Source organism: Schistocerca piceifrons, unplaced genomic scaffold, assembly GCF_021461385.2.
Source record: "Schistocerca piceifrons isolate TAMUIC-IGC-003096 unplaced genomic scaffold, iqSchPice1.1 HiC_scaffold_808, whole genome shotgun sequence".
Lineage (NCBI taxonomy): Eukaryota > Metazoa > Arthropoda > Insecta > Orthoptera > Acrididae > Schistocerca > Schistocerca piceifrons.
In genome coordinates this window covers 2-69490 of record NW_025729067.1, presented here as the reverse complement: position 1 = coordinate 69490, position 69489 = coordinate 2, and the positions used below count along the sequence as shown (strand labels likewise).

The window sequence follows — 69489 nt, the reverse complement described above, 5'->3', positions numbered from 1 at the left end:
AATGTTACAAGAACCACTGAACACTAAGGAATGTAGGTATGTACACTACGTGATCAAAAGTATGCGGATACCCCGAAAAACATACGTTTTTCATATTAAGTGCATTGTACTGCCACCTACTGCCAGGTACTCCATATCAACGACCTCAGTACTCAGTAGTCATTACACATCGTGAGAGCGCAGAAAGGGGCGCTCCCCGAAACTCAAGGATTTCGAAAGTGGTCAGGTGATTGGGTGCCACTTGTCTCATTCGTCTGTAAGCGAGATTTCCTAACTCCAAAACATCTCTAGGTCCACTGTTTCCAATGAGATAGTGAAGTGGACACTTACAGTACAAAAGCTTACAGGCCGACTTTGTCTGTTGAAAAGGGTCGTAATGTTAATAGGCAGACATCTATCCAGACCATCACACAGGAATTCCAGATTGCATCAGGGTCCACTTCAAGTACTATGACAGTCAGGCGGTAGGTGAGAAAACTTGGATTTCATGGTCGAGCGTTTGCTCATAAACCATGCATCACGCCGGTAAAAGTCAAACGACATCTCGCTTGATGTAGGGAGCGTGACTGAGCAGTGAAAAAACGTTGTATGGAGTAACGAATCACGGTACACAATGTGGCGATCCGATGGCAGGGTCTGGGTATGGCGAATGACCGGTGAACGTCATCTACCTGCGTGTGCAGTGCCAACAGTAAAATTCGGAGGCGGTGATGTTATGGTGTGGTCGTGTTTTTCATGGAGGGGGCTTGCACTCCTTGTTGTTTTGCGTGACACTACCACAGCACAGGCCTACATTGATATTTTAAGCACATTCTTGCTTCCCACTGTTGAAGAGCAATTTGGGGATGGCGATCTTTCTACACGATCGAGCACCGGTTCATAATGTACGGCCTGTGGCTGAGTGGTTACACGACAATAGCATCCCTGTAATGGACTGGCCTCCACAGATTCCTGACCTGAATCCTACAGAACACCTTCGGGATGTTTTGGAACGCCGACTTCGTGCCAGACCTCACCGACCGACATCGGTACCACCCCTCAGTGCAGCACTCCGTGAAGAATGAGCTGCCATTCCCCAAGAAACCTTCCAGCACCTGATTGAACGTATGCCTCATCAAGGCTACGGGTGGGCCAATACCATATTGAATTCCAGCATTACCGATGGAGGGCGCCACAAACTTGGAAGTCGTTTTCAGCCAAGTGTTTGGACACTTTTGATCACATAGTGTACTCTACAGCCTCCGCGCCCCATATACGAGAATGGAGGAACGAAATGACGTAGTCTCTAATGAGAAGGGTTTTTGTGAGAACTCCAGACTCGAAACACAACATTTTGTGTATACATCTTTATTCAGAAGAACCAATCCAATGCATCCATTATATGTTTTCGCGGCGACATGTATGATTGGAAAGGGGGGGGGGGGAGTGGTTTCTGTGGGTGGAAGGAATTCACGAGTCCTTCCAAATGCGAAGGACGACTGCTCTCAAAGGCGCCATCACACACACGTAGAAGTCCTGTTGACGCGATTGTAGGTATCACAGCAGTTGTGGCTGCGAAAACAAATCGTACAACGCACCCATACAGAAAAACTAACTGATGTCGTAATTTACATAATTTCATTCAACATTTGCGTAGTTGCACACTTTGAACATCAAATATACACTCCTGGAAATGGAAAAAAGAACACATTGACACCGGTGTGTCAGACCCACCATACTTGTTCCGGACACTGCGAGAGGGCTGTACAAGCAATGATCACACGCACGGCACAGCGGACACACCAGGAACCGCGGTGTTGGCCGTCGAATGGCGCTAGCTGCGCAGCATTTGTGTTCCGCCGCCGTCAGTGTCAGCCAGTTTGCCGTGGCATACGGAGCTCCATCGCAGTCTTTAACACTGGTAGCATGCCGCGACAGCGTGGACGTGAACCGTATGTGCAGTTGACGGACTTTGAGCGAGGGCGTATAGTGGGCATGCGGGAGGCCGGGTGGACGTACCGCCGAATTGCTCAACACGTGGGGCGTGAGGTCTCCACAGTACATCGATGTTGTCGCCAGTGGTCGGCGGAAGGTGCACGTGCCCGTCGACCTGGGACCGGACCGCAGCGACGCACGGATGCACGCCAAGACCGTAGGATCCTACGCAGTGCCGTAGGGGACCGCACCGTCACTTCCCAGCAAATTAGGGACACTGTTGCTCCTGGGGTATCGGCGAGGACCATTCGCAACCGTCTCCATGAAGCTGGGCTACGGTCCCGCACACCGTTAGGCCGTCTTCCGCTCACGCCCCAACATCGTGCAGCCCGCCTCCAGTGGTGTCACGACAGGCGCGAATGGAGGGACGAATGGAGACGTGTCGTCTTCAGCGATGAGAGTCTCTTCTGCCTTGGTGCCAATGATGGTCGTATGCGTGTTTGGCGCCGTTCAGGTGAGCGCCACAATCAGGACTGCATACGACCGAGGCACACAGGGCCAACACCCGGCATCATGGTGTGGGGAGCGATCTCCTACACTGGCCGTACACCACTGGTGATCGTCGAGGGGACACTGAATAGTGCACGGTACATCCAAACCGTCATCGAACCCATCGTTCTACCATTCCCAGACCGGCAAGGGAACTTGCTGTTCCAACAGGACAATGCACGTCCGCATGTATCCCGTGCCACCAAGCGTGCTCTAGAAGGTGTAAGTCAACTACCCTGGCCAGCAAGATCTCCGGATCTGTCCCCCATTGAGCATGTTTGGGACTGGATGAAGCGTCGTCTCACGCGGTCTGCACGTCCAGCACGAACGCTGGTCCAACTGAGGCGCCAGGTGGAAATGGCATGGCTAGCCGTTCCACAGGACTACATCCAGCATCTCTACGATCGTCTCCATGGGAGAATAGCAGCCTGCATTGCTGCGAAAGGTGGATATACACTGTACTAGTGCCGACATTGTGCATGCTCTGTTGCCTGTGTCTATGTGCCTGTGGTTCTGTCACTGTGATCATGTGATGTATCTGACCCCAGGAATGTGTCAATAAAGTTTACCCTTCCTGGGACAATGAATTCACGGTGTTCTTATTTCAATTTCCAGGAGTGTATGTCAAAAAACGTTCGTACGTACGTTGAACAGTATTAGCTTTTCGTACTTTCTTAGTTTTCATATAGATGCGTACAATATGCTTAGCAAACGGAAATCAAACCATACATTGCGCGTAACACATTTTGTACTAGCAAAATATGTCGTATCCTAACCTAACGAGGGAAGACAGCAACGCCATTGCCGTTTAACACTTTCGCTGCGGCATCGGTGCAGGCGTGCAACTTTCTAGTGCGGCCCGGCAAGTGCGAGCGCGGGCTGGTAACGCTCGAAGCGCGGGCCGGTAACACACTGAAACGGCAGGTACCGCTCGGAGCCGACGCTCCTAACCGCACCTGAGCTACAGGCTGACGTCAAGACCTTGTAAGATCTGTGGGATCATGTTCTATACTGACCTAATGATGACACCGTACGTGCATTACTCCAAATAAGCTTCGACTGTATTGTGGTCATGTTTTAAAGTCTGTTTGCTATCTGACACCTGTAGGGGCCACAGGCGTCATTCAGATGTTCGTGATTTGTTGATAATGTAACAAAAAATACAATTTGGATTCCAAAACGCATATTCTTGAGAAGGAAAAAAAGGAAAAAGGAAACTGGATTAATTTGAAACTTTATTTACCTTAAATGTGCATTTTTAAGATTGACTCTGACAGAGGTCGTCAATTTAGTAACATGTTTGCTTCTGGTGTGAGAGACTTAGCCGTCTACATTTATCATAGACGCCCAGGGGCGCCCGGATGTGTAGAAATTAGTAAGCGAAACACTTTTCCTGCTCCTTTTCACATTGGAAGGTCCGTTAACCGCCATTACGAACAATATACGTTCGACAACTGACCATACAAAACAAAAGGTTACGGTCTTTGATACTAGCTTAGATGCTGCTACTAGACTGACAAGGGAACCTCCCCATCGCACCCCCCTCAGATTTAGTTATAAGTTGGCACAGTGGATAGGCCTTGAAAAACTGAACACAGATCAATCGAGAAAACAGGAAGAAGTTGTGTGGAACTATGAAAAAATAAGCAAAATATACAAACTGAGTAGTCCATGCGAACATATGCAACATCAAGGATAATCTCAGCGCAGGAGCGCCGTGGCCCCGTGGTTAGCGTGAGCAGCTGCGGAACCGGAGGTCCTTGGTTCAAGTCTCCCCTCCAGCGAAAAGTTTTTATTTATTTTGGCAAAGTTATGATCTGTCCATTCGTTCATTGACGTCTCTGTTCACTGCAATAAGTTTAGTGTCTGTGTTTTGCGACCGCACCGCAAAACCGTGCGATTAGTAGACGAAAGGACGTGCCTCTCCAATGGGAACCGAAAACATTTGATCGCAAGGTCATAGGTCAACTGATTCCTCCACAGGAAAACACGTCTGATGTATTCTATACGACACTGGTGACGGCATGTGCGTCACATGACAGGAATATTTTGTCGACCCACTTGTACATTTGGCGAATGGGTAAAAACATTCTTCTACGTTGCCCGATTTAGGTTTTCTTGTGGATGTGATAATTACTCCCAAAAAAGTGATGAAAACATAAGAGTTTGTCACATAAACTGCAACAAATGAATCCAACAGTTTCGCAGTCGCTCACTTTTCCCTGTGCTCTGTCAAAACATATGTTTCAAATTTTTCCGTGTGTAGACCGTCAAATCCTGCCTATGTCCAAGCAAATCTGAACATGTCCTGGAATTTTGGAGAGCGAAGTTGATTATGTGTGAGTGCCTGAACGTTGATAATTGTCTGAAAATAAAAAATTAAACTTTTCGCTGGAAAGGAGACTTGAACCTCGGACCTCTCGTTCCGCAGCTGCTCACGCTAACCGCAGGATCACGGCGCTCCTGAGTTCAATTTATCGTTGATCTTGCATATCTTGCACATCGACTACTCGGTTTGTATAGTTTCATAGTTCCACACAACTTCTTCCTGTTTTCTCGATCGATCTGTGTTCAGTTTTTCAAGGCCTATCCACTGTGCCAACTTATAACTAAATCTGAGGGGGGTGCGATGGGGAGGTTCCCTTGTGAGTAATATGACAGTGAGCACGAACGCTTATAATCGTCAACCGCACTGCGTCGTGGCTTCTTGTGACGCTTATAAGCGTCAGCCGCAGCGAAAGTGTTAAGCAGCATCGCATGCAATACGTTCAGAAATCAGTTGTTTCTGATCATCAACTAGGACGCTAAACAAAAAGGAACACAAGTAACTTCAGTTGTAGAGTACAAATAGTCGGCGTGTGTGTGTGTGTGTGTGTGTGTGTGTGTGTGTGGCGGGGGATTTGGGAGGGAGGGGGGCGGGGAGGTTCGAAGAAAAAATGGATATCACGGTGGTTCAATGTGTGATGAACGTGTGTTTGGGGGGGAGGGGGGGCAGGTATAAGGGGTCATAGTAAGAATATAAAATGTGTGATGAACATGTCTAAAGAGCACAGAAGAGTTCAACACTAATTCGGTGGTTGCGTAATCGAGTATAAGTAGTGAACTGCCAATATTGAAATAAGTAATGAGGACATCATTATAAACGAAATCCTGCGTCTTAATTACATCACTTGCTCGATCGTACGATATCACTGTGGGGTACGTTTTCGCTCTGTAACTGATGGTACCAAGTTATTAGATATTACTACACGTGTTGTTTATTTGTGGTATACGCGAATACGTCATACCAGCATGAGAGGCCTAGCAAACACGCGGGCATCCGTGTTCTGAACGATGTGAGAGAAGGGAAGATCAAGGTCAAGGAATTGATAACGGCTTGTGTTAATCAAGAATGGATATCATATCTAACAAACAAAATATTACTTCATGTACAGATGTCATCACTCTCACTCATAATTGTTACCCTTGGGACGTGCATCTAAGCATCGGTGGTTCAGTGGTAGAATGCTCGCCTGCCACGCGGGCGGCCCGGGTTCGATTCCCGGCCGATGCAAATGTTTTAATTACGTAATTTCATTTCCATGAAGTGTAAAATCCGTAACGATGAAGGTAGCGATGTCACTCACTTCTTCTTCATGTGCGTCTCCTCTAAGAAGGTTGGCTGTCATCATGGCAATTTCTGATCTTGATTTGGCTGATCTAAGGAGTTCTGACGTTGAACAGTTGTACCAATTTTTTAAATTGTCAATCCAGGATGTCCGTCTTCTACCCCTCGTTCTGTTCTCACAAATTTTCCCTTCTAGTATTATTTGCAATATTTTGTAATTTACTCCCCTAATAACATGGCCTAAATATTGTAGCTTCCTTACTTTAATAGTTTTAATTAATTCTTTTTCCTTTCCCATTCTTCTTAGGACATCTTGATTAGTAATCCTCGACACCCAACTAATTCTAAGTATTCTTCTATATGCCCACATTTCAAAAGCTTCTAAACTGTTCATGTCCTTCTTTTTCAATGTCCACGCTTCCATTCCGTATAATAATTTTGAGAATACATAGCATCTTAGCAACCTCATTTTTGTGTTTAAACAAATGTCTCTCGAACAGAATGCATTTTTCATCTTATTAAAGATACTTCTGGCCTGTCCTATTCTCGATTTAATTTCTTCTGAGCTTTCAATCTCCTCATTTACAATTGTTCCGAGATATTTAAATTTACGTACTTGATCGACTCTTTCCCTATTGATTGTAAGATTTTCTTGTTGGTGTGTTTTAGATATCACCATGAACTTAGTCTTGCTTACGTTAAGAGTCAAGCCAAATTCTTCACTTTTTTCTGCGACTTTGTCAAGAAGTAATTGTAGATCTTTGAGGTTTCCAGCTAGTAGTGCAGTGTCATCAGCAAACCTAACATTGTTAATGTTTAGCCCATTCACTTTAATGCCAGCTATTTCATCTGATAGAGCTGCCTGGATTATGTCTTCTGAATACATATTAAACAATAAGGGTGAGAGAACGCAACCTTGTCTCACACCCCTCTTTATTTCTATATCATTCGATAACTCATTTTCTACCTTCACGGTTGCGGTTTGATTGTAGTAGAGGTTATATATAATGCGGATGTCTTTCTTATCAAGTGTTTTCTTTTCTAACAATTCTATGAGATGATCATGACGAACTTTGTCAAATGCTTTATTATAATCCAGGAAGCACACATATAGTGGCTGGTTAACCTCCATACATCGTTGCGCTAATATGTTAAAAGCAAACAATGCTTCTCTTGTACCGAGGGAACTTCTAAAACCGAATTGTGTTTCACTTATACCTTCTTCTACTTTTTTGTATATTCGTTGGTGTATAACTTTTAGAAATATCTTTAAGGTGTGACTCATTAAGCTTATTGTACGGTGATCATTACAAGTTTTGGCATTAGCCTTTTTGGGTAATGTAACAAAGGTAGATGTCAACCAATCCCTAGGAATAATTCCCGAATTATAAATATCATTAAACAATTGTACAAATATATCTATATGGTCTGTTCCTATGAGTTTCAGGATGTCATTTGGTATCTTATCCGGTCCAGGGGCTTTTCCTGTCTTTGATTTGTTGATAACATGTAATATTTCTTCTTTCGATATGCTTGGTCCTCGTTCTCCGATCATGTTATCATAAAATTTTTGATCTTTTCTTGTCTCTTCAAATAGTTCTTTGACATATTCTGTCCACCTGTCCAGTTTACCTTTAACATCAGGAATTATTTTGCCATTTTTATCTAACAATAAACTTGTACTTTTCTTTTTATTAAGTCCAGCTAAATCTTTAACTTTTTTGTGTAAGTTGAAACTATCATGTCTTGTTTCATAACTCTCAATTTCAGAGCATTGTTCCTTGTACCATTCTTCTTTTGCTCGCCGTGTTTCTTTTCGTATTTCTGCATGTAATCTTTTATACTCACTTTCATCTCTATTTTTAAGTATTCTTCTTTGTTCCATCAATTGTAATATCTTCTCTGTCATCCACTTCTTTTTCATGTTGTCGTGTTTGGTCGCCATTGTGTTTTTACATGCATTATTTAATGTGTCTTTTATAAGTTCCCATTTGCCATCAATGTCTTCTGTTTGATTATTCTTTATCCTAACTAATTCCTTATTAATATCTTCAGAAGTCTTTTGTTTAGTCAAGGGGTCTCTTAGAATAGTTGTATTTATATAGTCCTTCTTTTGTTTCTTTTGTATGGCTTTCAGTTTCACATGGAACTTTGCTACTAAAAGGTTATGATCAGAAAATATATCAGCTCCTGGATATGTTTTCACACCATGAATAGAATTTTTGTACCTCTTGTTTATAAGTATGAAATCAATTTGATTTCTGCAAACTTCTTCATTGCAGTCTCTTGGTGATTTCCAAGTATAAAGTCTTCGTTTAGGGAGTTTAAAAAATGTGTTTGTAATAGACAGATTGTTTTCCTGGCAAAATTGTGACAGCAAATCTCCTCTTTCATTTCTTGTTCCTAAACCAAAAGGTCCAATAAGATCACCTTCACTTCCTTCACCTATTTTGGCATTAAAATCTCCCATGATGATAATAATGTCTCTGCTTTTTGAGGTTCCTATTGCTTGTGTTAATTCTTCATAAAATTTTCCTATTTCTTCTTGGTCTTTGTCGGCTGTTGGAGCATAGATTTGGATTAAATTAATATTTGTTTGTTTCGTTTGTAAATGTAGACTGATTACTCTATCTGAGATTGGTAAAATGCTTTTGACAGATTTACTAGCATACTCATCTAAAATTATTCCTACCCCATTCCTGTGCTGGCTATCAGAATTTCCCGAGTAATATACTTTCATGTTGTCAATGGTCATTTCTCCTGAGTCAGGCCATCTTGTTTCACTTACACCCAAAATGTTAATTTTTAGGCGTTTCATTTCTTGTATAACATTATTTACTTTGCCTGGTTGGTATAATGATCTTACATTCCAAGTTGCTATTGTTGCATTATTTTTGTATTTACTTGTGGCATTGTTCAAGGCTCTCCCCCCCGGAGATCCGAGTGGGGGAGTTGAAACTCCGGATAATTTGACATTGAACCCTGCCATGATGAGTTTTCCTGGGGATATCCATTGGATCTTTAATACTGTGGTTTCCCGTTGCCTTCAGCATCCTATGCCGTTGACCACCCTTGGTGATTCTTCCGTCTTTAGGAGGATAGGGACAGAGAAAAAATTCCAAAAAAAATTTTCTAGTATTGTCAAAGATGCACCAGCAATCAAGTAAGCTATTAAACAAAAAGTATCACACCTGTTGCTGTGACAATATAAAAAGATTCGGCTAATCTTACCCACACTCGGGGCTACTTTGATCCATCCTGTCGTTTCTTGATGAAACAGTAGTGATAAGATGTTGCGACGAAGTGCACTCAATGACTATCTCTAGAATGGGCATTCAGGGGCAAAGGGAACTAATAAAACGCTAAATTTTGAAGGCAAGGAAAGGGCATATTTAGCTTTATCCAGAAAGTGATAACGTAAATATATGAGTGTATATTTCATCAACTGACTAATTAATTTTGAAGTTAGCCGGCCGAAGTGGCCGTGCGGTTAAGGGCGCTGCAGTCTGGAACCGCAAGACCGCTACGGTCGCAGGTTCGAATCCTGCCTCGGGCATGGATGTTTGTGATATCCTTAGGTTAGTTAGGTTTAACTAGTTCTAAGTTCTAGGGGACTAATAACCTCAGCAGTTGAGTCCCATAGTGCTCAGAGCCATTTGAACCAATTTTGAAGTTACATATTATACTGTGGTAACTACTAGAATGTATCATACATTGCACGATGTAATATACATTGCACAAATTACTGAAACTCGGGCACATTTTGTTAGTTGTGTCAGACTGTTAATCCTTATCAAGCTCTCCAAAGGGTAAAGCAGTTTATCTGTTTGTTCTGGCCATTTGCAGTAGCACTTTGTATGTCCCATACCGTTCACTATAGCACCCTCATCATTCACCAAGGTCCCAGTTCAGGAGAAGACTCCTTTGTCGTATGAATCTGTAGAATACCGCCCAACTTCTGATTTATCGTTCGACATCTTGTAGTGCTGGACATCGTCTTGCACATCAGAGAAACATTTAGTCATCATCAGATTCTAGAACCACTACATCGTCATTTTGGGGCTACTCTGACCCGGGCTAAGGTAATCCCATATTTTGTAAAAATGTGCACAATTTTACAAAAATGTTAAATATATTACTTAAGTTGAATTTCACGCAAATGACAGTTCTCACCTTGTTACCTAATCCCGACAGAATGCAAAATTACAATCACCATATTTTTAGCTTAACTGATGTGAATCCAGCATATAGAGGTTTTTGGGGGTGTAACTGCTGTTCAAATATGTATGATGAACATAGAGTTCAGAGCTGCTAAAGCAATATTACTTCATGGAAGTCGCAATCTTCTAGATCATTCTCCACACACTGTAAATGCATAGTACCTTTTTTGCTCCATGCGAATAATGTAATTTAAGCGGGGAAAAAATTTAAAACTTGCGGTAAGTTAACTGATGAAAAAAAGACGTTCCACTGCGGCACCAGAATGAGGGAGGCTTAAAAAATTCCTCACAAACTTCTATAAAAGAAGAAAGACTGTCTTGGAGCCCTGTGCGTTGTAAGCCTAATCCTATTATAAAAGTATTGCGCGCTACAATAAAATGGAACAACAGTGTTGCGTATCGAACATCGAACGCCACTCTATATCAATGTGTTGAAGTCGTTCAGACTTTTACCAACTTGGGGAATGCAGTCACAAGAGGCAAAATAGATTTAAATGACTATATTTTTGTGACATCTAGCATTTCTCTATCTTTTATTACTTTTCCTTGAAAATCAAATACCTGGAAAATTTGCCCGACAGATTCAATGTAAAATTCCAGAGACCTTTTTTTGAAAACGTTTAGGGTTTCTTCCGTTAGCTCTAATGGCAGCAGTGAAGCCCCTGTTTTTGCACCAAAGTATGAGAGCATGCTGAAAACTAATGCTCCCGATTTTTTTATTCTGTTCTCTATATTGGTTGAGGTATTACATGTCATGAACATTACTCGATCAATTTACTCGCAGACTCCCGTTACAGGGCTGCATGGCTGTGTGTAATCGATTATCTACCCGCAGAAAACTTCGTCCACACACGGAGCACTCTCTCCTACAGCATGATAGTGCCATATCACACACGAGCACTGCGACATCTACAACAATCCAATGCCTTAGGTTCACAGTCATCGATTGTCCTCCATACAGTCCTGCCAGCCGTTGTGGCCGAGTGGTTCTAGCCACTTCAGTCCGGAAATGCACTGCTGCTACGGTCGTAGTTTCGAATCCTGCCTCGGGCGTGGATGTGTGTGACGTCTTTAGGTTAGTTAGGTTTAAGTAGTTCTAAGCATAGGGGACTGATGATCTCGGATTTTAAATCCCACAGTGCTTAGAGCCATTCGTACCATACAGTCCCGACTTGGCGCCATCCGATTTTCACCTGTCTCCAGAACTTAAAGAGAACTTTGGAGACTTCACTTTGATAGTGATGAAGCAGTGCAAGCAGAGATGAGGTGGTGGCTGCTTCAACGAAGTCAAACATTCTACAGTGACAGTATCAAAAAACCGGTCTCTCGTTGCGGGAAATGTGTTTGTTGCCAGGGTGGCTGTCCTGAGAAATAAATGGCATGAAGAGTAAAAATGTAGAATGTTAATATATATATATATATATATAGTGAAGAACCAAAGAAACTGATACACCTGCCTAACATCGTGTAGGTCCCCCGCGAGCATGCATAAGTGCCGCAACACGACGTGGCATTCACTCGAATAATGTCTGAAGTAGCGCTGGAGGGAAATGAAACTATGAATACTGCAAGGCTGTCCATAAATCCGTAAGAGCGCAAGGGGGTGGAGATCTCTTCTGAACAGAACGTTGCATGCCATCCCAGATATGCTCAACAATGTTCGTGTCTGTGGACTTTGGTGGCCAGTGGAAGTGTTTAAACTCGACAACAGTGTTCCTGGAGCCATTATGTAGGAATTCTGACTTGTGGAGTGTCGCATTGTCCTACTGGAATTGCTCAAGTCCGTCGGAATACACACGGGACATGAATGGATGCAGGTGATCAGACAGGACGCTTACGAACGTGTCACCGTTCAGGGTCGTATCTAGACCTATCAGGGGCCCCATATCACTCCAACTGCACACGCCCCATACCATTACAGAGTGAGTTTGAACGTGGTGTTATAGTCGGCGCACGAGCGATAAGACAATGTGTCTCCGAGGTGGCAATGGAGTGGGGATTTTCCCGTGCGACCATTTCACGAGTGTACCGTGAATATCAGGAATCCGGTAAAATATCAGATCTCCGACATCGCTGCGGCCAGAAAGAGATCCTGCAACATCGAAACAAACGACGACTGAAGAGAATCGTTCAACGTGACAGAAGTGCAACCTTTCCGCAAACTGCTACAGATTTCAATGCTGGGCCATCAACAAATCTCAGCGTGCGAATCATTCAGCGAAATATCATCGACATGAGCTTTCGTAGCCGAAAGCCCACTCGTGTACCGTTGATGACTGCACGACACAAAGCTTCACGCCTCGTCTGGGCCTGTCAACACCGACATTGGACTGTTGATGACTGGAAACATGTTGCCTGGTCGGACGAGTCTCGCTTCAAATTGTTCCGAGCGGACAGACGTGTACGGGTATCGAGATAGCCTCATGGATCCATGGATCCTGCATGTCAGGAGACTACTGTTCAAGCTGGCGGAGGCTCTGTAATGGTATGGGGCGTGTGCAGTTGGAGTGATATGGGACCCCTGATACGTCTAGATACGATTCTGACGGGTGACACGTACGTAAGCATTCTGTCTGATCACCTGCATACATTCATGTCCCTTGTGCATTCCGACGGACTTGGGCAATTCCAGCAGGACAATGCGACACTTCACACGTCCAGAATTGCTACAGAATGGCTCCAGGAACACTCTTGTGAGTTTAAACACTTCCGCTGGCCACCAAAGTCCACAGACACGAACATCATTGAGCATATCTGGGATGCTGCCGGCCGCTGTGGCCGAGTGGTTCTAGGCGCTTCAGTCCGGAACCGCGCGACTGCTACGGTCGCGGTTTCGAATCCTGCCTCTGGCATGGATGTGTGTGATGTCCTTAGGTTAGTTAGGTTTCAATAGTTCTAACTTCTAGGGGACTGATGACCTCAGATGTTATGTCCTATAGTGCTCAGAGCCATTTGAACCATTTGGGATGCTTTGCAACGCGCTGTTCTGAAGATATCTCCACCCCCTTGTACTCTTACGGATTTATGGACAGGCCTGGAGGATTCATGGTGTCAGTTCCCTCCAGCACTACTTCAGACATTAATCGAGTGTATGCCACGTCATGTTGCGGCACTTACGCGTGTTCGCAGGTGCCCTCCACGGTATTATGCAGGTGTACCAGTTTCTTTGGCTCATCAGTGCAAATGTCTGGATACAGTCGATCAGATAGTGTAGTAACAAAATCGTAAAATAGCGGTATGCCAAATCTGCGTAGATAAACGTTTTAATTGAAATTGTCTCGGTTGCAAAAATTAGAACCATCCTGTTTCTTACAGGATAGCGTGTCACTGTGATGGTGCTGGGTCATGGTTATCACAGTGATAGTGTTGGAGCCGGGACTGGCGTCCTAAGATGGTCCAATGGTTAAGGCAGGCTGGTCATTTGAAGTGGGAAACCTGGCTTCGATTGTAGGTCTGGGACAAATTTTCGATTATCTCGACATACTCGTCATAAGAACGGTAGAAACTTACCATTTTAATATCGACAAACAACTCCACAAGTGGGGCTTGTGTGTTACTGTATTCTATCTGTTATCAACGTGAAGAGGAAATCGACAGCGATTTCATAACGCTGCGTGTAACAAACAGCCCATCGCTGGAGCGTGAATATCAGCTGTTATCTCTGACGCCAGCTGGTGTTACAAAAGCAGCAGCTCATCTCACCTTCAACGCACAACAATACTCAGCCTGTCATTGCATCATAGCTCATACCCACGTCTTAGACCTGCTCCTCTGTCAGAACCTACCGACCCTCAGAACATTTGCCCTTTCAGTTATTGTTGCCATTGCATAATTTCTTAAAGCTAGAAACATTCGTCTTAACATTCCCTCTGCAACGTCACCGTGACCCGAGAGCGACACATTAGTGCATGCGCAGTGGAAGGCGCTTGTTCTTTATTGTTTCCTAAAATGCTGAAAATGACACATTGGACGTAAAATATGAGTTGGGTCAATAAGACCGGACATTGTAGAACATGTCCTGGCATTTCACGTGGCGCCCGAAGTGCTGCAATATTCTACATTGACAGAGACGATTCTATATAGCTTTGTACTAGACATTACTCACCCATGAAAGACAGCCAAATTTCCCGTGACCTGTTTCTGAAAAAGCTAAAAAAAGCGATATCTTGTGATCTATGTTAAAACTAACAGCGCTTGTAGAAGGTATGATTCCATTTAAAATAGTTTGATTGCCTCATCTGCGAAAGTATATTGTTTTCCAAATACTTCTTCTTCTTCTTTACTTAATGTAGCAGGCTTACACGCTATTCAGTCTTTACTGAAGCTGTCTGTTTATCGGCGAACCAATACTCCTCATTACTACTGATTTATAATTTTTTATTTGTTTAACCATTCTGTCTCCCTCCAATGCTGCTGATACAGGGGAGAGAGGAGGTTCAATTCCCCTTCCTGACATGCAGATTTAGCTTTCCTGTCGTTTTCGTAAATCGCTTGATGCCCCATCAACCTACACTTTCTTTTGCTCCAACTGATAAGAAAACCTCTTTTCTCCTCAGTCAGATTTGGTACCTCTTCGTTAGTTAGTCGTTCAAGTCACCCAATTATCAGAACTGCTCGGTTTGCTTCTTGCATGCAAGATGATCGCCATGGACATTCACAGAAATTTATCCGGAGGGGGAGGCGAGAGTGGGAAGTAAGACTCGAAAATTGACATAAAACTGGATTCCGTACCTCAATCGGCAGAAACGGAACCCTTCTGGCATCACTTTTTTGTTGTCCTTCCGTCTGTCTGTTCAAGACCCTTTTTCTCAGGAAATACACACATCAAAAAAAGTTGTGCATCACCTCGGTTCCGAGAGTTCCGGAACCTGTACAGAAAATTGGTATAGAGATCAACATAAAGGTCCCGTCGTCCATCAACAACCCTTTTCAGTGTAACACAGGCATGTTCCATAGGGTTCATGTCTGGAGAACATGCTGGCCACTCTAGACGAGCGATGTCGTTATCCTGAAGGAAGTTATTCACAAGATGTGCACGATGGGGCGCAAATTGTCGTCCATGAAGACGAATGCCTCGCCAATATGCTGCCGATATGGTTGTCCTATCGGTCGGAGGATGGCATTCACCTATCGTACAGCCGTTACGGCGCCTTCCATTACCAACAGCGGCGTACGTCGGCCCCACACAATGCCACCCCCAAACAGCGGGGAACCCCCACCTTGGTGCACTCGCTGGACAGTGTGTCGAAGACGTTCAACCGGACCAGGCTGCCTCCAAACACGTCTCCGACGATGTTTTGGTTGAAAGCATATGCGACACTCAGCGGTGAAGAGAACGTGATGCCAATTCTGAGCAGTCCATTCGACATGTTGGGCACATCTGTACCGCGCTGCATGGTGTCGTGGTTGCAAAGATGGACCTTGCCATGGATGTCAGGAGTGAAATTGCGCACCACGCACAGTTTGAGTCGTAACACGACGTCCTGTGACTGCACAAAAAAGCATTATTCAACATGGTGGCGTTGAGGTGAGGGTTCCTCCGAGCCATAATCCGTAGGTAGCGGTCATCCACTGCAGTAGTAGCCCTTGGGCGGCCTGAGCGAGGCATGTCATCGACAGTTCCTGTCTCTCTGTATCTCCTCCACGTCCGAACAACATCGCCTTGGTTCACTCCGAGACACCTGGACACTCTGCAGCAGCAGTTTTAATTGCGCAAGGGTACAACTGAAAAGTTTTCTACGATTCACATTCCTTAGTAGCATTCTAATCATACTTCGATGAGGCATAAATGTACAACATTTCTCTTTCCACTTAAAACTTAGTACGACGTAGAAAACAAAACAGCACACTACTATGTATACAGTTTTTATTAAAACTATACAGTATGTAAGGAGAAAGAATATATGTGAAAGAAACAATTTGTGTAATGGTTTAAACGGTCTGATACCCAAGTTAAAAGTAACTGCGAGAAAGGGAATGAAACAGCACATCTTCACAGCACATGCATTTTCTTTTTCGCAGTTAGTTTTAACAGAAAATCTGTACATTGTTCTTTAATATATAAATCTCAGTGTTAGCTGAGTATCGCGTAACAATTTGAAATAAATCGGCCAGGAACTTTCGAAATATTTGCTAGCAGCGTTTCCCCTTCATGTATTAGGTAGGGTCTAAACGAAAACCAAACTCCTTGCGAACAGGCTATGAAAGCCCAACGGTACCGACCGGCTGCCGTGTAATCCTCAGCCCACAGGCGTCATTGGATGCGGATATGGAGGGACATCTGGTCAGAACACCGCTCTCCCGGCCGTATGTCGGTTTACGAGACCGGAATTAGGTAGGGTGCATATATTTAAAAAAAAGTATGTAGCCCATGCCTGCGTGAAAGTTAACAGAGTATCGCGTAAAAATCTAAAGTAAACCGTTCACTAACTTCCGCACATGATTGACAACAATGTCAAACTACGAGTTGTCTTTAAATACAAGTGTAGATTTTATATATGTATATAGAAGTATATATTTTAAATATGTATTTATATAACGTTTATATTTGAAAATATTTAGCTTGTGTTTGTCCGAAGGTTCATTTGAGTATAGTGTAAAAATTGGGCGTAAATAGGTCAAGAATCGTTAAAGTACTACTTGTGTCTATGTATTGTAGTATAGATCCAGTTTGTAGGGAACGGCCATTGCAGGAGTCCTATTCGCACCTGTCATGTTTTTATATACACTACTGGACATTAAAATTGCTACAGCAAGAAGAAATGCAGATGATAAGCGGGAATTCATTGGACAAATATATTATACCAGAACTGACATGTGATTACATTTTCCCGCAATTTGGATGCATAGATCCTGAGAAATCAGTACCCACAACAACCACCTCTGCCCGTAATAACGGCCTTGATACGCCTCATTGAGTCAAACAGATGTTGGATGGCGTGTACAGGTACAGCTGCCCATGCAGCTTCAACACGATACCACAGTTCATCAGGAGTAGTATCGTAACGAGCCAGTTGCTCGGCCACCATTGACCAGACGTTTTCAATTGGTGAGAGATATGGAGAATGTGCTGGCCAGGGCAGCAGTCGAACATTTTCTGTATCCATAAAGGCCCGTACAGGACCTGAAACATGCGGTCGTGCATTATCCTGCTGAAATGTAGGGTTTCACAGGGATCGAATGAAGGGTAGAGCCACAGATCGTAACACATATGAAATGTAACGTCCACTGTTCAAAGTGCTGTCAATGCGAACAAGAGGTGACCGAGACGTGTAACCGATGGCTCCCCATACCATCACGCCAGGTGATACGCCAGTATGGCGATGACGAATACATGCTTCCAATGTGCGCTCACCGCGATGTCGCCAAACACGCATGGGACCATCATGATGCTGTAAACAGAACGTGGATTCATCCGAAAAAATGACGTTTTTCCATTCGTGCACCCAGGTTCGTCGTTGAGTACACCATCGCAGGTGCTCCTGTCTGTGATGCAGTGTCAAGGGTAACCGCATCCACCGTCTCCTAGCTGATAGTTCGTGCGGCTGCAAACGTCGTCGAACTGTTCGTGCAGGTGGTTGTCTCGCAAACGAGCCCATCTGTTGACTCAGGAATCGAGACGCGGCTGCACGATCCGTTACAGCCATGCGGATAAGATGCCTGTCATCTCGACTGCTAGTCATACGAGGCCGTTGGGATCCAGCACGGCATTCCGTATTACCCTCCTGAACCCACCGATTCCATATTATGTTAACAGTCATTGGATCTCGACCAACGCGAGCAGCAACGTCGCGATACGATAAACCGCAATCGCGATAGGCTACAATCCGACCTTTATCAAAGTCGGAAACGTGATGGTACGCATTTCTCCTCCTTACATGAGGCATCACAACAACGTTTCACCAGGCAACGCCGGTCAACTGCTGTTCGTGATGAGAAATCGGTTGGAAACTTTCCTCATGTGAGCACGTTTTAGGTGTTGCCACCGGCGCCAACCTTGTGTGAATGCTCTGAAAAGCTAATCATTTGCATATCACAGCATCTTCTTCCTGTATGTTAAATGTCGCGTCTGTAGCACGTCATTTTCGTGGTGTAGCAATTTTAATGGCCAGTAGTGTATTTTGTTCCTCGTAACTACAGCATTTTAAGCAGTGTATTCCAGTCTGCATTGCCAAAATATGCAAATACTATAAATGAGTAATAAGTTTTTGATAATCTGGGGCCACAGTCATAATATATTTCTTTAAAATCAGTACCGCCATTAGACTGTTGTTTATTTACAATGTTACATTTACATATACACAATCATGATTTCGGCTTCAAAGTGCCATTATCAAGTGTTTTAAGTGTTATAAATTGCCTAAGCTGGCATGCTGTCGTATTAAAATACGCTATTAGACACATTGTCTAAGAGTCGATGTATCGCTTGCTTCTACATTTTTCCCGAACCGAAACTCATCTTCCTGTAAGTCTCCATCACTCGTTCCATTCCTATCCAGATGATATGTGTCTGTTTTTTTGCACTCACGACTTATTAACCTGATGTGAGATACGACAATGAAAAATAAAACACTTGAGAGTAAAATACGAAATGTAATTTAACAACACATTAGTACTGCAGATAATAAGCGACTGCGCAAATATGATAACAGAACAACACGGATCTTCTCTAATTATGTTAGGGGAAAGCAACTTGATATCAACACTAATAAATTATATAAGTAGAGAGACTAAAACAAACAAAAAAAAAAACAAAAAACGTACACGTTGCAAACAGAGAGAAAAAGTGTGGTGCAAAAGTGATGATCATTCAGAACGAAACCGTCACATCAGGTTCTATACTTCTAAACTGCCATCCCGGAAGCAAAAACTAGTTGCAGGTTACCTATTTAACGGCTTGCAGGGATGACAAATAATTTTATTTTAAACATTTCGCTTAAATATGGAGCGATTTTTTCTGGTGAGTTCATCAACATGATTCCGATGAATATCGTCGGTTGTCGGTACGGCGGGAGCTCTGTCACACACGTTGGGTTAGCACCACAATTTCCTCCAATGTTTTATGCGAGAACTCTTAAAAGCTTTTTTAAATAAAACAAACGTTATTAATATTCTCCATTTTTCTTCTTTATTTCGACATATTTATTTCTCAACATAGTCTCCCAAAGAGAGTCCAGTTTGTTGATACCTTCACCATAGAATATATGACTGTTGACGGAGCCACAATCTCACTTCTGCTTGCGCCGTTGCATCGTCATCAGAGTGACATCGTCAAAGATGTTATTTAAGGGGAGGTTTACTATCTTTTGGTTAAAAAAATCGATTTTTTTTAAAATTGCATTTTTGGATCCATAAAAGTGTTTGGAATCCAGCCCCGAAACGGTTTTTCCGCATACGGAACGGAAATGTTTGTTATTCGCTGTTGAACAAAAAAATGCACCTGCCTGAAATCGGCCTTTTTCACGCACCAGTTTTTGTCGCGTATTTCGGCTTTGTAGCCGGGAAAAATTATTCAATGTGCTTGCCCATGACTAAAATTGATAAAGTGATCAAGGAGCTTAAGACGTGCTACGGCTTGGCAATCCGACGGCATTCCAGTTCGGTGGAATAGATGAAGAAGGCAATTTGGGCAACGTATTTGCACAAGTGTTCGACGGATGACCACCCACAACACCAAAATTGTCTGGCTGGGGAAACTAGTTGGTGCAAGTGGCGCATTCCAGAGGCTACCGGACATCTGGACGAATATCAACACGACCAGCCGCTCTCCAAAGAAGCTCAAAAAGTGATTCATCCGACCTACGTGGCCCTTTCGGAGGACCAGTTATTGTACCGGTGCTTGGGAAGAAACACACAAAATTTAAATGAAAGTTTGAACGCGTGTGTGTTTGGAAGTTAGCCCCCAAGCATTTGCATTCTGGTGCGAAGCCTATGGAGATTGCGAATTTCCTGGCAGTGAGCAGCTTCAACGAAGGGTATTCAGCAATTCTGAAGACAATGACAACGATAGACGTCACCCTGGGACTATTCGACGCACTTTGCCAAGCATTCGGACGACCACCGGATTTAAGCGGCCGAAAACCACTTGTCACCGGCCGTAAGAGCGGCTCTGGAGCAGCGCAGGATGGCCCAGATCGAGCAGAACGCCCTCTATTAGGAAGAGGAAGGACTAGTTTAAGGACCCGGAATAGCAGATTGAACGTAAGGTGCATTATATTGCATTTATATGTAGTCAAAACTTCGAATCTGTTTTTCTCGAAATGACTTTTTTTTATCGCGCGGTATGGTAACTTCAAATCTACTGAACCGATTGCCATGATTCTTTGTTTCCGACGAAGCTAACTAATGTGTCTAGGAGTTGTACAACTTTTATTCCGATCCATCAACTATAAATACTTTTACTTGGAACGACGAAGTCGATAAGTCGATGAAAAAAACCCTATTTTTTTTCAAATGGCCGCCATTTTGTTTCCTATGGTCCAAATACCGTAAGCGAGGTAGAACTCCTAAAGAATCTTATATACTTCGCTAACGTCAACTCAGTTTTGATTTCAGATGAGCCGGCTGGCCTGTGACATACTGCGCGTGGAGGTCTACATTGAAATTTTGTTTCGTTCCGACAGTACTTTCGCCTTTCCTCTTCGACATTTCCAGTCGAAAAAATTCCAGTTTGTAGAGGAAATATCAACAAACATATTGACCAAATTTGACAGTGATATCTATAACACATCCCGAGAAAAAAATTCTCAAAGAACATACTTTTTTCGGGCCAAAGATAGTAAACCTCCCCTTAAGCTTTGGAAACAGGTGAAAATGTGATGGTGCCAAGTCGGAGTTGTATGGAGGATGATCGGTAGCAGTAAACCCCCAGGCATCTGATTGTCACAGATGTCGCAGTGTTCGTGTGTGGTCTGGTATTGTCGTGCTGGAGGAGAGGGTGTTCCGTGTGTGGACGAACTCTTCATATCCGTGCTTTCAGTGTCCTGAGGGTCTCGCAGTACCTTGCAGAGATTACGGTGGTGCCTTTAGGAGTGATTCCTAAGGTACCACACATTGAGCATTCCAGAACACTGTGAGTATGATTCTGCCTGCTTGAAGGCATGGCCTTGAATTTTTTTTGCCCCAGTAATCCTTTGTGGTGGAACTCTATTGATGCTGTCTTGCTTTCGGGGTCAAATGGTAATCCCATACGTCCAATCACCTTTGATTCATGTCAGGAGTGAGCATTCGAGGTTCACATGAGAAATGAGCATTCGATGCACACACCGTGCACACGAGTCTTCTGTACTGTAGTTCTGCAATGATGGCCAGTACACGCTCTCGTGATTTGCTACACTTGACCTGAGACTGTGTCAGCGTTATCCAATGATTTTCTCTGACGAGTTCATAAACCTCATTCCGATGAGTCTCCTCAGTTTCCATATGCTGTCATCCACTCGGAGCTCTGCCAGACAGTTTGAGGTTAGCGCCACCATTTCCTCCACTACGAGCATGAACAACACGACATCGCATGTTACTGATGCCGATACAGTCATTCCGTACACAACTTCCATTCTTTTATGGATTTCAATTGGAGGCACATTTTCTGCTGTCAGAAACTCATTACAGCACGCACCGACGTACTTATATTAAACACTGCCACATTACGTGCTACAATTCAGAGCCCCCTAGTGACAGAGGGTTGCAACTTGTGTCAGCAAAGCAGGAAAGTTGACTGAGTAATATGCATAACACATAATACTGTGACCGATACTGAGAACAGAATACTAAATTCAGAGGCATTAATTTTCAGTATGTAGGTAGTGGAGAGCGGATATTGTAATTACGACGATAAATAATCACTCGCACTTCTGTCAAATGGTTCAAATGGCTCTGAGCACTATGGGACTCAACATCTGAGGTCATCAGTCTCCTAGAACTTAGAACTATTTAAACCTAACTAACTTAAGGACAACACACACATCCATGCCCGAGCCAGGATTCGAACCTGCGACCGATGTGGTCGCACGGTTCCAGACTGTAGCGCTTAGAACCGCCCGGCCACACCAGCCAGCGCACTTCTGTCACTTACTACAAATACTTTTATTCTCGTAGCATATAACAATACGTGTAGCATAGAGCGCATACTACAGAGAACTGATCTGGCAAAGATACAGTTGTTCTTGCTGCGGCAGCACAGCGATATTATTAGGGCATAGAGCCAATGGTTCTATGTCCGCACATGTACGTTCTCATACACAACAATGACAGCCAGCTGATGGTTGGTTACGTCTACACTGCTGTGCACAGCATAGTACCTGATGTCATCACCATCATTGTTGCATGGACTGCAATGAGACAATTTTTCACCATAGTTGTCTGCATGCATGAGGTATGTGTTTTACGACCTTTGAAGCCTGTGTTATATAGCAAAGTACTTTACAAGAACCACTTACTGTATCACACAACCATTACTGATAGTTAGTGGCTAGCGTTGCTGCCTCTGGTTCACGGGGTCCCAGGTTCGATTCTAGACCGGGTTGGGGAATTTCTCTGCCCAGGGACTGGGTGTTTGTGTTTTCCTCATCATTTCATCATCACAATCATCATTATCATAATTCTTGACAGTGGCTAGATTAGATTATGAAAAAATTGGAATGTGTAAAAATTGGGAATTTGTACAGGCACTGATGACCGCACAGTTGAGCGCACCACAAATCAAATACCAAACCTCATTACTGGTAGCTCTTGCTTTATGTATATACACTCTAAGACTAAAAAACAAAAACGGTGCACCAAGAAGTATGAAATTGGTTACCAACTCATATTCATACAAGTATCGACGGAAAATGCAAAATTGTAGGCTTTGGCAATTGTCGTATGAATGTGTGTCACTGCAATGCAGTTTCACCATGCAACTGGCAATGATTCTAAATAGGGGACATGTCAATACCAGGGCATAAAGTGATTGTGAATATTGTTCCGTAACTGTGTCTCGCAGACAGGCATGTGAACAAAATATGCATATGTCAGCATTTGAGAGAGGATGAGTGATAGGGCTCAAAGAAACTGATTGGAGTAACTGGAAAATTGCTCAGCATTTGAATAGGAGCAATGCCACTATTCATCACTGTTGGCAGCAGTGGGTGAACCATGGCCAAACACAGTGACCTGGATAGACAACAGAATGTGAGGAACGAGCAATCATCAAGAGAGGCATTCAGGGCCCTGGATTCATCATTGTCATTGATCCGACGTGCAACTGGTGCTTCAGTGACCACAAGAACTATAAACAGGCAGCTCAGAGAAAGGGGGGTGAGCTCACGGCGCCCACTGTGCCAACTACCGGTGAGCTCTTTACACCAACAAGCTTGTTATCAATGGTGTCAGACACATTCAGCCTGGAATCTCATTGCCTGGAGTAGAACTGTCGCCAGTGATTGTTCCAGCTTCAAACTGAGCCCTCATGACTATTATACTTCTTTTGATGATGTATCAAAAAATATCTTTAGTATATTTATGTACTCAGTGTTTTCAACACACACATGGTTTCCAGATTTTGTTGCAGCTGATTGATCATATCCTTGAAGCTACCTATGTTAGTTTTCTTCACTTCAGCAGTGATTGGAGAGGAAAAGTACGTCGTTTCGAGTTTGCAGATGGAACTACCTTGGTTTTTTTTAATATATAAAAAAATAAGAACTGTGACTCCAGGCATCTTGAAAGGTAGCTTTTCTTTTATTAGACTGTTAGCAGTGGTATTGAAATTGTACACATGCCAATCCTTACCCAGAACAACCATACACATAATGTGGTTGCTCAGAACCTGATGACAGTGTGATGGTAAGGTTATGGTTTCAAGTTTTCTCAATTCGTTTTTTAATGGTATCAAAATGTAACTGTGTCGCCTGATTGAGAAGTAGGGTACTGAGCTACTTTGTTGAAAACTGACAATAAATGTCAACCACAAGCAGTAGGTGTTCACATTCGGCAAATCTTGTTTTTGTGCATGTCGAGCACAGAAATTTCACAGTTCTGTTTTCAAGATTAATCGGGCAAATATGAGGGGTGTACAACACATTTTTTTCTGGGAGCAGGTAGGTTTTATTCAGGATACCGAAACATCGTATTATTCCCCACTGTTTTGGCTACAAAACTTTATTTTTCAATTTAATCTTTGTTCAATGTGACCGCCTTAATGTCACCTTACTTGGGAGGCCTGCATGCCCACAAGGTACCACTCTACTGATCAATATCAAAGCCAATGTCTTGCTGCTTCAGTGTCCCCCCCCCCCCCCCCCCTGTCATCCATATACTGCTTCCTATGGAGTGCACCATCCATGGTACGAATCAGATGAAAGTCGGAAGTAGAGACTTGCATGAGGCCTTGCGTTGTCATTTAGAAGGAGCAGTTCATTTGTTGCATTTTTGTGGCAATGAACATGCTGAAGTTGTTTTTCCATTTTCTGGTGGGTAGCACAATACACTTCAGAGTTGATTATACCACCATGAAGGGGAGGAGATGAAACAGAATACCTCCTCCAGAGCCCCAAAAAGACTGTCACCACGACTTTACCGATGGAGGTTGCGACGTTGAACTTCTTCTTGGGAGGAGAGGTGGTGTGGTACCACTCCATGGATTGCCATTTTGTGTCTGATTCAAAGTGATGAACACATTTTCATTGCCTGTGATGATGTTTGACAAAAAATTGTCATGATCAGCCTCATAAGGTGCTAGCAGTTCCTCGCAGATTGTCCTTTGTTGTTCTTTACAGTTTTCTGTTGGGCGGCAGGGAAACCAGCAGGCACACACCTTTGAGTATCCCTTCTGGTGGCCGAGTGTGTCAGCACAAACAACAGAGATGTCCAGTTGTGTCATGAGGTGTTTGACTGTGATCCATTGATCATCTCGAATCATCTCGAATGAGAGTGCCTGTGGATTGAAGCATTGCAGGAGTTGCAGCTGTATGCGGCCGGCCAGCTCGTGGCAGATCAGATGAGTTCACTCGACATTACTGCGACGATGACACATGGCTCTACCGATAACTCACCATGCTTTTGTTCACTGCCAGGTCCCTGTAGAAATTCCGCAGGGCTCCAGTTTTCTGTCAAAATAAACTCAATGTCAGCTCTCTGCTTGGAATGCACCTCCATTACAGACACCATTTTGAAGACTACGTATAGTGCCGCCGCATGTTGGAACTTTATGAAACTATAGGGGTCAATTGGGAATATTCCACAATGTCCCACAACAAATGCTGAACTTTTTCAACAGAAAGTAGCCAAGAAAAACAATTGTTGGATTACTTATTGAATGCCCAGAGCAGTAGATTTTCATGAAATCTATGTACATCCATGGATTCATCTCATTTAGAAGTACATGAATACAAGTATAGTGTAACTCATTTTTGGAAATTTTATAGTTTTTTAGTTTTTTGAAATTTGCCCTCAATCGTGGTAACATATCGGCCTGGACCTGGTGGTAAAGACATAATGGCCAAATTGCTATCTTGTGTGACAGGAAGGATAGCCAGACTTGGATCACACGACTGATTAATGATCATGTCTGTTACAGACTGAGAGTGCTTTATAGGCAGACACTAACACTTATTTAGGTAAATGCTGGGCTGGTCCCCAATTCTCACATCAAAAAACGCGGTACACAAACATTTGAAGTGGCATCAGATGCTAGACAAAGTTTATACAGCTCCAGTAGATTTTGGGCATTCAGTCACATAAATTCCACTTCTTCTTCTTCTTCTTCCAATATTTTGACTGAACAACTCTAATATTAGAAGAAGAAGAAGATGTGGGACTCATGTTGCTGCACGCCTGAAATTTAATGGTCATTGGTAGTCACTGCTTCAAAGACTTCCTTCATTTAATTAACTAACGATTGCAGCAACAGGAAGCCCATCCAGCCATGAAGTTAATAAAATGAATTTGCTAAATTCTGAGTTAGTGGATCCCACACTAGGCAGGATTAACAGTAAAAAGAAGATGAAGGAGAACAAATTGAAGTGTAGTGCAGCTTGATGTCTACGTTCGTGCCATATCTAACACAGTTTGCCATATATAACACTTTTTGCTGTGACGACTGAACATGACAAGTAAATACAGAAAATCTATATTAAATAATGGACAAATCTCCAATAAGAACGTTTATGCATATTACGTACATCAACACGATTGAAAGTTTTATATTGATCTTGTATTGCTCCTTTGATCTACCTTTTTTGTTTAGCTGTATTTGTAACTAGTTGGGATGTTTACTGCAACCAACTACCAGGTTAATGGCATTTAATACTTTAGATACATGCATTTCACAAATTTAAGCATATTTATGTTTGGGGTGCAGACATATGAACAACATTTCAGAAGTTTGTGTCTTTCTTCCAGATATTACTTCAGGCTCAACGTGAGCTCTTGGACTACGACAACACTGGCATGAGCATCATGGAGATGAGCCACCGGTCTGCCAAATACACAGAACTCAACAACAGAGTCCAGCAGGACATGCGAGACCTCTTGTAAGTTTTGCTTTGTGATCCTACTGGGAAAAGAAATTGCTGTTTATAATTTAAGTAACTTACTTCTGTTCAGTTTTATGTCAAAAGCACAATATTTAAACAAGAGGAACTGTTGCAAAGTTGAACAGGCATAAATTAGAAATCAGGTTTTAATCTGTAGCCCAAAGAGTTAGAAGAAATGGGAGGTAAGTAACGATGAAACAGATGTGACAACAATGAAGTAGCATGTGAGACTAAAATTCCAGAATCATTATCATCATCATATATGACAGGACTCCAAACAGTAAGATATATGTTATTATGCGAGGCCAAGTAACTTTTATTAAATGCTTCACTACACGTCAAAGTGACATATATTAATGATAGAAATTTTCAACATAGTCACTAAGTTGCTCAGTCATGGAGCCATTCGAGAACTGCTGTCCTGAATTACCTGATCAGTGGAAATTGCACTAACCCCCCACCCCCCCACCCCCCTCAGATGTTCCTTCAGCCTGCCAAAAAGATGGATGTCATGCAGTGAAAGATCTGCGCTTCCCAGTCAGTATCAGCGATGTCTGAGTGGCCTTGGTCAAATTGTTGGCACCATTTCACTACTGATGGATGCAGCACTGAATATCGTCCACACACTGCCTAATTTAGCAGCAAATCTGTGTGAAATTTAGATGTTTTGCCTACAACAATCATAGTGTCCCACATACTTCAACTTTGGAGCACATTTTCAGATGCAGCACCACTTAAGTCACACACAGTGTTGCACTTATTTTACACTACAGAACCAGACCAGGTGATTGAGGATGTTTTTCGTGGCTTTCCACAGATTATGCAAACAGATCACCTAAAAGACAGCTCAAGAACCTCAGGTTCAGGGTGCGGCCCGTGCTGCACGTGAAATATGCAGACACGGGCAAGGATGGACTCCTTCTGCTGGTCATTGTGACAGACAACTCCACCATTCGGAAGTTGTTACTGATGAGGACTCGAAGTGATTGTGTGGGTCACTGCAGTGCTTCAGATGTCTGCTTGTCAAGCATATAGCCTGCCACTGCTCAATGCCCCACATCTGTGTGAAGTATGCTGGTGGCCATCCGAGCCAACAGTGCACCCCAAAGAGAGAAGATGAGCCAATTTGTACAAACTGTGAAGGGAAACATGTGGCAGATTATCACAGCTGCGACAAGTCCAAGGCTCCGTTAGCTTGCTGACACTGAATACCCGACAGGATGCCACAGAATTTCACAGCAGTATGCTCTGACTGCCACCCGTGCTCCCGGCCTAGGATGAGAGCCAGCAACATGAGAACATTTGCAGGCACATCTCAGAGTGTGAGCAGGATGGCAGATTTCGGCGGTGCATTGCAGATATATACACTGGCCGCTGACACAGTAGGCGTAGCCACTCCACACAATCAGAAACTGACATGTGTGCACCAAAATGTACATCTTGCAGCCACAGATGGGCAGCCCGCAAGAGCTGGACATGCGGAGTGGTCCGTACGTAGCAGTGAATACAGACTCTGTCCTCACTGTGCAGAAGAAGACTGGGAGGAATTTGAGGCCACAGAAGGCAGTGACATTGGCCACACTGTAGTCACTGACCACATCTCAGCACCACTGAGCAACTGTCCCGATGCCGCAAGAAATGGCAACATTGTCATGCTCACAAATGTGTCCAATTATGAGCACAGTTCAGCAAAAGACGCAGCTGATGGGTGCTCTTATGAAGATAGCTACAGAAGCAACCATGCCATCAGGTGGCAAATCCCAGATACTAAAATATAACTTACTATCTATATTTTACTTGAAAGAATCTTGTTAAATAGAGAGAATATTTTATAATTGAGATGACTTCTACTGACAGTAAATAGTAATTTTTATAAGTTAAGTTAGTAACATTCAGTGGTAAATATATTGTTTTTTGGCTGGTATACCAGCTAGCTTTTAAAGAGCAGGGTAAAACTATGCTACAAAAAATATTTTTTTGTATTAGTGTCCAGAAGTGGGGTCAACTAACGATGAAATATAGAATATCTGAGACTCTGGAAATCTAAGTAATAAATAATTTTGTGAAAACCATCCCATTTTTATTTTACAATAATTCAGATTATTATTTAGAAAAATTGTTTCGTACATTTACAAGTTTCATGGCAGACATCTTCTGCAAAGAAAACACAATGGAATTTGCCAACTTACGGCGAAAGTTAGTTATCGTTTACAAAGTTTAGTCCTGTTTGGAAATTAGATTGCTCATCAGCAGAATAAATCATTGTGGAAAATAATAATATCACAGTAATTGCGATGCATGATATGTTGTAAGACACAAGGAATAATTACAACATTAAGAAATAGAACTCACCAGAACTAAAATGTCTGACAAGATAGAATCAGATAGTTCGAGAGGCTAACAGAAAGGCGCTAGAACAACAGCACAAAATCGGTCACCCATTGTAATTTATAGTAGTAACAGAGATGTTAATGCCGTGCCGATCACAGATGCTTGGCATTAACACTCAGACAATCAGTGTTACATGATCACTGCAGTTAATGCAAAATATGTGCATACTGCAGGATATGTGCGTGTGGGCCAGTGTATACCTGTCCTTTTTGCCCCCAAGGTAAGTCTTTCTGCTCCCGGGATTGGAATGACTCCGTACCCTCTCCCTTAAAACCCACATCCTTTCGTCTTTCCCTCTCCTGTCCTCTTTCCTGATGAAGCAACTGTTTGTTGCGAAAGCTAGAATTTTGTGTGTATGTTTGTGTTTGTTTGTGTGTCTATTGACCTGCCAGCGCTTTTGTTTGGTAAGTCTCATCATCTTTGTTTTTAGATATAAAATATATCTTTCCTTAGACATAAATAATTAATTATTTCTACCGGGTCATGGGAGGTGTTATTTCACAACACTCTGTGCACCGAGGTGCACAAGCACTTTGATTACTTAGCCCACCGAATATCTCCATGCCACTATTCCGGCACTGGCAGATCACCCTCTGAAAAGGGATCAACCACAACCACTCACACACATGGAGAGCAAAGGGCCTCAGAGTTCCTAACCGCCACCAATCCTGGAGGCAGGAGGTGATCTCTATGAAGACAACCACAGTTGTAGTCACAGCAGAACTGTGAGTGCAGGGAACTACTGGAACATATGCTCTTCTTCTTTTTCTTCTTCTTCTTTTTAAATAATATAATGCACCACTCTAGTTGAGCAATGGCCTTAGTGTAGAACAACATATGTAACTTGCATTCTGAAGTCCTACATAAATCTGCAAGAATACAAAATGCTTTATACTCTGGGCAGCCACGGCCATGGAACCAACATCTTGATAAATGAAGAACCACGACAACTGGTAAACAACTGGTTCACAGCTTATAGCTACATCCTCAGGTACACATCTGAGTAGAAAAATGGGGGAAAAATAAGATAAACAATATGGTCTATTTCCCAAGTTAAAAAGATCTAGTAAATAATGGATGAGAGTTTCACAATGAGTTCAAATAAAATCAATATCAAGGTTAAATGGACAACAGAACATTCTCAATCAAATAAAAATAAAATGTCTGTTGAACAAATTATAGGCAGGTAATAAAATCAGCAGAATGATGGAGTCAACTACCCAGATAGCAAGGAATCCTACAATAAAAAACGTTGAGAGAACTGGTTGGATCTAAAATTAAAAGGTTGAAAATGTGGAATTAAAATTAACAATCCTCCTTGAAACAAGATAACCATTTTCTTGCCATGCTCTGTCCAGTGGCATTACCTCATAAACAGCACAAATCTTTCTGGCTGGCTTCACTGCTGTCACTCGCCTATTGAACTCAAACAGAAGAATATGTTGGAATTGTCTACATTTTTGCACTTGGCACTCTGTTTTCAAACATGTACAGCTATAGTCACTGTCTCCAAATGACAATACTTAAATTCAGATAGCAGCAGTGAACTACAAATAAAAAATGACAATTGATAAATAAACCCATAGCAGCCAGAATACCAATACGTGAAACAAAAACCCTATGAACTTATGCACTAACCTAACACTTAAGCCTTCCCCCCCCCCCGCCCCCCCCCCACACACACACACCTTTGCAGCTACATCAAACCAGCTGAACGCAAAGTACCTGAAAATAGACTTCTTCTTTTAAACTAATGGAGAAGATCATGAGGAAAAGTTCCCCCCATGCCTGCTCTGATACACCCTCAACATGTTGTTTTTGTTTACTATACGACAATGTGTAATTACATTAGTTAGTTCAAGTGTAGGACAATGGAACAAAACATTAAGGTTTGAGAGTGGCTTGATTTTTCACTTGGGAAAATTCTCAGATTTCTTTTGGATAACACAGATATCCAGACACAAGCTACTGTAGAATGTTTCGCAGCAGCATGTAAAAAACTGAAGAGTGAAGAAAGATGACCGAAAATACAAAGAACTTCTTCTTCTTCTTCACTTCAAGGTTTAGGCAGTGTGCTTGTCATGACTTCACATTTTTAAGACCACCTTTTTCTTGTCTTCAACTGTTTATTTTTCCTAAAGGCTTGTACTTGTTAACAATTACTGGAATTCTATCTTCTTCCACACATTTAAGATGTTTCCTCCATTTCTCCCTATATTCTTACAATTTGTCATTAAGTTAAATATTTCTAGTTCTTCTTGTATATCCTAATTTCTTGTAAGAGCCCTCCTTGAGCAGTCCTTGACAGATCTTAAAGAGATCTCATTTCAGCTGACTGTGTGCTACTTTTGTTATACTTTTGTTCAGTTCAAGATTCACTGCAATAGAGCAAGACAGGTACAGTCACTGCTTTGTAAACCTAATTTTGGGTCTTTTCTCATCTAATTCTATAAGGATTTAAATTAATGATATCAATATAATGGAAGGAAACATTCCACGTGGGAAAAATTATATATAAAAACAAAGATGAGGTGACTTACCGAACAAAAGCGCTGGCAGGTCGATAGACACACAAACAAACACAAACACACACACAAAATTCAAGCTTTCGCAACAAACTGTTGCCTCATCAGGAAAGAGGGAAGGAGAGGGGAAGACGAAAGGAAGTGGGTTTTAAGGGAGAGGGTAAGGAGTCATTCCAATCCCGGGAGCGGAAAGACTTACCTTAGGGGGAAAAAAGGACAGGTATACACTCGCACACATGCACACTCGCACACATGCACATATCCATCCACACATACAGACACAAGCAGACATGTCTGCTTGTGTCTGTATGTGTGGATGGATATGTGCATGTGTGCGAGTGTATACCTGTCCTTTTTTCCCCCTAAGGTAAGTCTTTCCGCTCCCGGGATTGGAATGACTCCTTACCCTCTCCCTTAAAACCCACTTCCTTTCGTCTTCCCCTCTCCTTCCCTCTTTCCTGATGAGGCAACAGTTTGTTGCGAAAGCTTGAATTTTGTGTGTGTGTTTGTGTTTGTTTGTGTGTCTATCGACCTGCCAGCGCTTTTGTTCGGTAAGTCACCTCATCTTTGTTTTTATATATAATCTATAAGGATTTATTTATAGCTCCACATATGTGCTGAAATTTAGTGATTTTATTCTATACATCACTATCATTACGTAAGTTGATATTGCACCACAAGTGTCTAAAACTAGGGGCTTGTTCCAGTGCTCTGTCTTCAGTAATAATTTTTGATCAGACTGGGTGTTTTCCATAGTGACCTACAAAAATTGTGAGGGCCTCCCAGAAAGTAAAGAATGTTTTGCAACAACAAGATATTCTTTAACCCTCAAGCAGGTGCTCCGATTGTTGTAACATGAGCGAGTGTGTGGTGTACATTGTACACACGTAAAGAATGATTGTCTTCCTGTTACCAAGAAAGGTATGTATGAGCAGAACCACAGTTTAGTCTCAGTTTAATTAAACAGTGATAAACTTATATTATATGAGCTAAATCATTGTTTAATTAGACAATAATAAAATAAACTTTCATTTTATCACTATGTTGCCATGTACAAGTGTTACCCCACAGTGATGACTCACTCAGAACATTAAACAGTGCAGTTTCATCATATCCCAGCTGATGATTACTAATTATCTCATAGGCAACTACCTCACTATAGGATTGTGCCGTTAGATCAAAATTTGGACCATCTTTAGACGGAACATAAATTTTTTCACAACTAGCTCGTTGTTTATTTTATACAAGATGCTATCCAAAATTTTCAGGACTGGTGCTGCCATCTGTTGAAAATCTTACCTTTAGACTAATGCTCACCATCACCCTTGAAGTAGTTCCCATCTGCACATACACACTGCTCCCAGTGCTTCTGCCACTGGTCAAACATTTCCTGGAAGTCCTTTTTTTTTTTGAGGGTGTTTATCACCGCCAGCAATGCTTCTTGAATCCGCTCTAGAGTGTCGAACCGATGGCCTTCCAACTTGAGTTTCAGTTTTGGGAATAGCGCAAGTCGCAAGTTGCAAGGTGCCAAATCTGGCGAGTAGGTGGGTGGGGTATAACCGCCATGTTGTTTCTTGCCAAAAAGGTCCTGGTGAGCAAGGACGTGTGACAGGGCGCGTTGTCGTGATGCAGCAGCCAGTTCCCTTGATGCCAAAGTTCTGCCACCAGTGAGATGCCTTGCTAAACCCGCAGGACAGGACAGGTAGTTTAAGTTGTGAAAAGGGGCCAAAATAAGCAGCTGTCAGTTACACTTGAACATACAACCTTTTATTTGATCAAACATTACAAGAGCCAAGAAATTTTTTTTAAAGAAAAAAACACAGCTTTAGTTTTGAAACTTAATGAGCAGCTGAATGTGCTGTACAATCTCATGCCTTGAGGGCAAGACCACTTTAATTTAAAAATGGCTGAAAGCCAATAACTTAAAGCTCAACCAAAATCAGAAATTTAAAAGGCAAAGCCTTATCTTAAAACAGTTCCTTAATTAGGCTGAAGGCCCAAGGAATCTGACATTTTAAGATCAAACAACTTAAATTCAAAATTGGCTGAAGGCCCAACACTTAAGACTCAATAAAATTAATTTTAAAAATGCCAAAGGCTTTATGTAAACCAGTTCTTAAATTAGGCTGAAGACCCAAACCATCTAACATCTTAAGAGCAGAACAACCTTAATCTAAAAATCAGCTGGAAGCCATACAAGTACAAACAACAAGAACAAACAAGAAAAGGCAGTACACCCAAGGGCACTCAGAAGTTTCGAGGGTCGGCCTGGAATTCAAACACTAACACTCGCTTAGGTGAGACAGGCAGTCGGCCCAACCATTGTTGATCCGACGACAACCCAACTGACAGACAGTAAACGGACTAATGGACAAGATAACCTCCACTTCACCCGACCAGCGCAAATAACCAAGTACAGTTAAACTCCACCGGAGGGTGGCTAAAATTTGCCAACTTGAAAACACACGTTGTTGCTCACGGGAATATTGCAACAGCCGACAACGAACTCCAAACGACACAATGTGAACAGTCATTACTTGCTGTTAGATTAAGTCAAAACTCAACTTTCATGTCCAGGATTGGTGACCCACAAACCTCGTAGCAATGGGAACAGCACCACACACTCTGACACCACATAGAGGCCACCAGCGTGCTCTGCAGAACTACATGCTGTGGAGATTTCCTCACTGCTCCACGCCAACCGACCAACTGCCCACACACAGCCCAGCCGGAAACTATATGGACCATGCCAAAGATAGTCCAAGGTGCAGATATCGATACACACCACTGCTGCCACCCACAGAAAGAGAGGATAACAGCTTAATCGCGATAACCATGGGAGACTAAACACAGAATAGCAACTGAGGTTTAATCCAATGCATAGCATGAGCCAGCCATGGCTCAGTCGCCAAACATTTTCATGGAGCCATTGCAAAACATCACAGTGGTACACGGAATTCACTGTTTGGTTGGGTGGGACAAATTCTTTGCCTTCCCTTGGAACACGATGATCATCCTCTTCACTTTGCTCTTCACCTGTCTCGCCTTTTTGGGTCTTGGAGAGCCCAGGCTCTTCCACTCAAACACACACGTATGGCTCATGCTCTGTCCTCCAAACACTTGTTGAATCGTTGCGAGGGTCTCTGTAGCACTTTCCCCGAGATTCGCGCAGAATTTGATACACACATGCTGTTCTGTTTGCGGAACCATTGTAAAATCGCCACACACTGAACACAGAGTATTACAGAAATCATTGTGGACACGCAACACGTCCTCCCAGCTGAATGCCACTCTGCACACTGACTCATCAGATATGCATCTTTCGCCACCTAGCACTCCAAATATCTACTACTCCTACTTCCCAGATGGCAGCACCAGTCCTGAAAATTTTGGATTTCACTTTGTATTACTGCTGCTCACCTGGATGTACAACAACAAAACTTATCAGTGAATAATGAAGATATAGGTGTGGGCTCATGTTATAAAACAACAGTGGAATGGTACAAGACAATGTTATTTGCAGCTGACACACTTTATACATAGGCGCACTCACTTGAGGGTTAACAGTAATTCAGAAAGTGGATATACGCATTTTTGCTCATATTTTGTCTACGTTTCCACATAGTTGCCTTTGATATTAATGCTCTGGCTACAGATGCAATAATAGACAGAGTCACAGTGTGACAGCATAGACATAAGTGGTATAGTACAGCATAGTGACAGTTATAGGACTGCTGGCTGAAGCTGGTGCATGGCAATATAGAGAGCATTTTCCCTCCAGCGGATGCTGGCTAACAGCTGCAGGGCTGGCCGGAGTGGCCGAGTGGTTCTAGGTGCTACAGTCTGGAACTGCACAGGTTTGAATCCTGCCTCGGTCATGGATGTGTGTGATGTCCTTAGGTTAGTTAGGTTTAAGTTCTAGGGGACGGATGACCTCAGAAGTTAAGTCCCATAGTGCTCAGAGCCATTTGAACCATTTTTTGAACAGCTGCAGGTGACTGAGGAACCTGACCGTGATCTGTGACCTCTGGTGGGGGCCCAGAGCAGCTGAATGCCATGTTACTCAAACTGTGTATTATACAATGCAGTAGTGGAGCGAAGGTGTAGTAATGTACGAGTTACCACATCCCTCATTCCTCTCATTCCTAGGGGGGGAGGCAGAGGGACCGAGATACCTGTCCCCCCACATCGTGCCATGTTTAGTGTCTGAAGGAGACGTCCTGGGCATGCACAGCTCCAGGCTGATGCCAACCACAGAGTAAGGGTGTGAGTGCAGAGAGTGCAGACCTGTGCCTTCCTCTCCCTCTAGGAAAGTAGGCGGATGACCCCGGCACCCTGTAGGTAGGCGAAAGACACCGGACGAGTCTCCGGGTGCAGTGACGTGGGGAGTTACGGTGTCCAAAGGGAAGATAGGTGACGCCAGTACGAGGAATGAAGAAAGACGACTGACAATACAAACAACTTATTCTTCTTTACTTCAAGGTTTAGCTAGTGTGCTTGTTCTGACTTCACATTTTTAAGCCCACCTTTTTCTTGGTCTTCAGATGTTCCTTTTTTCTAAAGGCTTGTAATTGTTTACAATTACTGGAATTCTGTCTTCTTCCACACATTTAATATGTTTCCTCCAATTCTCCCTATATTCTTACAATTTGTTATTAAGTTAAATATTTCTAGTTCTTCTTGTATATTCTGATTTCTTGTAAAAGCCCTCCTTGAGCAGTCCTTGACAGATCTTAAAGAGATCTGTGTGCTGCTTTTGTTATTCTTTTGTTCAATTCAAGATTCACTGAAATACAGCAAGACAGGTGCAGTCATTGCTTTGTAAACCTAATTTTGGGTCTTTCCTCATCTAATTCTTTAAGGATTTATTTATAGCTCCACATATGTGCTGAAATTTAGTGATTTTATTCTATACATCACTATCATTACGTATGTTGATATCGCACCACCAGTATCTAAAACTAGAGGCTTGTTCAAGTGCTTTGTCTTCAGTAATAATTTTTGATCAGACTAGGTGTTTTCAATAGTGACTCACAAAAGTTGTGAGGGCCCCCCGGAAAGTAAAGAATGTTTTGCAACAACAAGATATTCTTTAACCCTCAAGCAGGTGCTCCAATCTTAATAACATGAGCGAGTGTGTGGTGCACTTTGTACACACGTAAAGAATGACTGTCTTCCGGCATCATTGCAGGTGGTTCCTACATCAGTGTAAGAGGCACAACTGTCACTGCAGGAAGAGTGTGCATCATTGTGGGAGTAGGACACCAGTGCAGGAAGCACACGCTTCAGGAGAATAGGCACACGCATTTGTGCGGGAGGTGCCTGGTTGGCACACGAGTTGGAGCAGGAGGTCTCTGTGTCAGTGTGAGAAGCACCCGTGTCAGTAAAGGAGATGTCTGCGTCACAGTGGGAGGCATCTTTGTTAGGTTAGGAGGCATCTGTGTCAGTACAGGAGGCATCTGCATTGAGGTGGAAGGCATCCGTGTCACGCAGGAGGGGTCTGCATATGGGTCTGAAGCATCCAATTTGGCAGCACGCAATGTGATGCAGATACGTCCTGCAGAGTCCGCCCCCGGTAGCTGAGTGGTCAGCGTGACAAACTGTCAATCCTAAGGGCCCGGGTTCGATTGCCGGCTGGGTCAGAGATTTTCTCCGGTCACGGACTAGGTGTTGTGTTGTCCTAATCATCATCATTTCATCCCCATCGACGCGCAAGTCGCTGAAGTGGCGTCAAATCGAAAGACTTGCACCAGATGGGCGGTCTACCCGACGGGAGGCCCTCGTCACATGCCATTTTTATTTTTTTTACCTCCTGCAGAGACACGGGCACCTTCCACCCTGACACAGACGCCTCCTGCACCGATGCAGGTGCCTCCTGTACTGACACGGGTGCCTCTGGGAACCTTTTGCACTGATGTGGGTGCCTGGTATCTCGATGCAGGTGCCTCCTTTGCTGAAGCTGGCTCCTCCCACACTGATGCGGGCACTTCCTGCAGCGACGCTTGTGCCTCCTACACTGATGTAGGCACCACCTGCACTAATGCAGGCAGTGCCTTCGCTGACGCCAGTGCCTGCCACCCTCCTGCCTGTGTCGCCTATCTTCCCTTCAGACACCGTAGCCCCCCACCTCACTGCACTCAGAGACTCGTCCGGCATCAAGTTGGCCCCTGCCTACAGGGTGCTGAGGTCATCTCCCCGAGGTCACCTCCCTGCTTTCCTAGAGGGGGAGGAAAGCACAGGTCTGCACTCACTGCACTACCGCCCTTACTCACCGATTAGCATCGACGTGGCACTGTGCACACCCAGGACAACTCCTTCAGACATTACACATGTAACACCTGTGGGCACAGTGTGGAGGAACAGACATCTGGTTGCTTTGCCCCTAGGGAATGAGGGGTGTAGTAACTCGTACATTATCACACCTTCGCCGCCAATACTGCATTGCGTGTCACGCAGTTTGAGCAGCCTGCCATTCAGCTGCATTGAGGCACTGACTAGATGTGCTGATCATGGCCCAGTCCATTAAAGTGGGAGGTGCAGGAGGCATACGTATCAGGTTAGGAGGCCCCCGTGTCGATGCAGGGTGCATCTCAGTCTGAGTAGGAGGTGCCCATGTCGGTGCAGAAAACATATGCGTCAGGGTTAGAGGTACCAGAGTTGGTGCAGGAGGAGTCTGCATCAGGGTGGGAGGCCCCTGAGTCATAGCAGGAGGCGTCTGCATCAGGGTGGGTGGTGCCTGTGTCAGTGCAGGAGGCATCTGCATCAGGATGGGAGGTGTCCAAGTCAGTGAAGGACGCATCTGCATCAGGATGGGAGGTGCCAAGTCAGTGCAGGAGGCATCTGCATCAGGATGGGAGATGTCCAAGTCAGTGAAGAGGCATCTGCATCAGGATGGGAGGCGTCCAACTCAGTGCAGGAGGCATCTGCATCAGGATGGGAGGTGCCCAACACAGTGCAGGAGGCATCTGCATCAGGATGGGAGGCGTCCAAGTCAGTACAGGAGGCATCTGCATTATGATGGTAAGTGTCCTAGTCAGTGCAGGAGGCATCTGCATTAGGATGAGAGGTGTCCTAGTCAGTGCAGAAGGCATCTGCGTCAAGGTGGGTGGCTTCCGAGTTGGTGCAGGAGGCATTTGCGTCAGTGTGGGAGGCACCCACGTTGGTGTAGGACGTGTCTGTGTAGGGATGGAAGGCACCCGTGTTGGTGCAGGAAGCTCTGTGTCAGGATGGGAGGTGTCTGTGTCATTGCAGTAGGCATATTCATCAGGGTAAGAGGTGCCTGTGTCGGTGAAGGAGGCAAGTGCATCAGGACGGGAGGCACCCATGTCAGTACAGGAGGCATTGCGTCACAGTGGGAGGTGCCCGTGTCAGTGCAGGAAGTATTTGCATCAGGATGGGAGGTGTCCAAGTCAGTGAAGGAGACATCTGCATCAGGATGGGAGGTGTCCAAGTCAGTGCAGAAGGCATCGGCATGAAGGTGGGTGGCTTCCGAGTTGGTGCAGGAGGCATTTGCGTCAGGGTGGGAGGCACCCGTGTTTGTGCAGCAGGCATCTGCATGAGGATGAGAGATGTCCAAGTCAGTGCAGAAGGCATCTGCATCAAGATGGGAGGTGCCCAAGTTGGTGCAGGAGGCATTGCATCAGGATGGGAGGCGTCCAAGTCAGTGGTTGGTTGGTTGGTTGGTTGGGGAAGGAGACCAGACAGCGTGGTCATCGGTCTCATCGAATTAGGGAAGGATGGGGAAGGAAGTCGGCCGTGTCCTTTCAGAGGAACCATCCCGGCATTTGCCTGGAGTGATTTAGGGAAATCACGGAAAACCTAAATCAGGATGGCCGGACGCGGGATTGAACCATCGTCCTCCCGAATGCGAGTTCAGTGTCTAACCACTGCGCCACCTCGCTCGGTCCAAGTCAGTGCAGGAGGCATCTGCATCAGGATGGGAGGTGTCCAAGTCAGTGCAGGAGGCATCTGCATCAGGATGGCAGGTGTCCAAGTCAGTGCAGGAGGCATCTGCATCAGGATGGGAGGCGTCCAACTCAGTGCAGGAGGCATCTGCATCAGGAAGGGAGGTGTCCAAGTCAGTGCAGGAGGCATCTGCATCAGGATGGGAGGTGTCCAACTCAGTGCAGGAGGCATCTGCATCAGGATGGGAGATGTCCAAGTCAGTGCAGGAGGCATCTGCATCAGGATGGGAGGTGTCCAAGTCAGTGCAGGAGGCATCTGCATCAGGATGGGAGGTGTCCAAGTCAGTGCAGGAGGCATCTGCATCAGGATGGGAGGCGTCCAAGTCAGTGCAGCAGGCATCTGCATCAGGATGGGAGGCGTCCAAGACAGTGCAGGAGGCATCTGCATCAGGATGGGAGGCATCCAAGTTAGTGCAGGAGGCATCTGCATCAGGATGGGGGGCGTCCAACTCCGTGCAGGAGGCATCTGCATCAGGATGGGACGTGCCCAACACAGTGCAGGAGGCATCTGCATCAGGATGGGAGGTGAACAAGTCAGTGAAGGAGGCATCTGCATCAGGATGGGACACATCCACGTCAGTGCAGGAGGCATCTGCATCAGTATGGGAGGTGTCCAACTCAGTGCAGGAGGCATCTGCATCAGGATGGGAGGCGTCCAAGTTAGTGCAGGAGGCATCTGCATCAGGATGGGAGGTGTCCAACTCAGTGCAGGAGGCATCTGCATCAGGATGGGAGGCGTCCAAGTCAGTGAAGGAGGCATCTGCATCAGGATGGGAGGCGTCCAAGTCAGTGCAGGAGGCATCTGCATCAGTATGGGAGGCGTCCAACTCAGTGCAGGAGGCATCTGCATCAGGATGGGAGGCATCCAAGTAAGTTAAGGAGGCATCTGCATCAGGATGGGAGGTGTCCAAGTCTGTGCAGGAGGCATCTGCATCAGGATGAGAGGTGTCCAAGTCAGTGAAGAGGCATCTGCATCAGGATCGGAGGCGTCCAAGTCAGTGCAGGAGGCATCTGCATCAGGATGGGAGGCGTCCAAGTCAGTGCAGGAGGCATCTGCATCAGGATGGCAGGCATCCAAGTCAGTACAGGAGGCATCTGCATTATGATGGGAAGTGTCCTAGTCAGTGCAGGAGGCATCTGCATTAGGATGAGAGGTGTCCTAGTCAGTGCAGAAGGCATCTGCGTCAAGGTGGGTGGCTTCCGAGTTGGTGCAGGAGGCATTTGCGTCAGTGTGGGAGGCACCCGAGTTGGTGTAGGAGGTGTCTGTGTAGGGATGGAAGGCACCCGTGTTGCTGCAGAAAGCTCTGTGTCAGGGTGGGAGGTGTCTGTGTCATTGCAGTAGGCATATTCATCAGGGTAAGAGGTGCCTGTGTCGGTGAAGGAGGCAAGTACATCAGGACGGGAGGCACCCATGTCAGTACAGGAGGCATTGCGTCACGGTGGGAGGTGCCCGTGTCAGTGCAGGAAGTATTTGCATCAGGATGGGAGGCGTCCAACTCAGTGCAGGAGGCATCTGCATCAGAATTGGAGGTGTCCAAGTCAGTGCAGCAGGCATCTGCATCAGTATGGGAGGTGTCCAAGTCAGTACAGAAGGCATCTGCGTCAAGGTGGTAGGCACCCAAGCTGGTGCAGGAGGCATCTGCATCAGGATGGGAGGTGTCCAAGTCAGTGAAGGAGGCATCTGCATCAGGATGGGAGGTGTCCAAGTCAGTGCAGGAGGCATCTGCATCAGGATGGGAGGTGTCCAAGTCAGTGAAGGAGGCATCTGCATCAGGATGGGAGGCATCCACGTCAGTGCAGGAGGCATCTGCATCAGTATGGGAGGTGTGCAAGTCAGTGCAGGAGGCATCTGCTTCAGGATGGGAGGCGTCCAAGTTAGTGCAGGAGGCATCTGCATCAGAATGGGAGGTGTCCAACTCAGTGCAGGAGGCATCTGCATCAGGATGGGAGGCGTCCAAGTCAGTGAAGGAGGCATCTGCATCAGGATGGGAGGCGTCCAAGTCAGTGCAGGAGGCATCTGCATCAGGATGGGAGATGTCCAAGTCAGTGAAGAGGCATCTGCATCAGGATGGGAGGCGTCCAACTCAGTGCAGGAGGCATCTGCATCAGGATGGGAGGTGTCCAACACAGTGCAGGAGGCATCTGCATCAGGATGGGAGGTGTCCAAGTCAGTGAAGGAGGCATCTGCATCAGGATGGGAGGCATCCACATCAGTGCAGGAGGCATCTGCATCAGTATGGGAGGTGTGCAAGTCAGTGCAGGAGGCATGTGCATCAGGATGGGAGGCATCCAAGTTAGTGCAGGAGGCATCTGCATCAGGATGGGAGGTGTCCAACTCAGTGCAGGAGGCATCTGCATCAGGATGGGAGGCGTCCAAGTCAGTGAAGGAGGCATCTGCATCAGGATGGGAGGCGTCCAAGTCAGTGCAGGAGGCATCTGCATCGGTATGGGAGGCGTCCAACTCAGTGCAGGAGGCATCTGCATCAGGGTGGGAGGCATCCAAGTAAGTTAAGGAGGCATCTGCATCAGGATGGGAGGTGTCCAAGTCTGTGCAGGAGGCATCTGCATCAGGATGGGAGGTGTCCAAGTCAGTGAAGAGGCATCTGCATCAGGATGGGAGGGATCCAAGTCAGTGCAGGAGGCATCTGCATCAGGATGGGAGGCGTCCAAGTCAGTGCAGGAGGCATCTGCATCAGGATGGCAGGCGTCCAAGTCAGTACAGGAGGCATCTGCATTATGATGGGAAGTGTCCTAGTCAGTGCTGGAGGCATCTGCATCAGGATGGGAGGTGTCCAAGTCAGTGAAGTCAGTGAAGGCATCAGGATGGGAGGCGTCCAAGTCAGTGCAGGAGGCATCTGCATCAGGATGGGAGGTGTCCAACTCACTGCAGGAGGCATCTGCATCAGGATGGGAGGCGTCCAACTCAGTGCAGGAGGCATCTGCATCAGGATGGGAGGTGTCCAAGTCAGTGCAGCAGGCATCTTCATCAGTATGGGAGGCGTCCAAATCAGTGCAGGAGGCATCTGCATCAGGATGGGAGGCGTCCAACTCAGTGCAGGAGGCATCTGAATCAGGATGGGAGGCGTCCAAGTCAGTGAAGGAGGCATCTGCATCAGGATGGGAGGTGTCCAAGTCAGTGCAGGAGGCATCTGCATCATGATGGGAGGCATCCAAGTAAGTTAAGGAGGCATCTGCATCAGGATGCGAGGCGTCCAAGTCAGTGAAGGAGGCATCTGCATCAGGATGGGAGGCGGCCAAGTCAGTGCAGGAGGCATCTGCATCAGGATGGGAGGTGTCCTACTCAGTGCAGGAGGCATCTGCATCAGGATGGGAGGCGTCCAACTCAGTGCAGGAGGCATCTGCATCAGAATGGGAGGTGTCCAAGTCAGTGCAGCAGGCATCTGCATCAGTATGGGAGGTGTCCAAGTCAGTACAGAAGGCATCTGCGTCAAGGTGGGAGGCACCCAAGCTGGTGCAGGAGGCATCTGCATCAGGATGGGAGGCGTCCAAGTCAGTGAAGGAGGCATCTGCATCAGGATGGGAGGCGTCCAAGTCAGTGACGGAGGCATCTGCATGAGGATGGGAGGCGTCCAAGTCAGTGCAGGAGGCATTTGCATCAGGATGGGAGGTGTCCAACTCAGTGCAGGAGGCATCTGCATCAGGATGGGAGGCGTCCAACTCAGTGCAGGAGGCATCTGCATCAGGATGGGAGGTGTCCAAGTCAGTGCAGCAGGCATCTGCATCAGTATGGGAGGCGTCCAAATCAGTGCAGGAGGCATCTGCATCAGGATGGGAGGTGTCCAACTCAGTGCAGGAGGCATCTGCATCAGGATGGGAGGCGTCCAAGTCAGTGAAGGAGGCATCTGCATCAGGATGGGAGGTGTCCAACTCAGTGCAGGAGGCATCTGCATCAGGATGGGAGGCGTCCAACTCAGTGTAGGAGGCATCTGCATCAGGATGGGAGGCGTCCAAGTCAGTGAAGGAGGCATCTGCATCAGGATGGGAGGCGTCCAAGTCAGTGCAGGAGGCATCTGCATCTGGATGGGAGGTGTCCAACTCAGTGCAGGAGGCATCTGCATCAGGATGGGAGGCGTCCAAATCAGTGCAGGAGGCATCTGCATCAGGATGGGAGATGTCCAAGTCAGTGCAGCAGGCATCTGCATCAGTGTGGGAGGCGTCCAAATCAGTGCAGGAGGCATCTGCATCAAGATGGGAGGCGTCCAACTCAGTGCAGGAGGCATCTGCATCAGGATGGGAGGCGTCCAAGTCAGTGAAGGAGGCATCTGCATCAGGATGGGAGGTGTCCAAGTCAGTGCAGGAGGCATCTGCATCAGGATGGGAGGCATCCAAGTAAGTGAAGGAGGCATCTGCATCAGGATGGGAGGCGTCCAAGTCAGTGAAGGAGGCATCTGCATCAGGATGGGAGGTGTCCAAGTCAGTGCAGGAGGCATCTGCATCAGGAAGGGAGGCATCCAAGTAAGTTAAGGAGGCATCTGCATCAGGATGGGAGGCGTCCAAGTCAGTGAAGGAGGCACCTGCATCAGGATGGGAGGCGTCCAAGTCAGTGCAGGAGGCATCTGCATCAGCATGGGAGGTGTCCAACTCAGTGCAGGAGGCATCTGCATCAGGATGGGAGGCGTCCAAGTCAGTGAAGGACGCATCTGCATCTGGATGGGAGGTGTCCAAGTCAGTGCAGCAGGCATCTGCATCAGGAAGGGAGGCATCCAAGTAAGTTAAGGAGGCATCTGCATCAGGATGGGAGGCGTCCAAGTCAGTGCAGGAGGCATCTGCATCAGGATGGGAGGTGTCCAATTCAGTGCAGGAGGCATCTGCATCAGGATGGGAGGCGTCCAACTCAGTGCAGGAGGCATCTGCATCAGAATGGGAGGTGTCCAAGTCAGTGCAGCAGACATCTGCATCAGTATGGGAGGTGTCCAAGTCAGTACAGAAGGCATCTGCGTCAATGTGGGAGGCACCCAAGCTGGTGCAGGAGGCATCTGCATCAGGATGGGAGGCATCCAAGTCTGTGAAGGAGGCATGTGCATCAGGATGGGAGGCGTCCAAGTCAGTGAAGGAGGCATCTGCATCAGGATGGGAGGCATCCAAGTCAGTGCAGGAGGCATCTGCATCAGGATGGGAGGTGTCCAACTCAGTGCAGGAGGCATCTGCATCAGGATGGGAGGCGTCCAAGTCAGTGAAGGAGACATCTGCATCAGGATGGGAGGTGTCCACGTCAGTGCAGGAGGCATCTGCATCAGGATGGGAGGCGTCCAAGTCAGTGAAGGAGGCATCTGCATCAGGATGGGAGGCGTCCAAGTCAGTGCAGGAGGCATCTGCATCAGGATGGGAGGTGTCCAACTCAGTGCAGGAGGCATCTGCATCAGGATGAGAGGCGTCCAACTCACTGCAGGAGGCATCTGCATCAGGATGGGAGGTGTCCAAGTCAGTGCAGCAGGCATCTGCATCAGTATGGGAGGCGTCCAAATCAGTGCAAGAGGCATCTGCATCAGGATGGGAGGTGTCCAACTCAGTGCAGGAGGCATCTGCATCAGGATGGGAGGCGTCCAAGTCAGTGAAGGAGGCATCTGCATCAGGATGGGAGGTGTCCAAGTCAGTGCAGGAGGCATCTGCATCAGGATGGGAGGCATCCAAGTAAGTTAAGGAGGCATCTGCATCAGGATGGGAGGCATCCAAGTCAGTGAAGGAGGCATCTGCATCAGGATGGGAGGCGTCCAACTCAGTGCAGGAGGCATCTGCATCAGGATGGGAGGCGTCCAACTCAGTGCAGGAGGAATCTGCATCAGAATGGGAGGTGTCCAAGTCAGTGCAGGAGGCATCTGCATCAGTATGGGAGGCATCCAAATCAGTGCAGGAGGCATCTGCATCAGTATGGGAGGCGTCCAAGTCAGTGCAGGAGGCATCTGCATCTGGATGGGAGGCGTCCAAGTCAGTGAAGGAGGCATCTGCATCAGGATGGGAGTCGTCCAAGTCACTGAAGGAGGCATCTGCATCAGGATGGGAGGTGTCCAACTCAGTGCAGGAAGCATCTGCATCAGAATGGGAGGCGTCCAACTGAGTGCAGGAGGCATCTGCATCAGAGTGGGAGGTGTCCAAGTCAGTGCAGCAGGCATCTGCATCAGTATGGGAGGCATCCAAATCAGTGCAGGAGGCATCTGCATCAGGATGGGAGGCGTCCAAGTCAGTGCAGGAGGCATCTGCATCAGGATGGGAGGCATCCAAGTAAGTTAAGGAGGCACCTGCATCAGGATGGGAGGCATCGAAGTCAGTGAAGGGTTCATCTGCATCAGGATGGGAGGTGTCCAAGTCAGTGCAGGAGGCATCTGCATCTGGATGGGAGGTGTCGACGTCAGTGCAGGAGGCATCTGCATCAGGATGGGAGGCGTCCAAGTCAGTGAAGGAGACATCTGCATCAGGATGGGAGGCGTCCAAGTCAGTGCAGGAGGCATCTGCATCAGGATGGGAGGTGTCCAACACAGTGCAGGAGGCATCTGCATCAGGATGGAAGGCATCGAAGTCAGTGATGGGTTCATCTGCATCAGGATGGGAGGTGTCCAACTCAGTGCAGTAGGCATCTGCATCAGGATGGGAGGCGTCCAACTCAGTGCAGGAGGCATCTGCATCAGAATGGGAGGTGTCCAAGTCAGTGCAGAAGGCATCTGCATCAGTATGGGAGGCATCCAAATCAGTGCAGGAGGCATCTGCATAAGGATGGGAGGCGTCCAAGTCAGTGCAGGAGGCATCTGCATCAGGATGGGAGGCATCCAAGTAAGTTAAGGAGGCACCTGCATCAGGATGGGAGGCATCGAAGTCAGTGAAGGGTTCATCTGCATCAGGATGGGAGGCGTCCAAATCAGTGCAGGAGGCATCTGCATCAGGATGGGAGGTGTCCAACTCAGTGCAGGAGGCATCTGCATCAGGATGGGAGGCGTCCAAGTCAGTGAAGGAGACATCTGCATCAGGATGGGAGATGTCCACGTCAGTGCAGGAGGCATCTGCATCAGGATGGGAGGCGTCCAAGTCAGTGAAGGAGGCATCTGCATCAGGATGGGAGGCGTCCAAGTCAGTGAAGGAGGCATCTGCATCAGGATGGGAGGTGTCCAACTCAGTGCAGGAGGCATCTGCATCAGGATGAGAGGCGTCCAAGTCAGTGAAGGAGGCATCTGCATCTGGATGGGAGGTGTCCAAGTCAGTTCAGGAGGCATCTGCATCAGGAAGGGAGGCATCCAAGTAAGTTAAGGAGGCATCTGCATCAGGATGGGAGGCGTCCAAGTCAGTGCAGGAGGCATCTGCATCAGGATGGGAGGTGTCCAACTCAGTGCAGGAGGCATCTGCATCAGGATGGGAGGCGTCCAACTCAGTGCAGGAGGCATCTGCATCAGAATGGGAGGTGTCCAAGTCAGTGCAGCAGACATCAGCATCAGTATGGGAGGTGTCCAAGTCAGTACAGAAGGCATCTGCGTCAAGGTGGGAGGCACCCAAGCTGGTGCAGGAGGCATCTGCATCAGGATGGGAGGCATCCAAGTCAGTGAAGGAGGCATGTGCATCAGGATGGTAGGCGTCCAAGTCAGTGAAGGAGGCATCTGCATCAGGATGGGAGGCGTACAAGTCAGTGCAGGAGGCATCTGCATCAGGATGGGAGGTGTCCAACTCAGTGCAGGAGGCATCCGCATCAGGCTGGGAGGCGTCCAAGTCAGTGCAGGAGGCATCTGCATCAGGATGGGAGGTTTCCACGTCAGTGCAGGAGGCATCTGCATCAGGATGGGAGGCGTCCAAGTCAGTGAAGGAGGCATCTGCATCAGGATGGGAGGCGTCCAAGTCAGTGCAGGAGGCATCTGCATCAGGATGGGAGGTGTCCAACTCAGTGCAGGAGGCATCTGCATCAGGATGGGAGGCGTCCAACTCACTGCAGGAGGCATCTGCATCAGGATGGGAGGTGTCCAAGTCAGTGCAGCAGGCATCTGCATCAGTATGGGAGGCATCCAAATCAGTGCAGGAGGCATCTGCATCAGGATGGGAGGTGTCCAACTCAGTGCAGGAGGCATCTGCATCAGGATGGGAGGCATCCAAGTCAGTGAAGGAGGCATCTGCATCAGGATGGGAGGCGTCCAACTCAGTGAAGGAGGCATCTGCATCAGGATGGGAGGTGTCCAACTCAGTGCAGGAGGCATCTGCATCAGGATGGGAGGCGTCCAACTCAGTGCAGGAGGCATCTGCATCAGAGTGGGAGGTGTCCAAGTCAGTGCAGCAGGCATCTGCATCAGTATGGGAGGCATCCAAATCAGTGCAGGAGGCATCTGCATCAGGATGGGAGGCGTCCAAGTCAGTGCAGGAGGCATCTGCATCAGGATGGGAGGCATCCAAGTAAGTTAAGGAGGCACCTGCATCAGGATGGGAGGCATCGAAGTCAGTGAAGGGTTCATCTGCATCAGGATGGGAGGTGTGCAAGTCAGTGCAGGAGGCATCTGCATCTGGATGGGAGGTGTCGACGTCAGTGCAGGAGGCATCTGCATCAGGGTGGGAGGCGTCCAAGTCAGTGAAGGAGACATCTGCATCAGGATGGGAGCCGTCCAAGTCAGTGCAGGAGGCATCTGCATCAGGATGGGAGGTGTCCAACTCAGTGCAGGAGGCATCTGCATCTGGATGGAAGGCATCGAAGTCAGTGATGGGTTCATCTGCATCAGGATGGGAGGTGTCCAACTCAGTGCAGTAGGCATCTGCATCAGGATGGGAGGCGTCCAACTCAGTGCAGGAGGCATCTGCATCAGAATGGGAGGTGTCCAAGTCAGTGCAGAAGGCATCTGCATCAGTATGGGAGGCATCCAAATCAGTGCAGGAGGCATCTGCATCAGGATGGGAGGCGTCCAAGTCAGTGCAGGAGGCATCTGCATCAGGATGGGAGGCATCCAAGTAAGTTAAGGAGGCACCTGCATCAGGATGGGAGGCATCGAAGTCAGTGAAGGGTTCATCTGCATCAGGATGGGAGGCGTCCAAATCAGTGCAGGAGGCATCTGCATCAGGATGGGAGGTGTCCAACTCAGTGCAGGAGGCATCTGCATCAGGATGGGAGGCGTCCAAGTCAGTGAAGGAGACATCTGCGTCAGGATGGGAGATGTCCACGTCAGTGCAGGAGGCATCTGCATCAGGATGGGAGGCGTCCAAGTCAGTGAAGGAGGCATCTGCATCAGGATGGGAGGCGTCCAAGTCAGTGCAGGAGGCATCTGCATCAGGATGGGAGGTGTCCAACTCAGTGCAGGAGGCATCTGCATCAGGATGGGAGGCGTCCAACTCAGTGCACGAGGCATCTGCATCAGGATGGGTGGTGTCCAAGTCAGTGTAGCAGGCATCTGCATCACTATGGGAGGCGCCCAAATCAGTGCAGGAGGCATCTGCATCAGGATGGGAGGTGTCCAACTCAGTGCAGGAGGCATCTGCATCAGGATGGGAGGCGTCCAAGTCAGTGAAGGAGGCATCTGCATCAGGATGGGAGGTGTCCAAGTCAGTGCAGGATGCATCTGCATCAGGATGGGAGGCATCCAAGTAAGTTAAGGAGGCATCTGCATCAGGATGGGAGGTGTCCAAGTCAGTGGAGGAGGCATTAGCATCAGGATGGGAGGCGTCCAAGTCAGTGCAGGAGGCATCTGCATCAGGATGGGAGGTGTCCAACTCAGTGCAGGAGGCATCTGCATCAGGATGGGAGGCGTCCAAGTCAGTGAAGGAGACATCTGCATCAGGATGGGAGGCGTCCAACTCAGTGAAGGAGGCATCTGCATCAGGATGGGAGGTGTCCAACTCAGTGCAGGAGGCATCTGCATCAGGATGGGAGGTGTCCAAGTCAGTGCAGCAGGCATCTGCATCAGTATGGGAGGCATCCAAATCAGTGCAGGAGGTATCTGCATTAGGATGGGAGGCGTCCAAGTCAGTGCAGGAGGCATCTGCATCAGGATGGGAGGCATCCAAGTAATTTAAGGAGGCACCTGCATCAGGATGGGAGGCATCGAAGTCAGTGAAGGGTTCATCTGCATCAGGATGGGAGGTGTCCAAGTCAGTGCAGGAGGCATCTGCATCTGGATGGGAGGTGTCGACGTCAGTGCAGGAGGCTTCTGCATCAGGATGGGAGGCGTCCAAGTCAGTGAAGGAGACATCTGCATCATAATGGGAGGCGTCCAAGTCAGTGCAGGAGGCATCTGCATCAGGATGGGAGGTGTCCAACTCAGTGCAGGAGGCATCTGCATCAGGATGGAAGGCATCGAAGTCAGTGATGGGTTCATCTGCATCAGGATGGGAGGTGTCCAACTCAGTGCAGTAGGCATCTGCATCAGGATGGGAGGCGTCCAACTCAGTGCAGGAGGCATCTGCATCAGAATGGGAGGTGTCCAAGTCAGTGCAGAAGGCATCTGCATCAGTATGGGAGGCATCCAAATCAGTGCAGGACGCATCTGCATCAGGATGGGAGGCGTCCAAGTCAGTGCAGGAGGCATCTGCATCAGGATGGGAGGCATCCAAGTAAGTTAAGGAGGCACCTGCATCAGGATGGGAGGCATCGAAGTCAGTGAAGGGTTCATCTGCATCAGGATGGGAGGCGTCCAAATCAGTGCAGGAGGCATCTGCATCAGGATGGGAGGTGTCCAACTCAGTGCAGGAGGCATCTGCATCAGGATGGGAGGCGTCCAAGTCAGTGAAGGAGACATCTGCGTCAGGATGGGAGATGTCCACGTCAGTGCAGGAGGCATCTGCATCAGGATGGGAGGCGTCCAAGTCAGTGAAGGAGGCATCTGCATCAGGATATGACGCGTCCAAGTCAGTGCAGGAGGCATCTGCATCAGGCTGGGAGGTGTCCAACTCAGTGCAGGAGGCATCTGCATCAGGATGGGAGGCGTCCAACTCAGTGCACGAGGCATCTGCATCAGGATGGGAGATGTCCAAGTCAGTGTAGCAGGCATCTGCATCAGTATGGGAGGCGTCCAAATCAGTGCAGGAGGCATCTGCATCAGGATGGATGGTGTCCAACTCAGTGCAGGAGGCATCTGCATCAGGATGGGAGGCGTCCAAGTCAGTGAAGGAGGCATCTGCATCAGGATGGGAGGTGTCCAAGTCAGTGCAGGATGCATCTGCATCAGGATGGGAGGCATCCAAGTAAGTTAAGGAGGCATCTGCATCAGGGTGGGAGGTGTCCAAGTCAGTGAAGGAGGCATCAGCATCAGGATGGGAGGCGTCGAAGTCAGTGCAGGAGGCATCTGCATCAGGATGGGAGGTGTCCACCTCAGTGCAGGAGGCATCTGCATCAGGATGGGAGGCGTCCAAGTCAGTGAAGGAGACATCTGCATCAGGATGGGAGATGTCCACGTCAGTGCAGGAGGCATCTGCATCAGGATGGGAGGCGTCCAAGTCAGTGAAGGAGGCATCTGCATCAGGATGGGAGGCGTCCAAGTCTGTGCAGGAGGCATCTGCATCAGGATGGGAGGTGTCCAACTCAGTGCAGGAGGCATCTGCATCAGGATGGGAGGCGTCCAAGTCAGTGAAGGAGGCATCTGCATCTGGATGGGAGGTGTCCAAGTCAGTGCAGGAGGCATCTGCATCAGGAAGGGAGGCATCCAAGTAAGTTAAGGAGGCATCTGCATCAGGATGGGAGGCGTCCAAGTCAGTGCAGGAGGCATCTGCATCAGGATGGGAGGTGTCCAACTCAGTGCAGGAGGCATCTGCATCAGGATGGGAGGCGTCCAACTCAGTGCAGGAGGCATCTGCATCAGAATGGGAGGTGTCCAAGTCAGTGCAGCAGACAGCTGCATCAGTATGGGAGGTGTCCAAGTCAGTACAGAAGGCATCTGTGTCAAGGTGGGAGGCACCCAAGCTGGTGCAGGAGGCATCTGCATCAGGATGGGAGGCATCCAAGTCAGTGAAGGAGGCATGTGCATCAGGATGGGAGGCGTCCAAGTCAGTGAAGGAGGCATCTGCATCAGGATGGGAGGCGTCCAAGTCAGTGCAGGAGGCATCTGCATCAGGATGGGAGGTGTCCAACTCAGTGCAGGAGGCATCTGCATCAGGATGGGAGGCGTCCAAGTCAGTGAAGGAGACATCTGCATCAGGATGGGAGGTGTCCACGTCAGTGCAGGAGGCATCTGCATCAGGATGGGAGGCGTCCAAGTCAGTGAAGGAGGCATCTGCATCAGGATGGGAGGCGTCCAAGTCAGTGCAGGAGGCATCTGCATCAGGATGGGAGGTGTGCAACTCAGTGCAGGAGGCATCTGCATCAGGATGGGAGGCGTCCAACTCACTGCAGGAGGCATCTGCATCAGGATGGGAGGTGTCCAAGTCAGTGCAGCAGGCATCTGCATCAGTATGGGAGGCGTCCAAATCAGTGCAGGAGGCATCTGCATCAGGATGGGAGGTGTCCAACTCAGTGCAGGAGGCATCTGCATCAGGATGGGAGGCGTCCAAGTCAGTGAAGGAGGCATCTGCATCAGGATGGGAGGTGTCCAAGTCAGTGCAGGAGGCATCTGCATCAGGATGGGAGGCATCCAAGTAAGTTAAGGAGGCATCTGCATCAGGATGGGTGGCGTCCAAGTCAGTGAAGGAGGCATCTGCATCAGGATGGGAGGCGTCCAACTCCATGCAGGAGGCATCTGCATCAGGATGGGAGGCGTCCAACTCAGTGCAGGAGGCATCTGCATCAGGATGGGAGGCGTCCAAGTCAGTGCAGGAGGCATCTGCATCAGGATGGGAGGCATCCAAGTAAGTTAAGGAGGCACCTGCATCAGGATGGGAGGCATCGAAGTCAGTGAAGGGTTCATCTGCATCAGGATGGGAGGTGTCCAAGTCAGTGCAGGAGGCATCTGCATCTGGATGGGAGGTGTCGACGTCAGTGCAGGAGGCATCTGCATCAGGATGGGAGGCGTCCAAGTCAGTGAAGGAGACATCTGCATCAGGATGGGAGGCGTCCAAGTCAGTGCAGGAGGCATCTGCATCAGGATGGGAGGTGTCCAACTCAGTGCAGGAGGCATCTGCATCAGGATGGAAGGCATCGAAGTCAGTGATGGGTTCATCTGCATCAGGATGGGAGGTGTCCAACTCAGTGCAGTAGGCATCTGCATCAGGATGGGAGGCGTCCAACTCAGTGCAGGAGGCATCTGCATCAGAATGGGAGGTGTCCAAGTCAGTGCAGAAGGCATCTGCATCAGTATGGGAGGCATCCAAGTCAGTGCAGGAGGCTTCTGCATCAGGATGGGAGGCATCCAAGTAAGTTAAGGAGGCACCTGCATCAGGATGGGAGGCATCGAAGTCTGCGAAGGGTTCATCTGCATCAGGATGGGAGGCGTCCAAATCAGTGCAGGAGGCATCTGCATCAGGATGGGAGGTGTCCAACTCAGTGCAGGAGGCATCTGCATCAGGATGGGAGGCGTCCAAGTCAGTGAAGGAGACATCTGCGTCAGGATGGGAGATGTCCACGTCAGTGCAGGAGGCATCTGCATCAGGATGGGAGGCGTCCAAGTCAGTGAAGGAGGCATCTGCATCAGGATGGGAGGCGTCCAAATCAGTGCAGGAGGCATCTGCATCAGGATGGGAGGTGTCCAACTCAGTGCAGGACAATCTGCATCAGGATGGGAGGTGTCCAACTCAGTGCACGAGGCATCTGCATCAGGATGGGAGGCGTCCAAGTCAGTGCAGGAGGCATCTGCATCAGGATGGGAGGCATCCAAGTAAGTTAAGGAGGCACCTGCATCAGGATGGGAGGCGTCGAAGTCAGTGAAGGGTTCATCTGCATCAGGATGGGAGGCGTCCAAATCAGTGCAGGAGGCATCTGCATCAGGATGGGAGGTGTCCAACTCAGTGCAGGAGGCATCTGCATCAGGATTGGAGGCGTCCAAGTCAGTGAAGGAGACATCTGCGTCAGGATGGGAGATGTCCACGTCAGTGCAGGAGGCATCTGCATCAGGATGGGAGGCGTCCAAGTCAGTGAAGGAGGCATCTGCATCAGGATGGGAGGCGTCCAAGTCAGTGCAGGAGGCATCTGCATCAGGATGGGAGGTGTCCAACTCAGTGCAGGAGGCATCTGCATCAGGATGGGAGGCGTCCAACTCAGTGCACGAGGCATCTGCATCAGGATGGGAGGTGTCCAAGTCAGTGAAGCAGGCATCTGCATCAGTATGCGAGGCGTCCAAATCAGTGCAGGAGGCATCTGCATCAGGATGGGAGGTGTCCAACTCAGTGCAGGAGGCATCTGCATCAGGATGGGAGGCGTCCAAGTCAGTGAAGGAGGCATCTGCATCAGGATGGGAGGTGTCCAAGTCAGTGCAGGATGCATCTGCATCAGGATGGGAGGCATCCAAGTAAGTTAAGGAGGCATCTGCATCAGGATGGGAGGTGTCCAAGTCAGTGGAGGAGGCATCAGCATCAGGATGGGAGGCGTCCAAGTCAGTGCAGGAGGCATCTGCATCAGGATGGGAGGTATCCAACTCAGTGCAGGAGGCATCTGCATCAGAATGGGAGGCGTCCAAGTCAGTGAAGGAGACATCTGCATCAGGATGGGAGGCGTCCAACTCAGTGAAGGAGGCATCTGCATCAGGATGGGAGGTGTCCAACTCAGTGCAGGAGGCATCTGCATCAGGATGGGAGGCGTACAACTCAGTGCAGGAGGCATCTGCATCAGAGTGGGAGGTGTCCAAGTCAGTGCAGCAGGCATCTGCATCAGTATGGGAGGCATCCAAATCAGTGCAGGAGGCATCTGCATTAGGATGGGAGGCGTCCAAGTCAGTGCAGGAGACATCTGCATCAGGATGGGAGGCATCCAAGTAAGTTAAGGAGGCACCTGCATCAGGATGGGAGGCATCGAAGTCAGTGAAGGGTTCATCTGCATCAGGATGGGAGGTGTCCAAGTCAGTGCAGGAGGCATCTGCATCTGGATGGGAGGTGTCGACGTCAGTGCAGGAGGCATCTGCATCAGGATGGGAGGCGTCCAAGTCAGTGAAGGAGACATCTGCATCAGGATGGGAGGCGTCCAAGTCAGTGCAGGAGGCATCTGCATCAGGATGGGAGGTGTCCAACTCAGTGCAGGAGGCATCTGCATCAGGATGGAAGGCATCGAAGTCAGTGATGGGTTCATCTGCATCAGGATGGGAGGTGTCCAACTCAGTGCAGTAGGCATCTGCATCAGGATGGGAGGCGTCCAACTCAGTGCAGGAGGCATCTGCATCAGAATGGGAGGTGTCCAAGTCAGTGCAGAAGGCATCTGCATCAGTGTGGGAGGCATCCAAATCAGTGCAGGAGGCATCTGCATCAGGATGGGAGGCGTCCAAGTCAGTGCAGGAGGCATCTGCATCAGGATGGGAGGCATCCAAGTAAGTTAAGGAGGCACCTGCACCAGGATGGGAGGCATCGAAGTCAGGAAGGGTTCATCTGCATCAGGATGGGAGGCGTCCAAATCAGTGCAGGAGGCGTCTGCATCAGGATGGGAGGTGTCCAACTCAGTGCAGGAGGCATCTGCATCAGGATGGGAGGCGTCTAAGTCAGTGAAGGAGACATCTGCGTCAGGATGGGAGATGTCCACGTCAGTGCAGGAGGCATCTGCATCAGGATGGGAGGCGTCCAAGTCAGTGAAGGAGGCATCTGCATCAGGATGGGACACGTCCAAGTCAGTGCAGGAGGCATCTGCATCAGGATGGGAGGTGTCCAACTCAGTGCAGGAGGCATCTGCATCAGGATGGGAGGTGCCCAACACAGTGCAGGAGGCATCTGCATCAGGATGGGAGGTGAACAAGTCAGTGAAGGAGGCATCTGCATCAGGATGGGACGCATCCACATCAGTGCAGGAGGCATCTGCATCAGTATGGGAGGTGTGCAAGTCAGTGCAGGAGGCATCTGCATCAGGATGGGAGGCGTCCAAGTTAGTGCAGGAGGCATCTGCATCAGGATGGGAGGTGTCCAACTCAGTGCAGGAGGCATGTGCATCAGGATGGGAGGCATCCAAGTCAGTGAAGGAGGCATCTGCATCAGGATGGGAGGCGTCCAAGTCAGTGCAGGAGGCATCTGCATCAGGATGGGAGATGTCCAAGTCAGTGAAGAGGCATCTGCATCAGGATGGGAGGCGTCCAAGTTAGTGCAGGAGGCATCTGCATCAGGATGGGAGGTGTCCAACTCAGTGCAGGAGGCATCTGCATCAGGATGGGAGGCGTCCAAGTCAGTGAAGGAGGCATCTGCATCAGGATGGGAGGCGTCCAAGTCAGTGCAGGAGGCATCTGCATCAGTATGGGAGGCGTCCAACTCAGTGCAGGAGGCATCTGCATCAGGATGGGAGGCATCCAAGTAAGTTAAGGAGGCATCTGCATCAGGATGGGAGGTGTCCAAGTCTGTGCAGGAGGCATCTGCATCAGGATGAGAGGTGTCCAAGTCAGTGAAGAGGCATCTGCATCAGGATCGGAGGCGTCCAAGTCAGTGCAGGAGGCATCTGCATCAGGATGGGAGGCGTCCAAGTCAGTGCAGGAGGCATCTGCATCAGGATGGCAGGCATCCAAGTCAGTACAGGAGGCATCTGCATTATGATGGGAAGTGTCCTAGTCAGTGCAGGAGGCATCTGCATTAGGATGAGAGGTGTCCTAGTCAGTGCAGAAGGCATCTGCGTCAAGGTGGGTGGCTTCCGAGTTGGTGCAGGAGGCATTTGCGTCAGTGTGGGAGGCACCCGAGTTGGTGTAGGAGGTGTCTGTGTAGGGATGGAAGGCACCCGTGTTGCTGCAGAAAGCTCTGTGTCAGGGTGGGAGGTGTGTGTGTCATTGCAGTAGGCATATTCATCAGGGTAAGAGGTGCCTGTGTCGGTGAAGGAGGCAAGTACATCAGGACGGGAGGCACCCATGTCAGTACAGGAGGCATTGCGTCACGGTGGGAGGTGCCCGTGTCAGTGCAGGAAGTATTTGCATCAGGATGGGAGGCGTCCAACTCAGTGCAGGAGGCATCTGCATCAGAATTGGAGGTGTCCAAGTCAGTGCAGCAGGCATCTGCATCAGTATGGGAGGTGTCCAAGTCAGTACAGAAGGCATCTGCGTCAAGGTGGTAGGCACCCAAGCTGGTGCAGGAGGCATCTGCATCAGGATGGGAGGTGTCCAAGTCAGTGAAGGAGGCATCTGCATCAGGATGGGAGGTGTCCAAGTCACTGCAGGAGGCATCTGCATCAGGATGGGAGGTGTCCAAGTCAGTGAAGGAGGCATCTGCATCAGGATGGGAGGCATCCACGTCAGTGCAGGAGGCATCTGCATCAGTATGGGAGGTGTGCAAGTCAGTGCAGGAGGCATCTGCTTCAGGATGGGAGGCGTCCAAGTTAGTGCAGGAGGCATCTGCATCAGGATGGGAGGTGTCCAACTCAGTGCAGGAGGCATCTGCATCAGGATGGGAGGCGTCCAAGTCAGTGAAGGAGGCATCTGCATCAGGATGGGAGGCGTCCAAGTCAGTGCAGGAGGCATCTGCATCAGGATGGGAGATGTCCAAGTCAGTGAAGAGGCATCTGCATCAGGATGGGAGGCGTCCAACTCAGTGCAGGAGGCATCTGCATCAGGATGGGAGGTGTCCAACACAGTGCAGGAGGCATCTGCATCAGGATGGGAGGTGTCCAAGTCAGTGAAGGAGGCATCTGCATCAGGATGGGAGGCATCCACATCAGTGCAGGAGGCATCTGCATCAGTATGGGAGGTGTGCAAGTCAGTGCAGGAGGCATCTGCATCAGGATGGGAGGCATCCAATTTAGTGCAGGAGGCATCTGCATCAGGATGGGAGGTGTCCAACTCAGTGCAGGAGGCATCTGCATCAGGATGGGAGGCGTCCAAGTCAGTGAAGGAGGCATCTGCATCAGGATGGGAGGCGTCCAAGTCAGTGCAGGAGGCATCTGCATCGGTATGGGAGGCGTCCAACTCAGTGCAGGAGGCATCTGCATCAGGATGGGAGGCATCCAAGTAAGTTAAGGAGGCATCTGCATCAGGATGGGTGGTGTCCAAGTCTGTGCAGGAGGCATCTGCATCAGGATGGGAGGCGTCCAAGTCAGTGAAGGAGGCATCTGCATCAGGATGGGAGGTGTCCAAGTCAGTGCAGGAGGCATCTGCATCAGGATGGGAGGCATCCAAGTAAGTTAAGGAGGCATCTGCATCAGGATGCGAGGCGTCCAAGTCAGTGAAGGAGGCATCTGCATCAGGATGGGAGGCGGCCAAGTCAGTGCAGGAGGCATCTGCATCAGGATGGGAGGTGTCCAACTCAGTGCATGAGGTATCTGCATCAGGATGGGAGGCGTCCAACTCAGTGCAGGAGGCATCTGCATCAGAATTGGAGGTGTCCAAGTCAGTGCAGCAGGCATCTGCATCAGTATGGGAGGTGTCCAAGTCAGTACAGAAGGCATCTGCGTCAAGGTGGTAGGCACCCAAGCTGGTGCAGGAGGCATCTGCATCAGGATGGGAGGTGTCCAAGTCAGTGAAGGAGGCATCTGCATCAGGATGGGAGGTGTCCAAGTCACTGCAGGAGGCATCTGCATCAGGATGGGAGGTGTCCAAGTCAGTGAAGGAGGCATCTGCATCAGGATGGGAGGCATCCACGTCAGTGCAGGAGGCATCTGCATCAGTATGGGAGGTGTGCAAGTCAGTGCAGGAGGCATCTGCTTCAGGATGGGAGGCGTCCAAGTTAGTGCAGGAGGCATCTGCATCAGGATGGGAGGTGTCCAACTCAGTGCAGGAGGCATCTGCATCAGGATGGGAGGCGTCCAAGTCAGTGAAGGAGGCATCTGCATCAGGATGGGAGGCGTCCAAGTCAGTGCAGGAGGCATCTGCATCAGGATGGGAGATGTCCAAGTCAGTGAAGAGGCATCTGCATCAGGATGGGAGGCGTCCAACTCAGTGCAGGAGGCATCTGCATCAGGATGGGAGGTGTCCAACACAGTGCAGGAGGCATCTGCATCAGGATGGGAGGTGTCCAAGTCAGTGAAGGAGGCATCTGCATCAGGATGGGAGGCATCCACATCAGTGCAGGAGGCATCTGCATCAGTATGGGAGGTGTGCAAGTCAGTGCAGGAGGCATCTGCATCAGGATGGGAGGCATCCAATTTAGTGCAGGAGGCATCTGCATCAGGATGGGAGGTGTCCAACTCAGTGCAGGAGGCATCTGCATCAGGATGGGAGGCGTCCAAGTCAGTGAAGGAGGCATCTGCATCAGGATGGGAGGCGTCCAAGTCAGTGCAGGAGGCATCTGCATCGGTATGGGAGGCGTCCAACTCAGTGCAGGAGGCATCTGCATCAGGATGGGAGGCATCCAAGTAAGTTAAGGAGGCATCTGCATCAGGATGGGTGGTGTCCAAGTCTGTGCAGGAGGCATCTGCATCAGGATGGGAGGCGTCCAAGTCAGTGAAGGAGGCATCTGCATCAGGATGGGAGGTGTCCAAGTCAGTGCAGGAGGCATCTGCATCAGGATGGGAGGCATCCAAGTAAGTTAAGGAGGCATCTGCATCAGGATGCGAGGCGTCCAAGTCAGTGAAGGAGGCATCTGCATCAGGATGGGAGGCGGCCAAGTCAGTGCAGGAGGCATCTGCATCAGGATGGGAGGTGTCCAACTCAGTGCATGAGGTATCTGCATCAGGATGGGAGGCGTCCAACTCAGTGCAGGAGGCATCTGCATCAGAATGGGAGGTGTCCAAGTCAGTGCAGCAGGCATCTGCATCAGGATGGGAGGTGTCCAAGTCAGTGAAGAGGCATCTGCATCAGGATGGGAGGGATCCAAGTCAGTGCAGGAGGCATCTGCATCAGGATGGGAGGCGTCCAAGTCAGTGCAGGAGGCATCTGCATCAGGATGGCAGGCGTCCAAGTCAGTACAGGAGGCATCTGCATTATGATGGGAAGTGTCCTAGTCAGTGCTGAAGGCATCTGCATCAGGATGGGAGGTGTCCAAGTCAGTGAAGTCAGTGAAGGCATCAGGATGGGAGGCGTCCAAGTCAGTGCAGGAGGCATCTGCATCAGGATGGGAGGTGTCCAACTCACTGCAGGAGGCATCTGCATCAGGATGGGAGGCGTCCAACTCAGTGCAGGAGGCATCTGCATCAGGATGGGAGGTGTCCAAGTCAGTGCAGCAGGCATCTTCATCAGTATGGGAGGCGTCCAAATCAGTGCAGGAGGCATCTGCATCAGGATGGGAGGCGTCCAACTCAGTGCAGGAGGCATCTGCATCAGGATGGGAGGCGTCCAAGTCAGTGAAGGAGGCATCTGCATCAGGATGGGAGGTGTCCAAGTCAGTGCAGGAGGCATCTGCATCAGGATGGGAGGCATCCAAGTAAGTTAAGGAGGCATCTGCATCAGGATGCGAGGCGTCCAAGTCAGTGAAGGAGGCATCTGCATCAGGATGGGAGGCGGCCAAGTCAGTGCAGGAGGCATCTGCATCAGGATGGGAGGTGTCCAACTCAGTGCATGAGGTATCTGCATCAGGATGGGAGGCGTCCAACTCAGTGCAGGAGGCATCTGCATCAGAATGGGAGGTGTCCAAGTCAGTGCAGCAGGCATCTGCATCAGTATGGGAGGTGTCCAAGTCAGTACAGAAGGCATCTGCGTCAAGGTGGGAGGCACCCAAGCTGGTGCAGGAGGCATCTGCATCAGGATGGGAGGCGTCCAAGTCAGTGAAGGAGGCATCTGCATCAGGATGGGAGGCGTCCAAGTCAGTGACGGAGGCATCTGCATGAGGATGGGAGGCGTCCAAGTCAGTGCAGGAGGCATTTGCATCAGGATGGGAGGTGTCCAACTCAGTGCAGGAGGCATCTGCATCAGGATGGGAGGCGTCCAACTCAGTGCAGGAGGCATCTGCATCAGTATGGGAGGCGTCCAAATCAGTGCAGGAGGCATCTGCATCAGGATGGGAGGTGTCCAACTCAGTGCAGGAGGCATCTGCATCAGGATGGGAGGCGTCCAAGTCAGTGAAGGAGGCATCTGCATCAGGATGGGAGGTGTCCAACTCAGTGCAGGAGGCATCTGCATCAGGATGGGAGGCGTCCAACTCAGTGTAGGAGGCATCTGCATCAGGATGGGAGGCGTCCAAGTCAGTGAAGGAGGCATCTGCATCAGGATGGGAGGCGTCCAAGTCAGTGCAGGAGCCATCTGCATCAGGATGGGAGGTGTCCAACTCAGTGCAGGAGGCATCTGCATCAGGATGGGAGGCGTCCAAATCAGTGCAGGAGGCATCTGCATCAGGATGGGAGATGTCCAAGTCAGTGCAGCAGGCATCTGCATCAGTGTGGGAGGCGTCCAAATCAGTGCAGGAGGCATCTGCATCAAGATGGGAGGCGTCCAACTCAGTGCAGGAGGCATCTGCATCAGGATGGGAGACGTCCAAGTCAGTGAAGGAGGCATCTGCATCAGGATGGGAGGTGTCCAAGTCAGTGCAGGAGGCATCTGCATCAGGATGGGAGGCATCCAAGTAAGTGAAGGAGGCATCTGCATCAGGATGGGAGGCGTCCAAGTCAGTGATTGAGGCATCTGCATCAGGATGGGAGGCGTCCAAGTCAGTGCAGGAGGCATCTGCATCAGGATGGGAGGTGTCCAACTCAGTGCAGGAAGCATCTGCGTCAGGATGAGAGGCGTCCAACTCAGTGCAGGAGGCATCTGCATCAGAATGGGAGGTGTCCAAGTCAGTGCAGCAGGCATCTGCATCAGTATGGGAGGTGTCCAAGTCAGTACAGAAGGCATCTGCGTGAAGGTGGGAGGCACCCAAGCTGGTGCAGGAGGCATCTGCATTAGGATGGGAGGCGTCCAAGTCAGTGAAGGAGGCATCTGCATTAGGATGGGAGGCGTCCAAGTCAGTGAAGGAGGCATCTGCATCAGGATGGGAGGCGTCCAAGTCAGTGCAGGAGGCATCCGTATCAGGATGGGAGGTGTCCAACTCAGTGCAGGAGGCATCTGCATCAGGATGGGAGGCGTCCAACTCAGTGCAGGAGGCATCTGCATCGGGATGGGAGGTGTCCAAGTCAGTGCAGCAGGCATCTGCATCAGTATGGGAGGCGTCCAACTCAGTGCAGGAGGCATCGGCATCAGGATGGGATGTGTCCAACTCAGTGCAGGAGGCATCTGCATCAGGATGGGAGGCGTCCAAGTCAGTGAAGGAGGCATCTGCATCAGGATGGGAGGTGTCCAAGTCAGTGCAGGAGGCATCTGCATCAGGAAGGGAGGCATCCAAGTAAGTTAAGGAGGCATCTGCATCAGGATGGGAGGCGTCCAAGTCAGTGAAGGAGGCACCTGCATCAGGATGGGAGGCGTCCAAGTCAGTGCAGGAGGCATCTGCATCAGCATGGGAGGTGTCCAACTCAGTGCAGGAGGCATCTGCATCAGGATGGGAGGCGTCCAAGTCAGTGAAGGACGCATCTGCATCTGGATGGGAGGTGTCCAAGTCAGTGCAGGAGGCATCTGCATCAGGAAGGGAGGCATCCAAGTAAGTTAAGGAGGCATCTGCATCAGGATGGGAGGCGTCCAAGTCAGTGCAGGAGGCATCTGCATCAGGATGGGAGGTGTCCAACTCAGTGCAGGAGGCATCTGCATTAGGATGGGAGGCGTCCAACTCAGTGCAGGAGGCATCTGCATCAGAATGGGAGGTGTCCAAGTCAGTGCAGCAGACATCTGCATCAGTATGGGAGGTGTCCAAGTCAGTACAGAAGGCATCTGCGTCAAGGTGGGAGGCACCCAAGCTGGTGCAGGAGGCATCTGCATCAGGATGGGAGGCATCCAAGTCTGTGAAGGAGGCATGTGCATCAGGATGGGAGGCGTCCAAGTCAGTGAAGGAGGCATCTGCATCAGGATGGGAGGCGTCCAAGTCAGTGCAGGAGGCATCTGCATCAGGATGGGAGGTGTCCAACTCAGTGCAGGAGGCATCTGCATCAGGATGGGAGGCGTCCAAGTCAGTGAAGGAGACATCTGCATCAGGATGGGAGGTGTCCACGTCAGTGCAGGAGGCATCTGCATCAGGATGGGAGGCGTCCAAGTCAGTGAAGGAGGCATCTGCATCAGGATTGGAGACGTCCAAGTCAGTGCAGGAGGCATCTGCATCAGGATGGAAGGTGTCCAACTCAGTGCAGGAGGCATCTGCATCAGGATGAGAGGCGTCCAACTCACTGCAGGAGGCATCTGCATCAGGATGGGAGGTGTCCAAGTCAGTGCAGCAGGCATCTGCATCAGTATGGGAGGGGTCCAAATCAGTGCAAGAGGCATCTGCATCAGGATGGGAGGTGTCCAACTCAGTGCAGGAGGCATCTGCATCAGGATGGGAGGCGTCCAAGTCAGTGAAGGAGGCATCTGCATCAGGATGGGAGGTGTCCAAGTCAGTGCAGGAGGCATCTGCATCAGGATGGGAGGCATCCAAGTAAGTTAAGGAGGCATCTGCATCAGGATGGGAGGCGTCCAAGTCAGTGAAGGAGGCATCTGCATCAGGATGGGAGGCGTCCAGCTCAGTGCAGGAGGCATCTGCATCAGGATGGGAGGCGTCCAACTCAGTGCAGGAGGAATCTGCATCAGAATGGGAGGTGTCCAAGTCAGTGCAGGAGGCATCTGCATCAGTATGGGAGGCATCCAAATCAGTGCAGGAGGCATCTGCATCAGTATGGGAGGCGTCCAAGTCAGTGCAGGAGGCATCTGCATCTGGATGGGAGGCGTCCAAGTCAGTGAAGGAGGCATCTGCATCAGGATGGGAGTCGTCCAAGTCACTGAAGGAGGCATCTGCATCAGGATGGGAGGTGTCCAACTCAGTGCAGGAGGCATCTGCATCAGAATGGGAGGCGTCCAACTCAGTGCAGGAGGCATCTGCATCAGAGTGGGAGGTGTCCAAGTCAGTGCAGCAGGCATCTGCATCAGTATGGGAGGCATCCAAATCAGTGCAGGAGGCATCTGCATCAGGATGGGAGGCGTCCAAGTCAGTGCAGGAGGCATCTGCATCAGGATGGGAGGCATCCAAGTAAGTTAAGGAGGCACCTGCATCAGGATGGGAGGCATCGAAGTCAGTGAAGGGTTCATCTGCATCAGGATGGGAGGTGTCCAAGTCAGTGCAGGAGGCATCTGCATCTGGATGGGAGGTGTCGACGTCAGTGCAGGAGGCATCTGCATCAAGATGGGAGGCATCCAAGTCAGTTCAGGAGGCATCTGCATCAGGAAGGGAGGCATCCAAGTAAGTTAAGGAGGCATCTGCATCAGGATGGGAGGCGTCCAAGTCAGTGCAGGAGGCATCTGCATCAGGATGGGAGGTGTCCAACTCAGTGCAGGAGGCATCTGCATAAGGATGGGAGGCGTCCAAGTCAGTGCAGGAGGCATCTGCATCAGGATGGGAGGTGTCCAACTCAGTGCAGGAGGCATCTGCATCAGGATGGGAGGCGTCCAAGTCAGTGAAGGAGACATCTGCGTCAGGATGGGAGATGTCCACGTCAGTGCAGGAGGCATCTGCATCAGGATGGGAGGCGTCCAAGTCAGTGAAGGAGGCATCTGCATCAGGATGGGAGGCGTCCAAGTCAGTGCAGGAGGCATCTGCGTCAGGATGGGAGGTGTCCAACTCAGTGCAGGAGGCATCTGCATCAGGATGGGAGGCGTCCAACTCAGTGCACGAGGCATCTGCATCAGGATGGGAGGTGTCCAAGTCAGTGTAGCAGGCATCTGCATCAGTATGGGAGGCGTCCAAATCAGTGCAGGAGGCATCTGCATCAGGATGGGAGGTGTCCAACTCAGTGCAGGAGGCATCTGCATCAAGATGGGAGGCGTCCAAGTCAGTGAAGGAGGCATCTGCATCAGGATGGGAGGTGTCCAAGTCAGTGCAGGATGCATCTGCATCAGGATGGGAGGCATCCAAGTAAGTTAAGGAGGCATCTGCATCAGGATGGGAGGTGTCCAAGTCAGTGGAGGAGGCATTAGCATCAGGATGGGAGGCGTCCAAGTCAGTGCAGGAGGCATCTGCATCAGGATGGGAGGTGTCCAACTCAGTGCAGGAGGCATCTGCATCAGGATGGGAGGCGTCCAAGTCAGTGAAGGAGACATCTGCATCAGGATGGGAGGCGTCCAACTCAGTGAAGGAGGCATCTGCATCACGATGGGAGGTGTCCAACTCAGTGCAGGAGGCATCTGCATCAGGATGGGAGGCGTCCAACTCAGTGCAGGAGGCATCTGCATCAGGATGGGAGGCGTCCAAGTCAGTGCAGGAGGCATCTGCATCAGGATGGGAGGCATCCAAGTAAGTTAAGGAGGCACCTGCATCAGGATGGGAGGCATCGAAGTCAGTGAAGGGTTCATCTGCATCAGGATGGGAGGTGTCCAAGTCAGTGCAGGAGGCATCTGCATCTGGATGGGAGGTGTCGACGTCAGTGCAGGAGGCATCTGCATCAGGATGGGAGGCGTCCAAGTCAGTGAAGGAGACATCTGCATCAGGATGGGAGGCGTCCAAGTCAGTGCAGGAGGCATCTGCATCAGGATGGGAGGTGTCCAACTCAGTGCAGGAGGCATCTGCATCAGGATGGAAGGCATCGAAGTCAGTGATGGGTTCATCTGCATCAGGATGGGAGGTGTCCAACTCAGTGCAGTAGGCATCTGCATCAGGATGGGAGGCGTCCAACTCAGTGCAGGAGGCATCTGCATCAGAATGGGAGGTGTCCAAGTCAGTGCAGAAGGCATCTGCATCAGTATGGGAGGCATCCAAGTCAGTGCAGGAGGCTTCTGCATCAGGATGGGAGGCATCCAAGTAAGTTAAGGAGGCACCTGCATCAGGATGGGAGGCATCGAAGTCTGCGAAGGGTTCATCTGCATCAGGATGGGAGGCGTCCAAATCAGTGCAGGAGGCATCTGCATCAGGATGGGAGGTGTCCAACTCAGTGCAGGAGGCATCTGCATCAGGATGGGAGGCGTCCAAGTCAGTGAAGGAGACATCTGCGTCAGGATGGGAGATGTCCACGTCAGTGCAGGAGGCATCTGCATCAGGATGGGAGGCGTCCAAGTCAGTGAAGGAGGCATCTGCATCAGGATGGGAGGCGTCCAAATCAGTGCAGGAGGCATCTGCATCAGGATGGGAGGTGTCCAACTCAGTGCAGGACAATCTGCATCAGGATGGGAGGTGTCCAACTCAGTGCACGAGGCATCTGCATCAGGATGGGAGGCGTCCAAGTCAGTGCAGGAGGCATCTGCATCAGGATGGGAGGCATCCAAGTAAGTTAAGGAGGCACCTGCATCAGGATGGGAGGCGTCGAAGTCAGTGAAGGGTTCATCTGCATCAGGATGGGAGGCGTCCAAATCAGTGCAGGAGGCATCTGCATCAGGATGGGAGGTGTCCAACTCAGTGCAGGAGGCATCTGCATCAGGATGGGAGGCGTCCAAGTCAGTGAAGGAGACATCTGCGTCAGGATGGGAGATGTCCACGTCAGTGCAGGAGGCATCTGCATCAGGATGGGAGGCGTCCAAGTCAGTGAAGGAGGCATCTGCATCAGGATGGGAGGCGTCCAAGTCAGTGCAGGAGGCATCTGCATCAGGATGGGAGGTGTCCAACTCAGTGCAGAGGCATCTGCATCAGGATGGGAGGCGTCCAACTCAGTGCACGAGGCATCTGCATCAGGATGGGAGGTGTCCAAGTCAGTGAAGCAGGCATCTGCATCAGTATGCGAGGCGTCCAAATCAGTGCAGGAGGCATCTGCATCAGGATGGGAGGTGTCCAACTCAGTGCAGGAGGCATCTGCATCAGGATGGGAGGCGTCCAAGTCAGTGAAGGAGGCATCTGCATCAGGATGGGAGGTGTCCAAGTCAGTGCAGGATGCATCTGCATCAGGATGGGAGGCATCCAAGTAAGTTAAGGAGGCATCTGCATCAGGATGGGAGGTGTCCAAGTCAGTGGAGGAGGCATCAGCATCAGGATGGGAGGCGTCCAAGTCAGTGCAGGAGGCATCTGCATCAGGATGGGAGGTATCCAACTCAGTGCAGGAGGCATCTGCATCAGAATGGGAGGCGTCCAAGTCAGTGAAGGAGACATCTGCATCAGGATGGGAGGCGTCCAACTCAGTGAAGGAGGCATCTGCATCAGGATGGGAGGTGTCCAACTCAGTGCAGGAGGCATCTGCATCAGGATGGGAGGCGTACAACTCAGTGCAGGAGGCATCTGCATCAGAGTGGGAGGTGTCCAAGTCAGTGCAGCAGGCATCTGCATCAGTATGGGAGGCATCCAAATCAGTGCAGGAGGCATCTGCATTAGGATGGGAGGCGTCCAAGTCAGTGCAGGAGGCATCTGCATCAGGATGGGAGGCATCCAAGTAAGTTAAGGAGGCACCTGCATCAGGATGGGAGGCATCGAAGTCAGTGAAGGGTTCATCTGCATCAGGATGGGAGGTGTCCAAGTCAGTGCAGGAGGCATCTGCATCTGGATGGGAGGTGTCGACGTCAGTGCAGGAGGCATCTGCATCAGGATGGGAGGCGTCCAAGTCAGTGAAGGAGACATCTGCATCAGGATGGGAGGCGTCCAAGTCAGTGCAGGAAGCATCTGCATCAGGATGGGAGGTGTCCAACTCAGTGCAGGAGGCATCTGCATCAGGATGGAAGGCATCGAAGTCAGTGATGGGTTCATCTGCATCAGGATGGGAGGTGTCCAACTCAGTGCAGTAGGCATCTGCATCAGGATGGGAGGCGTCCAACTCAGTGCAGGAGGCATCTGCATCAGAATGGGAGGTGTCCAAGTCAGTGCAGAAGGCATCTGCATCAGTGTGGGAGGCATCCAAATCAGTGCAGGAGGCATCTGCATCGGGATGGGAGGCGTCCAAGTCAGTGCAGGAGGCATCTGCATCAGGATGGGAGGCATCCAAGTAAGTTAAGGAGGCACCTGCACCAGGATGGGAGGCATCGAAGTCAGGAAGGGTTCATCTGCATCAGGATGGGAGGCGTCCAAATCAGTGCAGGAGGCATCTGCATCAGGATGGGAGGTGTCCAACTCAGTGCAGGAGGCATCTGCATCAGGATGGGAGGCGTCTAAGTCAGTGAAGGAGACATCTGCGTCAGGATGGGAGATGTCCACGTCAGTGCAGGAGGCATCTGCATCAGGATGGGAGGCGTCCAAGTCAGTGAAGGAGGCATCTGCATCAGGATGGGACACGTCCAAGTCAGTGCAGGAGGCATCTGCATCAGGATGGGAGGTGTCCAACTCAGTGCAGGAGGCATCTGCATCAGGATGGGAGGTGCCCAACACAGTGCAGGAGGCATCTGCATCAGGATGGGAGGTGAACAAGTCAGTGAAGGAGGCATCTGCATCAGGATGGGACGCATCCACATCAGTGCAGGAGGCATCTGCATCAGTATGGGAGGTGTGCAAGTCAGTGCAGGAGGCATCTGCATCAGGATGGGAGGCGTCCAAGTTAGTGCAGGAGGCATCTGCATCAGGATGGGAGGTGTCCAACTCAGTGCAGGAGGCATGTGCATCAGGATGGGAGGCATCCAAGTCAGTGAAGGAGGCATCTGCATCAGGATGGGAGGCGTCCAAGTCAGTGCAGGAGGCATCTGCATCAGGATGGGAGATGTCCAAGTCAGTGAAGAGGCATCTGCATCAGGATGGGAGGCGTCCAAGTTAGTGCAGGAGGCATCTGCATCAGGATGGGAGGTGTCCAACTCAGTGCAGGAGGCATCTGCATCAGGATGGGAGGCGTCCAAGTCAGTGAAGGAGGCATCTGCATCAGGATGGGAGGCGTCCAAGTCAGTGCAGGAGGCATCTGCATCAGTATGGGAGGCGTCCAACTCAGTGCAGGAGGCATCTGCATCAGGATGGGAGGCATCCAAGTAAGTTAAGGAGGCATCTGCATCAGGATGGGAGGTGTCCAAGTCTGTGCAGGAGGCATCTGCATCAGGATGAGAGGTGTCCAAGTCAGTGAAGAGGCATCTGCATCAGGATCGGAGGCGTCCAAGTCAGTGCAGGAGGCATCTGCATCAGGATGGGAGGCGTCCAAGTCAGTGCAGGAGGCATCTGCATCAGGATGGCAGGCATCCAAGTCAGTACAGGAGGCATCTGCATTATGATGGGAAGTGTCCTAGTCAGTGCAGGAGGCATCTGCATTAGGATGGGAGGTGTCCAACTCAGTGCAGGAGGCATCTGCATCAGGATGGAAGGCATCGAAGTCAGTGATGGGTTCATCTGCATCAGGATGGGAGGTGTCCAACTCAGTGCAGTAGGCATCTGCATCAGGATGGGAGGCGTCCAACTCAGTGCAGGAGGCATCTGCATCAGAATGGGAGGTGTCCAAGTCAGTGCAGAAGGCATCTGCATCAGTGTGGGAGGCATCCAAATCAGTGCAGGAGGCATCTGCATCGGGATGGGAGGCGTCCAAGTCAGTGCAGGAGGCATCTGCATCAGGATGGGAGGCATCCAAGTAAGTTAAGGAGGCACCTGCACCAGGATGGGAGGCATCGAAGTCAGGAAGGGTTCATCTGCATCAGGATGGGAGGCGTCCAAATCAGTGCAGGAGGCATCTGCATCAGGATGGGAGGTGTCCAACTCAGTGCAGGAGGCATCTGCATCAGGATGGGAGGCGTCTAAGTCAGTGAAGGAGACATCTGCGTCAGGATGGGAGATGTCCACGTCAGTGCAGGAGGCATCTGCATCAGGATGGGAGGCGTCCAAGTCAGTGAAGGAGGCATCTGCATCAGGATGGGACACGTCCAAGTCAGTGCAGGAGGCATCTGCATCAGGATGGGAGGTGTCCAACTCAGTGCAGGAGGCATCTGCATCAGGATGGGAGGTGCCCAACACAGTGCAGGAGGCATCTGCATCAGGATGGGAGGTGAACAAGTCAGTGAAGGAGGCATCTGC

The 69489-nt window shown here is 49.1% G+C and overlaps 8 protein-coding genes and 1 non-coding gene across 9 annotated transcripts; 6 read left to right on the top strand and 3 right to left on the bottom strand.

The window, feature by feature from the left end:
- Nucleotides 1-5945: 5945 nt before the first annotated feature.
- On the top strand, nucleotides 5946-6016 carry Trnag-gcc. Its single transcript has one exon. It is a non-coding gene; the product is annotated as a tRNA-Gly (tRNA).
- A 33094-nt stretch (nucleotides 6017-39110) lies between these two features.
- Nucleotides 39111-40554, top strand: LOC124770377 (autotransporter adhesin BpaC-like). Its single transcript, XM_047249207.1, has 2 exons — nucleotides 39111-39383; nucleotides 39628-40554. Exons 1-2 carry the CDS (start codon nucleotides 39111-39113, stop codon nucleotides 40552-40554), a joined length of 1200 nt encoding a protein of 399 aa, XP_047105163.1.
- Nucleotides 40555-42860: 2306 nt separating this feature from the next.
- LOC124770376 (proline-rich extensin-like protein EPR1) lies at nucleotides 42861-44153 on the bottom strand. Its single transcript, XM_047249206.1, has one exon. It carries the CDS (start codon nucleotides 44151-44153, stop codon nucleotides 42861-42863), a length of 1293 nt encoding a protein of 430 aa, XP_047105162.1.
- A 2740-nt stretch (nucleotides 44154-46893) lies between these two features.
- On the bottom strand, nucleotides 46894-53581 carry LOC124770375 (neuroblast differentiation-associated protein AHNAK-like). The gene is made up of 2 exons (XM_047249205.1): nucleotides 53418-53581; nucleotides 46894-53287 (listed from the first exon to the last, which is right to left on the bottom strand). Exons 1-2 carry the CDS (start codon nucleotides 53579-53581, stop codon nucleotides 46894-46896), a joined length of 6558 nt encoding a protein of 2185 aa, XP_047105161.1.
- Nucleotides 53582-53598: 17 nt separating this feature from the next.
- LOC124770374 (coiled-coil domain-containing protein 70-like) lies at nucleotides 53599-54030 on the top strand. The gene has a single exon (XM_047249204.1). The coding sequence runs from the start codon at nucleotides 53599-53601 to the stop codon at nucleotides 54028-54030; it is 432 nt and encodes a 143-aa protein (XP_047105160.1).
- A 23-nt stretch (nucleotides 54031-54053) lies between these two features.
- LOC124770373 lies at nucleotides 54054-54492 on the top strand. Its single transcript, XM_047249203.1, has 2 exons — nucleotides 54054-54110; nucleotides 54163-54492. Exons 1-2 carry the CDS (start codon nucleotides 54054-54056, stop codon nucleotides 54490-54492), a joined length of 387 nt encoding a protein of 128 aa, XP_047105159.1.
- A 5495-nt stretch (nucleotides 54493-59987) lies between these two features.
- LOC124770372 (proline-rich extensin-like protein EPR1) lies at nucleotides 59988-61868 on the bottom strand. Its single transcript, XM_047249202.1, has one exon. It carries the CDS (start codon nucleotides 61866-61868, stop codon nucleotides 59988-59990), a length of 1881 nt encoding a protein of 626 aa, XP_047105158.1.
- A 31-nt stretch (nucleotides 61869-61899) lies between these two features.
- On the top strand, nucleotides 61900-63855 carry LOC124770370 (chitinase-like protein PB1E7.04c). The gene is made up of 5 exons (XM_047249201.1): nucleotides 61900-62124; nucleotides 62219-62758; nucleotides 62807-63048; nucleotides 63133-63636; nucleotides 63705-63855. The coding sequence occupies exons 1-5, from the start codon at nucleotides 61900-61902 to the stop codon at nucleotides 63853-63855; spliced, it is 1662 nt and encodes a 553-aa protein (XP_047105157.1).
- A 2662-nt stretch (nucleotides 63856-66517) lies between these two features.
- LOC124770369 lies at nucleotides 66518-66956 on the top strand. Its single transcript, XM_047249200.1, has 2 exons — nucleotides 66518-66574; nucleotides 66627-66956. The coding sequence occupies exons 1-2, from the start codon at nucleotides 66518-66520 to the stop codon at nucleotides 66954-66956; spliced, it is 387 nt and encodes a 128-aa protein (XP_047105156.1).
- Nucleotides 66957-69489: the final 2533 nt, after the last annotated feature.

Bases quoted from the DNA above. Each gene is read 5' to 3' on its own strand.
- LOC124770377 (XM_047249207.1), top strand. From the start codon at position 39,111: ATGGGAGGTGTCCAAGTCAGTGAAGGAGACATCTGCATCAGGATGGGA. The intron at 39,384-39,627 runs GTTGGTTGGTTG...GCTCGGTCCAAG, and splicing joins GGGAGGCGTCCAAGTCAGTG to TCAGTGCAGGAGGCATCTGC.
- LOC124770376 (XM_047249206.1), bottom strand. From the start codon at position 44,153: ATGCCTCCCTTCCTGATGCAGATGCCTCCTGCACTGACTTGGACACCT.
- LOC124770375 (XM_047249205.1), bottom strand. From the start codon at position 53,581: ATGTCTCCTTCACTGACTTGGACGCCTCCAATCCTGATGCAGATGCCT. The intron at 53,288-53,417 runs GCAGGTGCCTCC...ATCCTGATGCAG, and splicing joins TCGACGCCTCCCATCCTGAT to ATTGTCCTGCACTGAGTTGG.
- LOC124770374 (XM_047249204.1), top strand. From the start codon at position 53,599: ATGTCCACGTCAGTGCAGGAGGCATCTGCATCAGGATGGGAGGCGTCC.
- LOC124770373 (XM_047249203.1), top strand. From the start codon at position 54,054: ATGGGAGGTGTCCAAGTCAGTGGAGGAGGCATCAGCATCAGGATGGGA. The intron at 54,111-54,162 runs GTCAGTGCAGGA...AACTCAGTGCAG, and splicing joins TCAGGATGGGAGGCGTCCAA to GAGGCATCTGCATCAGAATG.
- LOC124770372 (XM_047249202.1), bottom strand. From the start codon at position 61,868: ATGCCTCCCTTCCTGATGCAGATGCCTCCTGCACTGACTTGGACACCT.
- LOC124770370 (XM_047249201.1), top strand. From the start codon at position 61,900: ATGGGAGGCGTCCAAGTCAGTGAAGGAGGCACCTGCATCAGGATGGGA. The intron at 62,759-62,806 runs GTGCAGGAGGCA...AACTCACTGCAG, and splicing joins GATGGAAGGTGTCCAACTCA to GAGGCATCTGCATCAGGATG. The intron at 63,049-63,132 runs GTAAGTTAAGGA...GGAGGCGTCCAG, and splicing joins TCAGGATGGGAGGCATCCAA to CTCAGTGCAGGAGGCATCTG.
- LOC124770369 (XM_047249200.1), top strand. From the start codon at position 66,518: ATGGGAGGTGTCCAAGTCAGTGGAGGAGGCATCAGCATCAGGATGGGA. The intron at 66,575-66,626 runs GTCAGTGCAGGA...AACTCAGTGCAG, and splicing joins TCAGGATGGGAGGCGTCCAA to GAGGCATCTGCATCAGAATG.